Source organism: Cricetulus griseus, chromosome 2, assembly GCF_003668045.3.
Source record: "Cricetulus griseus strain 17A/GY chromosome 2, alternate assembly CriGri-PICRH-1.0, whole genome shotgun sequence".
In the NCBI taxonomy this organism is placed as follows: Eukaryota; Metazoa; Chordata; class Mammalia; order Rodentia; family Cricetidae; genus Cricetulus; species Cricetulus griseus.
Genome location: NC_048595.1, coordinates 406172387 through 406244475, shown reverse-complemented (window position 1 = coordinate 406244475; position 72089 = coordinate 406172387). Strand labels below are relative to the sequence as shown.

Here is a 72089-nt window from a genome sequence, read left to right as displayed (position 1 = left end):
TTCATTTGCCCTTATCAGTATCCCATGCACATCTTACCTATTAGAACAGAAATTTCCAGTCTCCCTAATCCTGCGACCTTTTAATAAATTTTCTCATGCTATGGCAACCCACTATCATAAAATTATTTTCCTCACTAATTCATAAAATTAGTAATTCATAAAATGTAACTTTTCTACTGTTATGAACCTTAATATAAATAGTTTTAGAGGTAGAGATTTGCCAAAAGTGTTTGGTTATAAATAAATGGGTTTAGAACCACTGTATTAGAATAAAATTAGTATTCTCAACAAAACTCCAAACAAGGAATTAAGAATATAAGTTGAGAAGAATGGATAGAGAAAATGTGGTACATTTATACAATGGAGAAAAAAAACAATGGAATCTTGAAATTTGCAGGAAAATGATTAGAACTAGAAGAAAACATTCTGAACAAGGTAACCCAATCACAAAAAGACAAACATGGTATGTACTCACTCATATATGGATTTTAGACATAGAGAAAAGTAATACCAGCCTACAGTCCACACTGCCAGAGAAGCTAGTAAACAAGGAGGACCCTAAGAGAGACATACATGGTTCCCTAGAGATGGGGAAAGGGATAAGATCTGAGCAAATTGGGAGCAAGGGAGGTGTGGGGAGGGAGCTAGAAGAATGATAAGGGGCAAAGAGGAGAGATGAGGAGGATATGAGGGAGCAGAAAGTTTGAGTGGGGGAAGAATAGAAGATAAGAAAGGAGATACCATAATAGAGGGAGACATTTTAGGTTTACAGAGAAATCAGGCACTAGGGAAAGGTCTGCAGATCCACAAAGATGACACCAACTAACAATCTAAGCCACAGAGAATAGGCTACCTTAAATGCCCTCCCCTGATAATGAGATTGATGACAGTCTTATATGCCATCCTTTAGCCTTCATCCAGCAGCTGGTGGAAGTAGAAGCAGACACCCACAACTAATCACTGAACTGAACTGGAATCCAGTTACCAGCATGGTACTGATCCAGACCCCAGGAATGTGGGTTTCAATGAGGAGACCTCAAAAATCCATGGGACTGTAGAAGTTCAGTACTTATCCCTAGCATAGGTGTGGATTTGGAGTATCTACATACAGGGATACTCCCTGAGCCAAAACACATGGGGGTGGGCCTAGGCCCTATCCCCAAGGATATGATAGACACTGATGACACCCTATGGAAGCCCTTTACCCTCCCTGGGGAGCAGAAATGACATGTGATAGGTAGGGTATTAGTTGGGGGAATGGTAGGGGAGGAGGGGAGGGAGTGGGAACTGGAATTAAAATGTAAAACAATCTTTTTTGTAATTCAAATAAAAAATGAAAAAAATATAAGTTGAAGGTTTACATGTTCTACATTGTTGCTAAAGCTATGCTTGCAAACAGCACTATAAAGCCACCTAAGAAATCAATAGAGATGTGCTATTACCACTTTATACTCTCTATGATTAGCTCACAGACACAGTGTTGGTGCCACACTGGAATCTGTTAGACTACTCCTAATATGCAAGCTCCCTCTCTGCAACATTTAATTCATGCATTCCAATTGTTAGCATAACTGTTGAAGAACAAAATGGACTGAGTCTGAGTGTAACTATGTGTGTGAGCATAGTTTCCACAAGAAAATAAGCAGTTATAGGAATAATTAAGTAGCTGATTATTTGGCATCTCTGTCTTGTTTTTAAAATGGTGATAAATACCATTTTACTTAAATTTTACATTAACCTCCTGAAAAAATACTGGCTATTTGGAAAGCTAGGTATACAGGGGTAGCTATGGGGGGTCATTGTAAAAATAGGAAATGAATGCACAAATTAGATCTAAATATTAATTTGTTTCTCACTATTGATATAAACCTTAGAAAATAAAATGTCTTTAAGAGTGTCAATGCTGCAGGAAGTTGTTGGTGCATGCCTTTAAACCCAGCACTGGAGGCAGAAGCAGGCAGATCTCTGTGAGTTTGAGGCCAGTCTGGTCTCCAGAGCAAGTGCCAGGATAAGCTCCAAAGCTACACAGAGAAACCCTGTCTCGAAAAAAAATAAAGTGTCAATGCTATAAAATGGAGTTATTCTATGCATAGGCAAAAGTTATGAATGTCAAAGAGGAGGCAGTGTAAAGTGTAATAAGGCAAAATTGGTAGTCATTTTTTGTCCCAACACTCAATGGACTAAGGTAAGATAGGAAGATCAACAAGAGTTTCAGGTTGGCTTGGATTACATTCCTAACTCAAGTCTTAATAAATGAATTTGGTAATCAAATAATTAATTAAAGCAATTCAATAAAATAGTTATACTCTACTAGTTACTCTGTGTTTAGCTAAAGAAATGCCTCATCATAAGTATATGCATATGCAGATTTGAATACAAGAGGATGGGTCAATTCTCCACTAAATTTCTCTAAATGAATATAAGAATTTGCTCTTATCTATTTTCTCACAAAACTAGTTTACCAAAGTAAAACAATGTGAGAACACAGTGCACCCTTTTCTTGGTAGAATGATGCCTCCTAAGTGGTGCTAGAACCCTGGTTACTGTTTACAAGAGAATAAACCACAGACATATAGTAACAAAGATGATGAACTTTGGATCAAATGTAGTTTACTAACCACCACTAATTCTGATACCTGTAACCTCAGCATGTTTATTATGGGCAGCACAGGGGCACTAGGCTTAGTAGGAGGACTCTGTAAGTACAGCATTCTCCAGGTGTAAACATCTACATCCAAAAGAAGTATCTCCAGGTTCTAGTCATTGCAAGCACTTATGATTTGTAAGCACTCATCCTAGAAACCCTGAAGAAAGCTCTGCCATCCTTCTTAAATTCATCAATATGGGTAATGGTGTTTACAATTTACCATAGGCCAACTGCTTGGGAGTCCTTGATAAACCTTGTCTATACAGAAAAGCTCAGGATTTCACTCACCCAGTTTCCTCTACTCCCTACAGAACAGAGATATTATATTAGTTAATAATGATAATCTATCTCTAGTTAGAATGCTAAACAGGTTGATTAAAAGACTTTCAAAATACTGAAGATGCTAAGTTCTGGCACTTCATTTCTGACTCCAATATGCACTGCCCCCTTATCACTTATGGAGTCTTGGGAAGGCATTGATGCCCTTACACCTATGTAGGCATTTTGTGTGTTCTAAAAGTAATGATATAGCAATAATCTCATTAATTTGGAAGTAGAGTAAAGGTCTCCATAGCTTCACACTTATATATCATGAGAATTTTGATTATTTATGTTGTTTTGAAATTATAATAATGTAATTTCTTCCCTCCTTATCCTCATATGACTTATCCCCATGCCCTACCATATAACAGTCATTGATCTTCTTTTTTTTTAAATCTATGGCCTCCTTTTAAGTGTTGTTACAAATGTGATTTGTATTTATAAGTAGAACCTACTCAGACTGTATAATGATATATATATATATATATATATTATATATATATATATATATGTTTTCAAGGTTGACTATTTGGTATTGTATAACCAACCAGTATACTGTTTCCTGGGGAAATATATTTCTCTCACTCTCAAAATCCTCAGTTTGCCATAGCTCTTTGTGTATAGTTGAGGCCTCGAGTGCCTTTCCATATCACATGATCATATATAATACAACTCTGGACAATATGGCTCAAGGATCAATATATTTTATCATTAGCAACTGAAAATACCAAGATAATAAGAGAACTCTGGAATTTCATTTCTACATATTATATCATACAATTTTATTATGCAAGAGTAATTGCAAATATATCAAATGAAACTAAAAATTAATACGATAAAGACTAATACAAAATTTGAAATATTGTCTACCTCTGGAGAGGCAAGGAAACCCACTTAAAGAGTTGAAAGTACCTCAGTGGAAGACCTCTTAAACGGAATGAATTATGTGGAGCTACAATTTCTCATTAATTGTAGTTCTGTACATGTATATAGAGTGTGCCATAAAGTACATATTGTTATTTAAATAAACAAAAAAGAAAAACAAGTGGCTTTGAATTTTTGAACATCTTGAAATACAAGAAAGGACTAAAGATAATGAGCTTATAATGACATCAGTTTTTTGAAGTGTACAGTTTTTCTTTCTCATGAAGAACAGTGTTCACTGAAGATGAGTGGGCTTGAAGGCATTTTCTTAGGTACGCAACGTAGGTAGAAGTAGGAACATATTTGCGAGGATTTTGTAAAGGAAGAGGTGAATAAAATGGGAGTCTTTGATATTAGGAACTAAGAACTCCAAAGATATTAAGGTCATAAAATAATTATAAGACAAATTTACCATGTAAATACATGTCTGAAAAAATGTTTAACAGAAGTGCCTAAGGAAAAAAAAAAACTCATAGTATACAGGCAGGAGGGAGGGTGGCTGGAGGGATGGCTTGGCAGATAAGAGCACTTGCTGCTCTTTCACCTGGGTTCAGTTCCCAGAACCCACATGGTACCTGTAACAATAGTTTCAGAGGACCTGACATGTTCAAAACTCATGCACACATATGGTGCACATAACCTTACTTAGAAATATACACATACACATAAAAATAAGATTAATTATAAAAATTAAAGTACATACTTTTTCTATATTTTAAAGATTTGTATATGAATATGGACCACTTAAGATGAGTAAAAAAAAAAAAAAAACGTCATTGTTCATAAGGAAATAGCATTGCTCTTATGAAAGATTTGTCTCAAGGATAATGTATTTAAGAAGAATCATGGAAACACTTGAATTGAAAACATCCATAAACAAATGTTGTGCCCAAATCACTAACATATGTAAAGGTGAGTTATCATTTGTGAATGAAAATGAGAAAATAGCAGCTTCTATGAAAATGAGAAGCTGTTTTCTCTATTGAAACATGTGGGTGGTTTCAAAATAATGTGTAATGTGATAGTAGTATGTTTAAAAATAAATAATTTCAACATGGTTCAGATGGAGACAATGTCGGGTAAAAAATGAGAGTCAAGTGATTGTTGTCCAAATTATTCCTTAACAATGATTATAATCAAAATACTTCTGAGGTGAAAGGGGAGAGGGGGAGAAGAGCAGGGGGGAGGAGAACAAGAGAGAACAGGAGGACTGAGACAGGGGAGGAATAGAAGAGGGCAAAAAAGGAGATGCCTTGAGAGAGGGATCCAGTATAGGTTTGGAGAGAGGTCTGGCACAGGGGAAAAGTTGGGGATCCACAGGGATGATCCCAACTAAGAATCAAGGCAGTCGCGGAGAGGCTGCCTTTGATGCCCTTCCCCTATAATGAGATTGATGACTACCTTGGTTGCCATTCCTAGAGCTTTCATCCTGTAACTGAACAAAGCAGAAACAGGCACCCACAGCTAAACACTGAGCCAAACATTAAACCAGTTGCAGAGAGGGAGGAGGAATGAGCAAAGGAGCCAAGATTGTGCTGGAAAACCCGAAGAAACAGTTGACCTGACCTAGTGAGAGCTCAGAACCCCTTGTAAAGCTGGGAACCAAGTTCTCTGAATATGGGTGCCAGCTAGGAGGCCAGGGAAGTCTATGGGACTTCTAACAGTGGAGCCAGTGTTTATCCCTAGAGCATAAATGGACTTTGGGAGCCCATTCCCTATGGAGGGGTACTATTGCAGCCCAGATAGAAGAAAGAGGACCTAGGCCCTTCCCCAAATGATGTGAGGGACTTTGAGGGTCCCTCATGTAGGGTCTTACTATTCTTGGGAAGTGGGTAGTGGTGGGTTGGGGGTTGGTGGGGAGCATAGGAGGATGGGAGGGCAAGGGAATTGGGGTATTGTTGTGGAAGTAAGAGTGCTTCTAAAATTAAGAGATGTTTCTGATTTTATAGAGATTTTACAAAAGTCCATTGGTACAATCTTACTTGTTGATAAAATTTGGAACTCTTTTATTCTCTATATCTGTGGTGTTGGCTGTTAAGAGATTTAAATACCCCAATATCCTTAGATTATTAATCGTCCTGTCCGTTAACTTCAAGACTTGGCTTCAGTCCAGAATTTAAGTCCAGATGTCTGCACAGCATGCAGCCTACATGACCCAGTTTGGGTCTGGTGTGGCACCAGCTGTTAAAATATTTTGACAATCACCCCTGTGTATACCTGCATTTCCATACAAAATGTCATGTGCATATATCTTAATATAAAAAATAATCCTACTGTACTCTGCCCTTAACATTTTTACCATGACCACTGTTCAATCTAATGAAGAATTTGAATTGCCTTGCCCCTCCCATTTGGGCATGTGTGACCTTCTTTTCACTTTACTTGGTGTGGCATCAAACTTAAAGTTTTACATCGCTGCTATTATGTTTTGAGCTTTGCTTTTGCTTCATTTGTTATTTTTCTTAAACATAAAATATTGATATTTCCATGGCCTGTGAACTCTCCTGTTGTCAGCCTCAGATTCCTTCTTGTTCACCTATCCTGTGTTGTGGGAATGCAAGTGGCAGAGCAGAAGCTGTGATGCTAGATAGTGTAGCAGGCAGGACTCACAGCTCCACTGAGGGAATGCTGTCTACCCTGAAAATATCTGAATAATGATGTTTATCTGAAATGATCCTATCATCCACTGTGTCCAAGCTCCCAGATGTTCTTAAGGTTTTCAAATTAGGCAAGATGTTGGTCTTTTAGACTGCTGGGAGCTACACCAAAAACTTTTCAGCAGTTCTAGCGTCTTGTCACCTATTTATTCTTGACAATACCAAATTTCACATCAGTCATCTGCCCTTAATGTACTTTAATGTTTACGCAGGTGATCACCCAGATCCCACATTAGTTCATTTGTTGTGTTTTCTGTTGATCTGTGTCTGTCCACTCTTCAAACTGGTCCTTCTATAGCCAACTTTACTCAGAATCTATATCCAAGGGAGTCCTTGGGTGACCAATAATGGTTGACCTTCAAAAGTTCACAAAATTTAACATCTTTTTCACAATGTTGTTTACTTTTGGAATTTCTCTTTTTTTTCTTTATTCTTCTCTTTTCTTCTTTTTAATATTATTTTCTAAGTATAAGTTGACACTATGTATTGAGGCATGATTTAGAGACAAGAGTGACTGCATAGCCTGTTGACTGTGTTTATTTTTCCCTTCAGTATTCCTGGAATTTCCACCACCAACACCACACTTCCACCAAACTTCATGTCCTGCTCCTCTTCCTCTTCTTCTTCCTTTTAACTCACTGAATTTAATTAACCCTGCCTAAGTGGGCAAGAGTGTTTGGGCACCCACTCTAGCTTGGGGGAACCTACCCCAAACTATATGCCTTATAAAAATAGATTTTTCCCTCCTCTATTAGCCACCAGCTGCCAGTGGCTTCTCAGCTATGTGATGGACATGTGATCACTTTCTTCTTAGTTCTGACTGGGTTTTCATGATATACCTTATGTGACAATCACAGCTGTTGTGAGTTTATGGGTTAATGGCCTTGACATAATAAAAGGCACTGTTTTTCAACAGTCCTACCCAACTTGTAGCTCTTAAAATCTTTTTGTTCTCTTTTGGACAATGTTCACAGAACCTTGGGGAAACAAAACCACGACCTGAGATGAGATTAAAATTTTGTTGTACTTGTTTACTATTTCAAACTTAAAGAAATCTAATTAGCTGTTTGTTCCTATATATACAAGCACATTTTATGCTATTGGCTTGAAGATAACAATAACTGAATTTATAAGAAACATCACTTCCAAATGCCTACAAAATTAACAGACTTATGTAAAACTACACAGAACAAGGAGATTTCAGGACACAGTGAGAAGAAGTCACATGTGGGTAGTCAGCCATGATTGAGGGGACTAGTCACACATTGTTTCCATCATATTCTCTATTCAAAGTGACTCTTTGTTATTCTCTCCTCTTTCTCAATGTCTTTCCATTCTCATGCCTCTTTATATATTGTTTTTTTGGAATGTTTCTTTCAAGAATCTTAGTACTAAATTTATTATAACATGAACACAAACTTGAGGACCTTTAATTGACTGAAAGTTATGTTTCCAAGTCAAAATTATATACATATATGATATTTTACCACTGATAGTGTCTTCACAGACTAGGTATTAATTACTGGCCCAAGAGTGTCCTCAAGGAACAATGTCACCAGATACAAACCCACTCACAGGTCAGTTATAACAGGTACAAGTGAGTTAAGGAATTTGGATATAAGTAGAGAGAAAATGCAGGAGAAGTCTACTCCATATTTATTTATATATGCATTTCAGTTCTCACTCCATGGATCTGATATGCAGTGTTAATTCCTGTCAAATCCTGGCATACATCTTATGTGTATTTAAGTTTTCTTTGAACCATTTTTATTGATATAACTCATATATCACACATTTCATACATTTAATGTGTATGAGTCAATGTATTTCATTATACTTTTAGAATTATAAAACCATAAATACAATCTAAAGTTGAATATATATGTTCTCACTGACAAAATTCAAAACCACACACTCTGGCAGTTCATCAGGAAACTTAAACCTATACTTAGCATAAGTTTTCAAGTTTCATGCCTGCGCCAGCACATATCTCAACTTTATTAATATTTCATTTATGATTGTCACATAGTCAGGAAAATAATGAATCTATATAAATTATTATAACTTTAATTTATTATAAGCTACATAAAATATAATGAGTTAAAAGGCCATAATAATCTAGGAAGTACATTAGAATTTGAATTTTAATTAAGAAATAAGGAAAAGGTATATGAATATTTTTTTAAATTCTGTGATTAGCAATAATGTAAACTGAAAAATATGTTTTTCCTATTGTTGGTCTTCTATTAAACATTTTAAATATTAATGAACCTTATATATGTTTATTTCATACATGTATATAGTTCATTGCATTTACTCTTTCTCTGTGCAGTCTTATTTCTCTTCTGTATTTACTACTTCCTCCGTACAAGTCCATGTTTCAAATTCATGTCATTATAAAATTTATTTTCTAATCTGATGAATATAACTAAGGTTGTCTTATAAAAATTGGTATGGAATTTTTAATTGGGGTTTTATGGGTTCACCAATGGGTAGAAAACTGAAGGAATCTACTCTCTATCTACCAGAATCTATCTGTAGACAATACTTTAATACTGAGGGTTAAGAATCCCTGAACTTTTCTGAGTTCAGTTTTATTAATAAACCAATTCTGTGGTAGATCCAGTTTAATCAACTACAGCTTGTGTCTGTTTCTTGTTGCAATGGATGGACCTTGCCTTGAAGTTGGCATTTTCCTATATCTTCTGGTTTTTTCATTCTTTTTCTGCGACTTCTACATTGTTACCTGGATATTAGAAGCAATGCCATCCATGTCTTATTCAGGAACAGACATATTAATTATTATGATAATCTTGAATACCCATTGTCTCTGCATATACCACCAAAAATGAGAAGGAAGATCTTCTATGATTAAGGTTATTAGTCATAATGTGTCCACAACTGTAAACATAAACATTTAGAGGACTGTTTTACAATCAATACACATAGGTAGAAAGCAGAATTAATTCCCTTCTAATCTGAGGTCTCTTTAACCATGGGTTTTTGGCCAAATTTCTATTACCAGCTATGGACCTCCTCTAGGGAAGCAGGCCTCAAGTCAATTAACAGAGAAGCTGGTTGTCTCCATAACTATTTTGCCGCTATTGCTCAAGTGTTAAGGTTGTCTGGGAAGCCCTGAGCACCTTCATGTTCAATTCTATTGACAAACCAATTCTTTTGTATATCCAGTGCAAGCAACTGCAGCTTGTGTCTGTTCCTGACTTCAATGGATGGATCTTGCATTGAAGATAACATTTACCTCATTTTTCTCATATCCTCTGGCTCTTACATTCCTTTTCTCCCCCTTATATATTGTTCGCATCATCAAGGTCGCCTGCTGTAATTTGTAGTTTTTATAGCTGATTAAGATCATTAGTGTATTTCCTCAACAGTTAATGCCATATGGAATTTTGAAATCTAACCAGCACAGAAAGGACACTCTCAGTTCAGTTCCATTTTGACTCCCTTTTAACTGTCAATCAGTATTTCCAATATTTTCAGCATTGGATTTTCACTATTTAGTTTATGGTGGGAAACTAAGAAGGATGGTAGGAAACTATATTATTTAAGAGAATTCTGAGTATACCTTGGCCGACATCTCATAAATATGTATTCCCTATTTCGTATTTAGACTTTTATTGATTACACATGCCTTCTAGGAACAGAATAATAGAGCCTTACAGTGTACCTGACCTAAATTATTAGAAGTTTTTATTCATTCATTGAAAATTTCATACACAGATACCTTAGTCATATCCATCTTCCCTTCCACTGTAATTCTCTTTACCCAACCCCATGATATCTCTCTCCCAAATTCATGTCTTCCCTTTTTTTTAAAATTCTTTAATTACTATTCATATTTACATATCCATGCCCCATTTCCTTGCCCTCCCCTCCTTCCATGTTCCTGCTCAACTCCCCAAACCCATCCCCCAACTCCTCCCCAGGGATATTGAGTCCCTCCACCAGGGACCTTCAAAGTCTGTCATATCATTTAGGGGGGAGACTAGGTCCTCCTTGCTGTATCTGGGCGGCAACAGTATCCCTCCATTGGGAATGGGATCCCAATGTCCATTTGTGATCTAGGGTTAAAGACTGGCTCCACTGTTAGAGGACCCAGAGATGTCTTGGCCTCCTAGCTGGCACCTACATTCAGAGAACTTGGTTCGGTCCAATGCTGTTTCCCAGGCTTTATAATTAAGCTCTCCATGTTCTCACTAGGTCAGGTCAACTGTTTCTGAGAGTTTCTCCAGCCCCATCTTGGCTCCTTTGCTCATCCCTCCTCCCTCTCCACAACTGGATTCCAGTGGTATGTTTCAGTGCTTAGCTGTGGGTGCCTGTTTTTGCTTTGAACAGCTACTGGATGAAGGCTCTAGGAATGGTAACTGAGGTAGGCATCAATATCATTATAGGGGAAGGTCATCAATGGCATTTTCTCTCCCACTGCTTGGATTCTTATTTGGCATCAACCCTGTTGATCCTCTAACATTTCTCTTGTGCCAGACCTCTCTCCATACCTGTAGTGTCTCCCTCTATCATCATGTCTTCTTTTTTAATATAAGTCACATTTTTATGAAGTACTTGTTTATTTTTAGTGAAAATATCTTTTCATAAGTATATTCTGGTCATGATTTCCACTCCTATATCTCCTGCCAGTTTCTCCCCAGCTTCCCATTATTTCAACTCCATGCTCTCTGTCTCTGTCTTTAGAAAACAACGTGACAATAAAAGTAAATAAAACAATATGAACAGAAAAAGAAAATAAACAGAAAGTCAAAACTAAGAAAAAGTATGCAAAATACACACACACACACACACACACACACACACACACACACAACACACACAACACACAACACACACACACACACACACACACACACACACACACACACACACACCTATAAAGAGACAAACTGGAAATCATAATATATAGGCAAAAGACAAGTAATGTAAAAAATGCTCAATAAAACATAATGAGAGAAAACATATCAAAAATACTATTGATTTATTTTTTTGTTGGCTATCCACTGTTGAGCATGATGCTTCCAAAATGGTGGTTTGTATAACCAGTGAGACTCCATTGGAAAAAACACTATTTTTTTTTCTTTTGGGGAGGCTATCAACTGGAAGACTCATCTGGCTTGGACCTTGCATCATGCCAAGTCTCTGTAAGTTTATGTGTACATCAGTCCTGAGTGTTTGTTATGCATTGTGCCCTCTTCATCCTTTTACCTACTGGCTCTCACAATCTTTCTGTCTCCTCTTTTCCTAGTTCCATGAGCCCCGAGGAGAGGGGTTTATGGATACATCCTATTTATCAGTGTGTGTTTCAAGGTCTCTTATTCTCTGCACATTGCCCTCTTGTCAGTCTCTGTATTAGTTCCATATCCTGCAAAAAGAAGCTTCTCTGATGTTGGCTCAACAAGGTACCTATATATGATTCTAGAATAATGTCATTTTACTGCTATATTCCCTTAGGCAAACAGTAGTATTTAGATTTAACCCAGGTCCATGAGCAAGCTAGTCTCAGGTTTTTGGTCACCTAAGCAGTTTCAGGCATGGGTTCCATCTCATGGAATGGACCCCAAATCAAATCAGATAGTGGTTGGTATTATATACCTTTAAACAGCTTAGAAGATTTTCATTCTCCTTATGTTCTTTAAATATTGAAATACATGAGAATAAATAGGGCACACTTCTCATTCAAACAACAGCATTCTATAGCTGTTACAAGTAGTCTCAAGTTCATCTTATGATGTCAAATCCATTTATTCCAACATCAAAAAACAAAACAAAGAAACAAGCAAAAACCTCTATAAACTGACAATCTTAACACTGCTCGAAAGTTTAGTCCAAATCTCTTCCAAGAATTAAAGCAAAATCTTAACAACGAGCCTGAAACCCATATCATATTTTTGCTTCTACCATACATTGTCATGAAATATACATCTCCATTACAAAAAGCAAAACCGTGGGAGGCAAGACTGGACCACAGCAAGACTTAAGGCCATCAGGGAATATATCAAATACTATATATACATGTATGGGTTCAGGAACTTCAACTTCAAAAGTTTGAATAGCTCTGTCCTTTGAGCATTTCTACCTTCAATAAACATATCTCTCTTGTGCTATTTCTGTTCTCCGTGTGTTGTAGCTCTTCTTGGGAAATGTCTCATAACTGTGGTATCTCCAACACCTTAGGAGCCTCTGTGCAACCAAGGTTTCATTTCAAAGTTTCACACAATGACCTCTCTGGGCTGGCTAAGAGGGACTGCAGCTCTGTGACACATTGATAGGCCTTAGACATTATCTTTTCAGATGATGAACAGATAAGAAGAATCCACCATTTCCTCAGTCTTGCTTCTGTCTTGCCTCTGAAGTCAGTACCATGTACACTATCAAGTTCAAATGCAAGACTAGAATAGAACCTGCCCTCTTGAACTACAGTTGCAGCAGCTTCTGAAGTGAATGAAAACCTTTCCTAGGCAATTTATATCTAGGAGCATGCAACCAATTCAGCTCTATTACAGGATGTGGAGGCTTAGCTGGGTGGGATCTTGCCCTCAGGACACATTTTATATTGCTTCATTCCAAATGGGGAGACTTGTCATTAATAACACTAATCTTTTTAACAATTACTGTCTATAAATGTATAGCTTAACTGCAACATTAAGCTTACTTGACTTCTTTACTCTCTAAATTCAGCATTTTCCCCATTTCTTTCTTTTCAATTTTTTGACGCTTTTCATTGTAGACTTTCATGAAATTAATTATCAATAATCATTACCACCTACTCAGACTCAATGTTATGTGGTCTACCCCAAAGCAATTAGTCTATTAGTTTTTAATTCAGTCACACACAAATTCTCAGAACATAAGCAGAATATAGGCATATTCTTTGGGGGAATACTATCTTAATAGACTGTTTCATACTTGTTAATACTTCCTTTATTCTATCCTAAACCTCATGAAGTGAACCTCCATTGTCTGCATCATTCTCTTCACTATTGTCTACCAGGCTACTTCCTAACCTAAAGTTCCAAAATTGTCCACATTCCTCCAAAAAAGCAACAGACTGGGGCTCTACACAGGGACAATACCCTTTACCTAATACTGTACCCTACACTACTTAACTTTGTGTTATTCTCAAAACCTGCCCTGATGAAAAAAATTTGAATAAGAATTTGAGTTAAATTTTAGTTCTAGACTGGAGAAGACATGTAAACTGCAAAGAAACAAAGGCATCAGAATTTTCATCCAATGCTTCAACTAGAAAGAAATAACAAAAAATATCTCAAACAGTAAAACCTAAGTGACCTCACTCATATTGCATGATCGCAATAGATGATTCATAGTCTGTAAGGCCAAGATATCTTGATTGAGATAAATACCAGCCAAATGCAAGCCAGAGCATGCTCAGGACAGCTAGCTGTGCAGTGAGGCCAGAGAGAAGGGGCTTCCTATGTGCTCTACAGCCCCCTAAGAGCCCACCCCATGTCATCCTGACCTCACCTTGACCAAGCCTTGACATGTGTGGTCAGGCACACCTGGAGCTAGCCTCTAACAGGCATAGCTTAGTGTCACCTACAACCCCTCCAACGCCATGATATATTTCTCAGTAGAGGATCCTTCTCTTATAGGTTCCACATTCTCCCCTAAATAATCTCACCCTATGGGTACCAAATATTCACGTTTATGTGTCTATGGGAGGCATTTCTCAAGTGCACACAAAACTTTAATTTTCTTCTTGTTTGAGATGATGCATCCAGTGCATTGCTTAATATTGTTTAATAAACTAGGCATTTAATAAGTGCTATAAGACATTGTCAGTTTTTGATTAATAATGGTGTTACAGTTCTAACTTCTAATACATATCACTTTACCAAACTTGGACTGTCATATTTGATGTGTTATATACTGTTCTATTTAGTATCAAATGCAAATGATATAAAGAATTTACAGCATAAAATCAGTTCTTAGCTCCAAGGCAGATTTCTCTCACCTTTGAAAATGTTATCATATTTAAAGAAAGAAATGATATTTAGTACTTTGAAGTTGCATTTTTTCTCCTTGACTCTGAGAATACTGTCTTTACAAAAATGATTTACTTGTGACAGATCAAACAGCACAACTGAAATATGACTTTATTCCTTTATAGATAGCTAGGTGTAAAGAAAAAACTGAGAAAAAAACATTCAAAATTTAGAGGTATGAATTTATAAGAATACACCATTATTCTCTTTTTATTCATTGATTGGAAACTTTTGGTTTGAGTTCTGTTGCTTTTCATGCATGATAAATGGCATTCATGGAAGTACCACAGTATTCTGCTAACCTCCATCTGCCATTTAATTGTTCAAGGTAAAGAAAATTACATGGCATTATGGTATACAAAACTGCATCTCACCCCTTCCTAGGGAGGTTGCTATGGTAGGATAAAAGTGCCCACATCAACAGAAAATTCATCAGGACTGAGCAGACCAAAAATAAATTGCTCATCACCATCAGCACTAAAAGCATCCAATTTTCTTAACTCATGTAATGTGCATTGTGGTTCAGAACTCACAACACAGAGTGACCAGTTGGGAACCTTTTATTGGAGATTAGAGTACATCATAGCATGGATGAAAAAAGGTCAGATACATAACTTACAACTATCCTATACCTCTTCTAGGAAGTTGTTAAACATAAATCAACCTAGAAACTTCTGCTTTTCCTCTGTCCTTAAAAAGCCAAAGTTTAGTTTTCTGGATTTTATGATTTACAAAATTTCATTTCCATTACAGGCTATTGCCAATATCACTAGTTATACTTAGATATAGGACCCTATTGCTGAAGACCACACAAACTTGAGTCAGAAAACATTGAAAAATCTGTCTGATACTCAACTGGAAAGTCATCTTTAATTATCAGCAGTCATACTCCTAGAAGATGCTATGTACACTCCTAGAGGAGAAATGTCCTTATCAACTCACTCAGTTATGAACCCTGGTATCTACAAACACAATACACATTGAAAAAATATGCACACTGGTCCAAAGAGGATACAAATACTATAGAACTAACAACTCATTTTTAATGGGTTATGGTTCATTCCATGATACAGAATCCATACTTGTTACTGTCAAGATAAGGAAAAAAAACAAGCATGCAGCCAGATAGGAGAAATTGTTTTATTATTCTGCTAATCCAACAGCAATAGAATGACTCCTGATGACTATAGCTGTACTCATAGTTATGTGCACCAGTCAACCAGAATCAGAGAGTTTTTCTTGCAGTAGTTTTCAACACAGAGACTCATAATTGTCAACATGTAGAGAGTAAAAGACATCAGAATTTCAACCCTAAGCAAGATGTGTAGATCATGAAGCTTCTCTTAGGACTTAGGGATCTATATAAAAGAGGTGGAAAGACTGAACTCATGGAAATGTAGCAGCATATACAAGACATGCACAAACTCAAGGCAGACAGAATTTCAGCATGATTGAGGAAAAATAGGTGTGTGTGTGTGTGTGTGTGTGTGTGTGTGTGTGTGTGTGTGTGTGTAGACTGAGACCAAAACAGAGACAGGATTGTTTTAGGACAGGTAGGTAGAGTAGGATCTCAGATATTTAGCCAGAGGAACAAATTTAAGCATTTTCATTGTCTTAAATTCTCGACAAATGAATTAAAATATGCTTTGAAATGTTCTCTTCTTGTTCAACTGGAGTATGATGTGATATGGATAAGGTGTCTAGGAGACTTCTTGGATACATTATTGAGCTTTTATACATTTTAGTAAAACTTTACAAAACTATTTGTAAATATGTTAGAGGTTTTCAAAGCCAAAAGATTTGAAATCTATTAAGTTCATGTACTCTTTCTAGTTTCTCAATTTTTCTCTACAGCTTCATATATGTACTGATTCTTCCAGCAGGCTGTCTTCTCCCCAACTGTGAGCAGAGGGGCAGAGGGGCAGAGGGGCAGAGGGGCAGAGGGGCAGAGGGGCAAAGGGGCAGAGGGGCAGAGGGGCAGAGGGGCGAAGGGCAGCAGGGGCAGAGGGCCAGAGGGCCAGAGGAGCAGAGGGCCAGAGGGGCAGAGGGCCAGAGGGCCAGAGGGGCAGAGGGGCAGAGGGGCAGAGGGGAAATTCCATCTGAGAAACCCTTGTCTTGGTGTGTTTGCCAGATAATGTTGTTTTTAACTAAGCAATTTCTTATTTTGGGGACATGAGATATTGGTCTCAAGTTGTTTGAAGAAACATTTTCAGTTTACTTTTGTCACTTGAAGTATCTGTGTCTCCTATATTTTCCTAATAAAATTCTTCAACTTAAATAGTGCAAAAACCTCCAGCCCTTTCAGCAAATTACTTGAAATCAAATATAACATAAAGCCCGTATTTGCCAGTGATTGTAAAGTAATAATAGTAAGTTACTTGGTATGTACTTCTAAATAAATGGTAAGTGTAATTAACATTTTCAAAGTCATTGAGCATATTATTTATGTTCATACAAGACAAATTTAAATCTTTACATTGAAAAAACCAATTAGCTACTGTTGAAATTAAATGCATCTTTCATTATTATGATGTTTTAGGAGAAAAATAAATGAATTTTGAACACTTTAAATATTGGTCCATGTCAGCATATAAGGTAAGGATTTATAGATTACTATTACTTTTAACTTTGGATTTTAGTTTTACTGAAAAATTAAGAAGGAGGGAAAAAGATCCATCCCCATTTTACCTACCTAGCATTCATGATTTTCACTCTCACATCATAAGTAGAGGGGTGCCTGTGTTAAATAATCAAGAAACCTATATCAACATATCAAAATCACCATCAGCCCGTAATAAATGACTTCTCTCTTGAAATTGTATACATGATTTTTCTGGACAAATCCATAAAGGAAGTGATGTAGCATCATTTGAACTTTTCTCACCATACAGAAATTCTCTGTGCACCATACAGTCAAGTCTAAATTCTCTCAGACTGTACTTGCTTAAACATGTGTAAACATAATCAATCCCAATCCAAAAAGGGCACCAATGACAGACAAAAGGAATGATACTTCCAAAGTCCAACTTGGTGAGATAATGGGACTATTAGATTTGCATACAAAACCACATAATGAGGAGTTACTGACCAAGCAGGGGCCTTGCAAAGTCCGTTTCATTACCAAAAAGCCTACCACAGCTTGGGTCATGATTAAAGAACCTTTTTCTCTGGAGGACTCTACATGAGTTGTAAATAGCTCATTGAGTCAGAACATTGCCCATTTCCAAAGCAGTATCTTTTGTATGTATAACCTCAGGCAGGGAAGGACTGTATGAATCTTAGTAAAAGGTACTTCCTAAGATTCGTAAGTTGTTTACTTCATAAGAATTATAGTTCTCCCCTCAACAAGGGACTATTTCAAGTTGGAAATTCCTTGTCCTCAGTCTTAAAGAGCCTTACTTCAGGATGGTAATGTTTCCATTAGAGAATATTGTTATACAACTCAAATCCTGGAAAAATACTATATTTTTTAGTATCTTTAGAGTTACATATTTTCCTAATGCCATATAGTTGTTATAATACAACACTTGGTCTTTCAGACTGTTTATTTCAATTAGCAATTATGTTTAATTTTCTGTCTTGTACTGCTAACCTTATTACCTCCATACTCAATGATCTTTAGTAATTCAGTAATGGAAGTTTATCATGAAATCTTTCAAGTCTTACCAATCATTAATAAAAATGCTAAGAAAATTTACATTCAGTTTTTGAACATTTATTTTATTATTTTTGTTCTATAAATGTCTTTCTGGGTGTATATATATATTTACACTCAAGCCATGCAGGCACCCTCAGAGGCCACAATAAGGGATCAAGTTCCTGTCACTGGACTTACATGTGGTTTTGAGTGAAGAACTCAGTTCTGGGAACTGAACCATGACCTACTTCAAAACCATCAAGTGTTCTTGGCCCATGTCAGCTCTCCATGACTTCTGTTCCATTTTAGGGACACATAAGTTCTAACCTTGCTGAGAACCAATGGATATAGGTATAAGAGCAAATAGTAGGACTGCTTAGTTTTGTAAGAAACTGTAACTTACGTTTCATAGTAACATTTTTCGCACCACAAATGAAAAACTGTTTCTGCTGTTCCACATATTCTGCAAAATGTATCATCATCATTGTAGGTTTCAGCTATTCACCTAGAATTATACTGTTATCAACTCATGGTGAAGTTTCATTTTCCCTATGACATATGATACAGAAGGTATTTTTTGTCATTTTATGGATTATTTTCATAGTTTTACTTGACATGTGTATGTCTCTGTGATAGTTTTGTAATGGGTTCTGTTACCATTGGGGTTTAAGTATTCTATGATTATTTTGTAAGATGTAGTAACAGAATTCTTCATTCCCTAAATGGCATATTTTGTAGATTATGCATGTATATTCATTTTATTCAAGTCTGTCACCAATTGTTTCTCTCATGGAGTATGCATTTGATGTTATAGATTAAAGGTTATATTTGTTCTTTTAAAACTTTATATCTTTCATTCACACCACGCATCTTGATTCCCTTTATTTCCCTATGACTTTGTATCTGCCCTCTTCCCTTGCAACCCACTCCCAAGAAAATTTCAGACAAAAATGTTAGTCTCATCATGGAAGCTGCAGTGAATCATTCAGCAAACCATTTTATCTAAATGGAGATGGTTTGGCAAAATTTTATTTTGTTTTATTTTTCAAAATTCCTATGATTAGCATGTATAGAGTGATAAATGATTATGAGTAATTGATATACCATAATAATAAAAGCAACAAGATGAATAATAAAGATGCAATTTAATGCAGCATGTAAAATTTGTTTTAGGAGTAAAAGAAAACTGTCTAAAATATTTTATGGAAGATTTAAAATCAGGATTCATTTGCTTTCATATGTTACTGTGACAGAGAAAATAAATCATATCACATACACATATATCTTTTCCAAAAATTCAAAGCAGCAGGATAAGTCTGAAAGGTTGTGTAAATATTAAGCCCATCTCCATGGTCTGGTCATATAAGAAATGCAGATGGATTATTTCAAGACATCCTCGAGGCTCTGCTTTGTGACATTAAATATATCCAGTGATATTTTAATGAAGTTTCATGGAAATCAGTTGGGAACAGAGTTGGCAAACTAAACTCACCACCAAGGAAGTCTTTTATATATATCACAGGTTAACACTGCAATATTTTATTTTAGGTCAATGTTGTCTCCAGTGCCTATTGACATTATTTGTCTACTACATGATTAATTTTGAAGTTGCTTTGAGAAAGCACTTTAAATAGAAGTTACATGAAAAAAGAAAAGAAAAACTTAATTTTATACTATAACAACTTAAATTCAAACCAAGATATTTGAAGCAATATCTACAAGAATGGCCCAAAGTTTACAAATTAAAGTATATGATATAATATATCATAAATATATCAACACATATTTAGAAGGTTTACAGTGAGGGTTTTCAAAACTACAAGTCTTGAGATCACCGTGAATAAAATAAAACAATTTTACTATGAAACAGGTACGGAAATATATACAAACCAATCACCACAAACAAAGAAAATCCAAAAGTCCTGAATCTAAGGAAAGGAGTTTGTAGCATAAAAATAAATGACCCTGAGACTAATATTGAGGTTCAAGCTTCAAGCTGATGATCAGAAGAACTATCTCTTACTCTCCACAAGATTGAAAGGCAATGCTGGCTCCACCAAACCTCAGACTGCTGCCTCTTCCCAGCAAGGCTGGAGAATCTTGCGACTTCAATGTCTCCCTGTCCTCAATGTGACTGGAGAATGTATGCCAACTCTGAGACACTGTTGATGGAATATCAACTGATACAAACCTTATAGAATCATCAATAAGGTTTCTTGTAGAGAGAGAGAAAGAGAGAGAGAGAGCCTAGAAAGTTATACTACAGCTTCCTCTCTATTACTCTAGAGTGTATGCTAATTAAAATGTTTAAAATACCACCGAGAAACTTGCACACTTACTTGTTATTTCTGGCCATGCTCACCATGGCCAGAAAACAAAACCAGTAGTGAATTCCATCAACACATGAATGAAGAAAATATGACACGTTACTGGAGTTTTTATTTACTAAATGACTAAAATGTATCAGTTGCTTAGAATTGTCCCAATTATTTTTAAGTCAGTATGGAAAAATAACTATGTAAATGTTTATACAGATTCTTATAACAAGTAATTTCTAGTTTCCGAAAGAAAAATGCATGCCATTATATATTGTCTGCCAGCAGTGGTCTGTTAGGTAGCTGTATTAAAAGGAAAGCATGCAGTTTTCATTTTAATATTTAAGTAAATTTCTGACTGAGGAGAGCTAACAAATGGTCTCATTAGAAAAGCATATGTGATTATCCAGGTGTTATAGTAGGAGGAAAGTTTGGAAGAAAGAAATTGCTCCTTCGTAGACAAGCTATTGTTCTGTCCAAACCCTTCAAGGTTACATTAACCTACAACTGTCAAAAGTGTTGCTATTAAGGCTTAAATAGGCTTAACTGAGTTAGTTTCCTAGAAAAGCCATTTTATTGAAATCTAGAGAATTCAATAAATGCATCTCCTATTGTTCTTTGCAGTCAGTCTGGTCATAAAGTAAAATACACAAAAAATTTCAAAATAATTCTTTTCAGTACAATGTTAATACTAGATTAATTAATTTGGCTGCACAGTATCAAATAACAGTTACTTAATTCGCTAAAATATTCAATTAAATGTCATGCAATGAAGATCTATTTTGATATATTAAGTAAAATATATGTGATAGTGTAAAATAATTATCAATAAGTTTGAATTTCTTGTTATAATTTTCTGAAATATAGTATACTTTAAGAGGATAAATACTTGCATACCCAAGTTTTTAAACTCTTCAAATGAGGACAATTTCAGAGTTAAAAATGGCAGTTAATTTTAAATATGATCTTTAAATATAATTTTATTAATATTACATATAGAAAAACATGATTCTAGAGTAACTTTTCCTTTGTTTACCATGTAGTGTTACAGATTTTTATAATTTCATTTATCATAGGTTATAAACATATGAATATCATTTTACATAATATATATAAACTGTGGTCTCAATATTTTAAATGAGTTTAAATTTTGCATATTCTGAAAATATGCATCATGGCAAATCTAACATATTTATATTTTATTATTTGGAATATCTTTTATACCATTTTACATCTTCAGTGTCATTCTTCAGTCTCTTTTCCTTGAGATTTTTTGAAATATTTTTAAAATAAGAACATGCTAGGGGGCTGGAGAGATGGATCAGAGGTTAAGAGCACTGGCTACTCTTCAGAAGTCCAGAGTTCAATTCCTAGCAATCACATGGTGGCTCACAACCATTCGTTTTGAGATGTGGTGCCCTCTTCTGGTGTGCAGAGATACATGGAAGCAGAATATTGTATACATAATATATAAAGAAAATCTTAAAAAAGAACATGTTAACCTACATAAAGTTAACATTACCCTACAAAAAGAATTAAATGTTAAAATGCACTACTGTCACTATTTAATATTTTGCACATAATGTTCATTTACATTCAGTTTTCAGTTTATGATATTTTCAATATTATGTACAATTTCTGTTTAAACATTTCCATAATATATCATAACTTGACATATCAAAATCACAGGAAATAATTTTTTGCATTTTTTGAATTATTTTTGTAGATTATAATATAGTTCTACCATTTCTCCCTTTCATTTCCTTACAGCAAACTTTCATTTGTGTCATTTCTTCCTCATTTTCAAATTCATGGTTTCTTCTTTAATTATGACATTTTTATTTTCACTTCCCATTCTAATAATGTGGTGCTAAGTAGATAAAATATTCACGAATTACACAAATTATTATATCCTTATAATACAGTTTCACATTATTTAAGACTCCTGTGGTCTTGAGAAATTATGCACTGAAGATGAACTCTTAAAGATGCAATTTAATCCTTGTGCATGATTTTTCTGCATAAGCTACATGATATGAGAAAATTATTTAAGCATATGTATCATTTGGAGAAATATAAAAGAAAGGGTAGAGTGAACAGAAACTTCTTAAAGACATGATTAAGACATGTTACTTTGCACACATGAAGACCTGTTGTGACCATGTATGTCTACCATGTTGTCTATGACAGCCTCAAGAACAAATATGAGGTACAGCAGGAAGCTCAGATTGCACAAATGACACTCAAAATCACTGTCCATTAAATTCTGAAATAGAATAAGCACAGTGGAAAATGGCCACATGATTGTTATCCATTTTTGTTAGGTTTGCTACACTAGAAGTAAATCACTTAACAGTTACTGTTCATTCTGTAGGTCAAGTGATGGATACTGAGGATGTAGCTTCAAACTTATAGCAGCCAAATGACTATGAGACCAGGAGGGCCAGAAACTCTGTCGACACTGCACCTCAATAAGTCTCTCCTCTGATATACCAATACAAGTGAGACCAAATCAAACTGAATTAGAAAAAGCCCTGATTAATTAACAAAATGCTCCCAGATGATTTTCAACCCCAGCCCAGAGAGAAGATGGAAAAAGATACTAGAATACCAAGTGTCTGTTTTCTGGCAACAGTTTAGATACCCTGTGGGAGAGGTGTTGAACATCTCTACTGGAGGGGTCATCATTTGGCAGGTTTTCTGAGATGCAGTAGGATTTAGAGAGAGATAGGGGAGGGAGCTTGGGGTGGAACTTCCACCCCAACATTCCTGACTCTTTGTGTATATGAATGCCAGGGTCTGTGGTGAAGTTTCTACCAGATCTTTGGGTGGATGGATGCCAGTTCATGTCTGGCTGCTTCCTGTGGTCCTGGGATGAGGTAGGGAGGGGAAGCTGAGAATTGGTGGGATCACAGCTGGAGCTATGGGTGGAGAAGCTTCTGGTTAACTGCCATCCTGGATACCTCTGACATGTGTTTCTTGAGGAAGCAGAAAAGGCAAGTTGCTAGGAAGAAAATAGATTATTAATAACTGTCTTACTTGTACTGACAAAGATGAATGTTCCAGGAAGAAGAGCAGACAGGTGCTTCATTGGGACATCTTGGAAAACAAGAGGGTGGAGGATCCCAGATGCTGGACACACCAAGAATCCTGAATAGATGGTACCATCATAGATGTCCCTGGAGCTTAGCAGCCAAAGTGTTGATGAAGATCACTGTGTAAAGTCATGTCCATTGTGGTTTGAGAAACCTAGGAACTAGCTTCTTGAGGAGTAATCTGACCTCAGGGAGAGAAGGGTGGGCAGGTATGACTAAGAGTGTGAGAAGAATAGCCCTGCAAGAAGGCAGGAAATTGACAGAGTCTTAAGTGGGAAGGAAAGGGTCCAGACTACTCCCATGACAGAAATGTGTGAGGGTATTGTAGGACCATGTAGGTAACTCTTGGATCCAAAATAAAGTCAGTGGAAATACCCACTATCTGCAGTATTACCTTAGGCTCAGAGAGGGCAATTGGAGTCACCAAGACTGGGTTTCATCAGTCCTCCAATAGGCTGAGTAGTTTGAAGGCTGGAAAAGTCTCAGCTGCCAATGTTGGTGAGGGTGGACCTTCATGGTGTGGCATAGAGGACAAACCACATGGGGGCATTCTGAGTTCTAGTGTTCAGGCAGAAGGCAGACAGATCATGGCCTTATTGGCAGTTGAAGGTAAGGACAATAACATGACCAGTGACCCTCCTGGGTGCTTTTCAAACAGGTTCCTGGTGTAGTTGACTCAGACTGAGCTCTGGCAGGATGGAGCCTCATAGTTGATTTCCCTTGTTCCCTTTGTGGGGGCCCTGGTGGTCTCAGGGCAGCTGCTAAGGCTTGGGCTTGCAGCAGAGCCTTGTAGTTAGGCAGGACTCAGCTGCATTTTCTCAGGCATTAAAAACTGTAAAGGCGCTGGGCATTGGTGGCACACACCTTTAATCCCAGCACTCGGGAGGCAGAGGCAGGCGGATCTCTGTGAGTTCGAGGTCAGCCTGGTCTCCAGAGCCAGTGCCAGGATAGGTTCCAAAGCTACACAGAGAAACCCTGTCCCGAAAAAACAAACAAACAAACAAACAAACAAACAAAAACTTTAAAGGCCATTCTTATCAATTCCTGTATGGGAATTTGGTGACACTCCTTAGCCTTTTTAAATTCCTTTCTAGTATCTGGTGCTGACTGAGAAATGAACAGTTAACTGTTTTCCAAGCGCTAGAATTACGGGTTTGAGTCACTATACCTGACTAAGATCATATTAATATTCTCTTTTGACCTACTCCAGAGCTTTATGAATAGTAGACGAACTTTTATGCTTACACACCCTGGAAAGAGCCATAGGGTGCATGTTTGTTGAGGGAGAGGGCCACAGACTCAAAGAAGTAGAAGGAATGCTTTGTGAGAGGTTTCTCTACTGCGTAGTATCAGATAACTAAATTCATTAAGGTCATAATGCCCTTTTTATTCTTCTCTCATAAGTTACATCCTGACCACAGTTTCCCTTCCTTCAGATCCACGCCCACCTCCCCTCTCTGAAAGATATACTCTACCTGTTTCCTTTCAAGAAAGGACAGGCCTAATACGGACAAGAAGCAAACACAGTATAACAGGATCCATTTTTACCAGGCACAAACTCTCACATGAGGGCTCAGCAAGGGGACCCAGTAGAAGGAAAAGCAGCTTCAAAGCAACTCCCTGTTACCTTTGTGACATTTGATACCCAGACTGTCCTATAACAGAGCTACTTTTCATCTGCAGATAAATCTCTGTTGCACTTCACTGGTTTACTGCCAGATTAAGAAGAGCAGTGAGTGGGCAGTCATAATCATTAACTTTAATTTAATTCAACCAAAGAAATCTGGCAAGGCCGGGTGGTGGTGCCACGTGCCTTTAATCCCAGCATTCGGGAGGCAGAGGCAGACATATCTCTCTGAGTTTGAGACCAGCCTGGACTATAAGAGCTAGTTTCAGGACAGCCTCCAAAGGCACAGAGAAACCCTGTCTTGAAAAAAGAAATCTGGCAAGCCTGCTTGTCAATGGTGTGATTTGAATATAGAATTCCAAGAATTCAGATTAAATTACTTTACTTTTCAAATGAAAAGACTTCTTGTAGCATTCCAAAATATCTAAAAGATTACTTCATTTCATCTATCCTTACAGTTGTTATGTATGAGGTCTTTACTACAGGTTTTTTGATCTAGCAATTTATCCCACAGTATATAATGTCAAAGAATACACAGGTAATATTTGATAGGCTTTTGATATTACACTCCATAGTTTGTAATTTTTATGTACAAATGAAATTAGTATAAAATGTACTTAAAGTGTAAAACAAATGATTCAGATAGAGTAAGTAACTTGATTCAAGATATATTATAAGAACCAGTAAATTCTCTCCAAAAATCAGAGCCTCAAAGAAATTTATATTGACATGCTCAATTTGGAAAATGACAAGTTTTATTAGTCACATTTATACTAGGTTATTTATTTGTACTCACTTACTTAATTCATATTTAATTTGAAATGTACATATGTCTATTACCTGAGAAATACAAATGAAGCATATGAGGAAATAACAGTGACATAAAATGAAAGACATATTTATTCCTAACAAAACTATTTAACGTCAACAAGAATCTTTATGGTCCCAGTTTGTGTCAGATATAAATTGATCTTCTAAAAGGCATACAACAATGCTAATTAACAAGGTAAGAGCTCCACTATTTATTTTCAAACACAGTGTTCACAACCTGACATTTAGTGTCTGATCACCTTGCAGAAAGGGTTTAGTTTCTTCTGATCTTGTTTGCTCTCCATTGATTAGCAGGTTAGAGAAGCAGAACTTCTTTGTCACGTCTCTGGAAAATGTCTGGATGGCAATGGAGCGTATCATAAATCAATTCTACCAGGAGAGATGCTCACAGGTAAAGTCAATTTCAGGATTGAATGTGCCCAAAGCAGGAACCCAAATGAACTAAACCTTTGTTTGCTTTGTACCAGAATTTAAGGCCTTCCAAACTGTGTTTAATAATATATAAGTAAGAATGAGTTTGTTATCTTGAATATACCTATATAATTATATAGTTATATTTGGTATATAAAAGGTATATGAATAAAAAGATGCTTTCTTAGCAAAAATAAATAGCCATAGAATTTTAATTACAGTTCAAGATCAATAGTATCCCAGGACAGAATTCCAACTGAATCAAATCTCATTATTAAATATCCTGTGGCTTATGAACACACATACTACAGACTTTTTTTATTCTGGCCAGTATTCTTAATGCTCTCTAATTTGATATCTAGAAGTTGCCATTTATAAATATTATTATCATTTATTAAATGATCTGTGAATTTCGGGTGTATCGTAGAGAAAAATAATGACAGGTCAGTCTCTCCGAGTAAATTTTCATCATAATCACTGTAATGATTAAATGAAACATGATCTAAGTTAAAATATACAGAATATTTAGTAGCAACATAAAGAAATTTTGTGTCCATTTTAATGTAATTTTCATATAAAATGGTTTATTCTTTGACATAATTAAATGAATGATCAGCAATCCATGCTTATTCTCAATAATTGACAGTGCAAGGACATGGCATTTTATGAGATTAAAAACAATCCCATTAAAACATAGAATGATTGACATGAGCCTAAAAGAGCTAATGATGACATTTGCAATAGGAAGATTTATTATATTCCTAGTGAGGTTCTGTCCATCCTGTTCCTAATGTTTTTATTTCTATGCTCTAGTTAGCTCTCTATTTTTATTTCATTGTTTTAATAATTATTGTAGTTATTTTCACTATATATGTATCATTGACTACTTACTTGAGACAAGGTAATTTTTCCAATATTTTATGACATAAAACTAAAAGTAGTCTTCAAATGTCACTCTCTTTTACGAATTTTAAGGACAGACTATATAAAACGAAGCTGACCCATTACTGGCAGGCTATAAGTCACTTTGGAAATATATTTTATGTATTTGTGTGTATTACAAACTTGAAATTACATGTGTAATTCCCAACCATTTTTCTTCTCATATATATTGCATAGAATATAAGTTAATATGGAAGTGAATTATATATATATAAAGCTGCTCACTGCATCATTAGTTCAAAGTACTTAAATTGACAGGTACTTATGTTAAGAAAAATCAATATGTATCCTAGATCATTTCAATATGATATAGCTATTGAAATTATACATATATTTGTGGATAATAAAATGTTCCTAAAATTAATACATTTTAATAACAACAAATAATTAATAAAGAGTAAATATGATGGTTTATTAACAATACCCAGAAAATGGAAATATTCATCAGTTGATGAATCAGTAATGAAAATGTGGTATATGTATACAATACAATATAGCTCAGCTGTAATGGAAAAAATCAACTGAGTGAGGTAAGTCAAACCCAGAAAGACAAATATAAACCTCTCATTCAGTAACTGATGGAACCAACACTTCATTTTAATTGAAGTTGAGACCTACCTTTTGGGATGGAAATTATACATGACATTATTAAATTGGCCAAAACCATAATACCAGATGGGTCATGGTCCTAGGAAAAACCTACCATCATTGCTCTGCTATGGATTATTGAAACAAAATGACACTTAATGGCATATTACTATACTTATATTAAGTGGATTTGTTCAAACCTCATAAAAGAAGATCTACTTGCAGTATATGGGAATTCATAAACAACTAGACCATTTGCAGCCTGTGAGAGGGTTTGGAACACTAGGTCAAAATGGGAGGCTTCATCAACCCTGATACTATATCTCAAGGGGAAGGTGGGGTCAATCTGAAAGAAGTACAGGAAGGGAAACATCATGATCAAATATATCACATGAAATTAATTACAGGTGATTTTAGATGAAGAAAGAATAATGGAACAATAAGTATTAAATATGATGGGAGATTGTAGGCAGATTTAGAGAGGGAGTATGAGATGGAATAACTAACACTGAAGACCTCTGAAAAGCTATATTGAAACCAATTACTGTAGAAACTTCTTGAAATGCATACAAGCACACACACACACACACACACACACACACACACACAGACACACACATACACATGGAAATTAAATGATGTTTTAATGCCAAATGCTGGAGTTCAGGCAGAGTAACAAATATTGCTATACACAGCTAGAACGTATTTCTAGATTCCACACAAACAGAAGATATATAATGCTAAATGAGGACCTGAAAGCACCCTTTACATATATTTGGTAACTTTTCATGTATCTATGAAGGACACAGTATAGAATAAACTATGTTCTATAATCTTCAAAATTACTAAAGGGAATCCACTTGCACTTGTAGTAGGGCTAGACTTAATCTTGCTGTTTCATTCAAACTAAACCACAAATCAAACTGATGGTATACATAATATTAATGTTACTGCAATGCAAGGAAGAGTGTGCAGGAATCAACACATGTGCACTTTGGCAAAAGCTATGATGTGATAAGAAAAAGAAAAAAGAGAGGTAATGCACATGTTTAATTCCAGCATTTTGGATGCAGAAGCAGTTGAGTCAAAGCCAATCTGGTCTTGACAATAAATTCTATTTATGAGGCTACACAGTGGGACATTATATCAAAGATGTAAAAGGGAATTGCCTCACTATCATTAGATCTTAGGATTACCGTGTGAGCTCAGAGATGACCTATAGTCCTTGATGGTAAGATTTCTTTATTCAGGAAAAACACCAGAGCAAAACGCAGGCCAGAGCGAACTCACAGGAACCAAGCTAGCGTGGCTAGAGAGAAGGGGCCAGGGTCTCCCCATGCAGCCCTTAAGAACCTTCCCTTATGTCACCCCGGCTTCCCCCCCGCCCTTATGGGCGAGTCCCGGGTCCACCTGGCACCTGTCCGGGTTGCCATTGGGCGGGGCTAGGGTGTCTCCCTACAATTCCCCTTTTAGTCTAAAAGAGGATTAAAACTTAATAGTGTAAAACGTCTAAACTTAGCAATCATAAAGATGAAATATAAGAAGATACAATAATCTGCTATTGCACATCCTATGTCTATTCCAGCTAAGTCTTAAAGTCATGTGGAAAGGGTGTCTAACTTGAACACCTCCTTCCAATCCTAACTCTAAACAATAAGAAGGTCATTCTTAACTAGGCTTACACTACCCTAATAAACAATAATGGGGAGCGGGGGTGTAGCATCTTCTAGGTTACTTCCTGCTGAAATGGGATGAAGGTAGCCATGTGGAGTCCTGTGGGGGGAAAAAAATGCTAGTACAGGGAAAGTCTCTAATGAGTTATTTCTAGTTCATGTTAGATGAGATTTGCTTGATTGAAGATCTACATTGAAATCCTCAACTTGATTGAAGTCATTACTCGAGGTTCTGGTTGGAGTGTCAGTCAAAACGGAGTGAGTTGAATCCAGTGCAGTCAGGGAGGTGTAGTCCAATTCTTTTTCCGGAGCATGCAGGGATTGTTGTCAGGCTGGTTCTCATTGGCTGTATGGGACTCAAACATAAGTGTCATCAGAGAAATGCTCGCTTCTTCATGTATGTGTACTGGGAAAGGCAATCCTTGAAAAACAACAATTATGAGAGGGTGTAGGCCTTGAAAGAAAGAGCCAAGAAAAGACAAAGATAGTCCTCTTATTCTTCTTGATATAACACAGAAACTTTAAAATGTTGTTAAATAACATGCTTGGATTTTAGGGTAGGAAAGCCAAATCCAACTCTAAATCAAGCATGGATTTAATTGAATAGGGACTAGGAAATGAGAAGAAATAGAGTTATTTGAGAGACAGCTGTAAATTTTACTGTATGGCACATTCCTTTTGTTCGATGGTTATAGCTACGTTCTTTCCTTAAGTATCTACACATGTAGTGTCCTTTGACTTCCAGAGGTGGGTTTTCCTGTGAGGATGAAAACAAAGCCCTTCCCATCCTTTGGGAGGCTTTTATTTAGTTCATGAGATATACCTCAGTAAATACCTGTCAGTCATCCTTGTTGAGAGGGATGTCTTCCTCAACTCGAATCTTGATCATTTTTGATGGTAGCCAAAGATTTTCTTCTCCTGTGAAGACAAATGCAAAACACCTACCCCAAGGTAACAAATGTCTGGGTTTCCATACCAAGGTCAGTACATCTTTGAAATACACTGATTGGTTCAGTTCAGCAGTTTTTTCCATAGTCCAGTGTCTTCGGCAGCTGTTTGTCCACTGTCATTGGCATTAAGAAAGTTTAGTGTTAATGCAATCTATGTTTGGGGGGTTTCGACTTACCAGCTTGCCTATGGAGCATCTCCTTAAGTGTCCTGTTAGACGTTTCAACAACTGCTTGTCCTGTAGGGTTGTGTGGTATACCTGTGACATGCTTAATGTTATAATATTTGAAGAACTGTTCCATTTTTGTGGAGACATATGCTGGAGCATTGTCAGTTTTTATCTGCGCCGGTATACCCATAACTGCCATCACCTCCAGTTGGTGTGTAATAACGGAATCAGCTTTTTCAGAGTTGAGAGCAGTAGCCCATTGGAAACCTGAGAATGTGTCAATGGTATGATGCACATATTTCAAATTTCCAGATTTGTAAAGTGAAAGAGATCCATTTGCCAGATCTCATTCCTCCGAAGGTCTTTAGGATTACATCCTGCTGGCAGTGGAGTTTGGTTATAAAAGGAACAAGTAGGACAGTTTCTGACCATCTCCTTGGCTTGTTGCCAACTGATAGAGAAGTCCTTCTTTAAACCCTTGCTATTTACATGATGCTTTTTATGAAATTCTGAGGCTTCTAGCACAGTGCCAATCAATAAATGATCGATCTCATCATTGCCTTGTGCCAGTGGGTCTGGCAGACCCATTTGGGATCTGATATGTATAATGTACAGTGGGTTACTTCTGTTTCTGATTGTTTCCTGTAACTGCAAGAACAACGAGGTTAGTTCAGTATTATCAGGGACGAATTAAGAGGTTCTGTAAAATCCATAAGCACCATGAGAATTGCATATAATTCTGCTTTCTGTACAGATGTATATGGAATTTGAACTATTTTTACTTACCTCACCTGCTTTATAACCAGGCTTACCTGTTTTGTTAGCATCAGTGTAGAAGTAAGAACTCCAGAAATGGGAGTTTGTCTTACAATGCGTGGAAGAATCCAAACTGTCTTTTTTATTAATTTAAATCTGTTGGTTTTGGGATAGTTGTTACTAATTGTTCCCAAAAAGTCGGTAAGAGCTATCTGCCAATGTTCATTATCCTTCCATAAGGAGGAAATTTCATCATTAGTTAAAGGTACTATAATCTCTGCTGGATCTTTCCCAGTCAGCTGACGAAGTCTTAATTTGCCCTTTAAAATCAAATCAGAAATCTTTTCTATATACGTCTTTAACTTTTTGTTCTGCTTATGTGGCAGGAATATCCATTCCAATATAGTGTCTTCCTTCTGCATCAGAATCCCAGAAGGGTATTCTCTGGATGGCAAGATAACCAGAATGCAGTCTAGATCAAGGTTTATCCGATCTACATGCGCATCCAATATTCTGTTTTCTACCCATTGTAGCTCTTTTTCTGCCTCAGCAGATAATATTCATGGACTGTTTAAGTCCTTATCACCTTTTAGTGCCATTTTTAAATGCTTTAAGTCATATCCTTCCACACCAATAATCGTCTGTAATTGAGAAATGTCTCCTAGTAGCTTCAGAAGACTGTTAAGAGTTTTATAACGGTCCCTTCTAATTTGTACCTTTTGAGGTTTGATTCTTTGTAAGTCTATCTTATATCCTAAATAGTTAATGGAATCTCCTCTTTGTATCTTTTCTGGGGCAATTTGTAAATCCCATCTAGGCAGAATCTCCTTCACCATTTCAAACATACGTTCTAAAGTTTCCTCATTAGAATCCGATAAAAGAATATCATCCATATAATGATAAACAAGAGATTGTGGAAATTTTTTACGAATTATTTCCAAAGGTTGTTGTACAAATTGTTGACACAAGGTGGGACTATTTAGGATCCCCTGAGGTAAAAACCTTCCATTGGTATCTCCGAACTGGCTGTGAGTTATTAAGAGTTGGCACTGTAAATGCAAATTTCTCTTTATCGCTTTCTTGTAATGGTATAGTGAAAAAGCAGTCTTTCAGGTCAATTATTATGATTGGCCATCCTTTAGGTATTAAGGAAGGCAATGGCATTCCAGGCTGTAGAGCGCCCATAGGCTGAATTACCTTATTTATGGCTCTCAGGTCTATCAGCATTCTCCAGTTACCTGACTTCTTCTTGATGACAAATACAGGAGAATTCCAAGGGCTGGTAGATTGCTCTATGTGACCAGCCTCTAGCTGTTCCTGTACTAACTTTTCTAGAGCCTCAAGCTTTTCAAGGTGAAAGGCCATTGCCCTATCCAGACCGGTTCATCTGTAAGCCATTTCAATGATAGGGCCTTTGGTTCCTCTGAAGGCCTGTCATTTGTATTTAGTGTCTATACAGCCTGGATAGTTGGTAACCATTTTCCATGGCATCTTACCTGATTCTTTCTACTATCCAGCGATTTTCTAGAATTCGTATCTGACACTGGAGGAATGTTAATTTGAGTATTCCATTGCTGTAATAAATCATGACCCCATAAATTTATAGCAATATCTGCTACGTAAGGTTTCAGTCTTCCTTTTTGTCCTTCCGGTCCAATACAGACCACTGAGTTAACACTCCGTTGAACTCTAGATAGAGTTCCAATTCCTAAAAATTGTACATTTGCCTCTTTAAGTGGCGATTTCTTAGGCCAAGTTTTCTGAGTGATAATAGTTACATCAGCTCCAGTGTCTAAAAGACCTTTAATATCATTGCCATTAATTTTTACCAGTAACTGAGGCCTTTTATCATTAATAGAAGCTTGCCAAAATATCAGTAGGTAGAGCATGAGACTCTTAATCTCAGGGTCGTTGGTTTGGTCCCCATGTTGGGTGCCAGTTCTTAGGATTACCGTGTGCACTCAGAGATGACCTATAGTCCTTGATGGTAAGATTTCTTTATTCAGGAAAAACACCAGAGCAAAATGCAGGCCAGAGCGAGCTCACAGGACCCAAGCTAGCATGGCCAGAGAGAAGGGTCCAGGGTCACCACGTGCAGCCCTTAAGAACCTTCCCTTATGTCACCCTGGCTTCCCTTCCCCCTGCCCTTATGGGTGAGTCCCGTGTCCACCTGACACCTGTCTGGGTTGCCATTGGGCAGGTCTAGGGTATCTGCCTACAATTAGACAAAAAAATAACCCAACAGAGTCAATTATATCCAGGATGAAAGAGAAGAACTTTGTATTGTTTTTGATGTATTCAAAAATATTTGGAACTTCAAAGTGATAATAAACTCATTAGCAACCTGTAGCTTATTATGCTCTTTCATATACTAAACAAAACAGTATTTATCATTCAAGTATTTGCTGGATGCATGCCATAAATGATTTAAAATTTTCATATTAAACTGTTGGAGGATGCCCTTTGTAAGCTGTTAATATATGTTTAGGCAGGCCAGAAATACTGTCTTCAAATGGCACCCAATGTGAGGCAAGAATTTCCATATGATGCTGAGCCTCAGTGGACTTTCTAGACTCATAATATCATGCAAGCTATGGTTTAGAGATGCTGTGGCAATCAGGCTTGAGCACAGTATGGCAGCTTCCTGCTGTGGCACATAGAGGTTTTGTCTCCAAGCCAAAAGGCATGCTGCATTCCAGATTTAGCTTTTACTCATACAGACAAAGAAGTATTACGGGCAAATGTGCTACAAGCTTCTTGATGACATCATAGACAAGAGTTGAGGGGGTGAGCATAGCTCCCAGAGCTGGCAAAAAAAGTACCCCCACCAAGTTGGAAAGCTGAACTGGGTGTAGCCAACATATAACTGCTGCTTTAATTTTAGTCATCCTGCTTAGCAGATTATAGAATCATGTGGTCAGAAAAAGATGGAGATATAAAGTAAACACAGATTCAGAAAAAGAAAACCCTCTAAATGGCTTATAGTGTGTTTAAAAATACATGTAATGTTTGGAGAGAAAAGAAAAAGGATAGAGAAAGTCCTTAAAATAGAGTAGCTGGAAATGGTGGCACACATCTTTAATCTCAGCACTTGGAAGGCAGAGGCAGATGGATCTCTTTGGTTTCAATGTCAGCCTGATCTACAAAGTGAGATCAAGGACAGTCAAATTTACATAGAGAAACACTGTCTCAAAAAACAAAACATAAAAGTAAAAGATAGAGTAATCAAAAAAAGCCACATAGAGATAGAAAATACACAGAGAGTCTGGAAACTATGTCATTGTGTTGATTTTTGTTTATTGACACAAATTTAAGGTCAATTTGGTAACATGCATATTTCTATACCTATTTAGGTATTGTGTTTATACAGTTCATTTAAAAAGTAATATATAGTTAAACTCAGATTATAGATACTCACTTAAATACTCAAAATTCTGTTAATTAGGTTTTCTAGATATACAGAGGTATATTTCAAATGCATAGGCATTCTTCTAAATCTTTCAAAGACCTACAGAATATGGCATTCAAATTGGTTTATTAGGGCTTTTAATGACAATGAGACACAACTGCTCCTGGCAAAACCAATTACTTCAAGAGGATAATGGGTATCAAAGAAGCTCTTTGTGGAGTATGCTTTTAATATTGTTAAACTAGCCATTTGGGCAAAAAACTGATCTTACATGGACTGTTTGACTGTATGCTGTATAAACTAGACTTGTAGAACCCACAGGAAAGTGGCTGCTGAGCTTTCCCAAATTAGATGGGACAGTCTTGCAGGGTTCCTGTTTCATGGAAGACTCTGCCAGACATTCTTCAGAACACAAAGAAAAATGACTGAAAAACTGCCAATATTGGTGGACAGTTTCAATTTCCTGCTTTGCTGTGAAGTCTGCCTGATCCTATATGCCTATAGGCTGAATATGGATGTGTCAACATTACAGAAGAACTTTGGGTGACTGTCCAGGCAGGGTGAGATATCTCTGTCAATTCTAGAATTTATATATTATCCTTCTGAGGTCTCTGATGGAGTTGAAGACAGTTATGGTTATGGTTTTCCTTAGTTAAAATAAAAGATAAGTTACATATAAAAATTTAGACTCACAAAGATAGGGTCAATAATAGAATATTTTCTTTACCATTTTACCAAATGGTAGTGTACTAAATATTATAACTATAATTATTGCTTGATACTGTTTTGTTTTATATAATTTTACTATATTAAAGTTAAAACCCTTATTTTTATTTAGAAGAGGAGATGATGGGGGATATTGTTCTCTATTCTGTGAATATATGTTTATCTTATTGGTTAATGAATAAATGCCGATTGTTCGGTGGCAAAGAAGGAAGTATAGGTGGGACTACCAGACTAGGAAGGCTGGGAAGAGAGAAAGAGGAGCCACCAGGGAGACTCCATGTAGCTCCTGGGAAGGTGGGATGCCTGGGCATTTTCCAGTAAGATAAAACACAGATTGATAGTTATGGGTTAATAATTAAAAGAGAGATAGCCAGTAAGAAGCCTGAGTCATTGGCCAAACAATTTATAATTATTATAAGCCTGTGTATATTTATTTGGGACCAAATGGCTACAGGACCAGGCAGGACAGAAAATTCACCTTTATTAAACTTACTTTGTATTAAAAGAATTTCAGGAAAGAAATTAATTTTTGCATAATACATAAAATAAATACTTGAATAAGTTTACCAAAGTGTTAAATTATGCATCATAATTTGAACATTGATTCTATTCACAATACCCACTGCTGTAATTGTTAAAAAGAAGCTAATAAAAATGATTAAAAATCTCTTCATTCTGATATATTTCTTTCATTAATTTTATACTAATGTATAAAAATGATTAAATTAGCCAGGCAGTGGTGGTGCACACCCTTAAACCCAGCACTACAGAGGCAGAGGCTGGCAGATCTCTGTGAGTTTGAGACCAGCCTGGTCTGCAAGAGTGAGTTCCAGGACAGCCTCCAAAGCCACAGAGAAACCCTGTCTCTAAAACCAAAAAAAAAGAATAAATTGATAACTTTCACATGGTTGAAAATTGTGAAACTAACTGAAGTGCAGTATTATAGAGATAAATAAAATGCTTGCTCAAATAATATTAACTAAAAAATTTTAACTGATTTTGACAAAACATTTTTTGTTTGTTTGCTTATGTATCCCTTGCTGTACTAGAACTATCTCTGTAGATAAGGCTGGACTAGACCTTAGAGAGATTAGCCTACCTCTTCCTACTGAGCTCTGGGATTAAAGGCATGTGTCACTACTGCCCAGAGACAATACTTGTAAGTATTAAATGAATCATTAATTTAACTAATATTTAAGCAACATTTGTGAAATGCATTTGTTGTTCAGATTCCCTGCATCACAAATATATAAGAAAACTATGAATAGCCTTTAACTCAAAAGGTATAGGTAATGAGTACTGTGTCAAAAATGTGAAATAATTCCAGATGCATCAGAATGCCATGTTTATTAATAGGTCCACTTTAAAACTGATCCAATCACCAGAGAACACCTGTGCAGCCAAAGCTTCTTGTAAAGAAACAAAAAGAAACTTTAGGGACTTGAGTTTGTCACCCAGATCTTCCCTAGCACAGACATCTAACAATTATAATCACCACCTTAAGCAGTCTGCACTGGATTCCACTACACCACACCAGATATGGCTTCAGTTACTGTCACCGAGTATGTGTAGTTGCATTTAAATGCACTCACAAAATGCATCCATCTCTTCTAGATTTTTTTAAAAAAAACTAAAAATGTGTCAAAAATCAGAATGAGCAAATGCACATTGTTTTGTTTCTTTATTTTTCTTTTTCTTTTTAACACTAGCAACAAAGCAACCAACCTATTTGACAGATAATAAGCAAAGGAAATATAAATAGAAATATATTTTGGAAGCATGATTTTGACTTTCATAAAGACATAAGCTAATAATCAATCTTTATTTATACTTTTAGAAATAATTATTGTATGAGTATAGTTCTTCTGAGCAATAAATCATTTTACTTCTTTATATAAGTGTACTAAAAACTTCAGAAATGTGCTCATCTTATGCCTCAAAGATAGACTGACTGTTAGGAAGGTGTAGTGTGGAGTTATTTTAAAGATATTTCAGTTGATTCTGCTTGAAGATTGGCCCATTACTTTCACCATGCATTTTAACATTCTACCACTGTCCTAACATTTTCTGGCATTCATTTATCACACTGACAGAAACCAGTTTAAAATTTAAATCCATATCCCTCCTGGATCCTGTAAAAGAGTTTGTAGGCCAGAGCATGTGTGATGACTGATGATGCTCCCATCAGGTGCCAGTAGAAGCAGCAGAATTGCTCAACAAGTGTTTTAACAAGATAAACAGTAGGGCAGATTAAGGAAAAACAAATGGCTTATCACTCAGAGGCTTCTGTGGCATTCTTCATATTTGTCCTCAAATGTCATTTCCACAAATAGAGCATTTCACAAGTAGAAAATGGGCCTAAGAAGAGATCCATATTTAATTCACTCCTGACCTATCCAGTTTAATATTTTAAAAATAGAATACACAATAGGAACATAGGAAAAATGAAAGATTTGTAAATGAACTGTTTAAATTAGACAAACTGATTGACAATGTTAAATATGTAGATTCATTGAATTTAGTTTTATGCCATTTTTTCTTAGGAGATATATTCATCATTATGACTTTATTCTTTATATTTATTTGAAGTTTTACAATTCAGGCTATTTCCTATTATAATTTCAGAAAACAACAATGTCTTGCTCTCTGAGCTATGAAAAAATTACTGCATATATTTGTCCCAACATGAGGAAAAATTAAGAGCATGGACTTTTAAGTAACTTCTATTTTCTCTGATTTTTCATTAATTTGCATCACCAATTTCAAAAGTAAGAGACTAAAAGCCAACTGTACTATGATGACCCGAAAACTCCAGAGGCAATAAATTGCTATGCTCACCTTCTTTTCACAATGGAACAATGGAGAGACAGTTTTAATTATGTTCCTTATTCATTTTACATAGTTGAAGCAAGCTATTATTTAAGAGGCCAAAGTGTATTGATTTTGCCAGGTCAAATATGCAATAACGTCCATGAAATTTAGTCTTACAATGTAGTATTTAGGTGTCTAACTTGAATATGTTTATCTTTTCAATCACACATGGCCACAGTGCAAGAAATCAAAGACCTGTTTTCCTGAGATTTATATAAACTTCAGACATATTATTCAGAAATACAGTATGGCATATGAGTACTAAAGTTTGAATGGCATTTTAGTAAAATTAGTATAGTTGTTTTAACACTAGTATAATACACAAGAATTCCATAAATTTGCTGGGCATTGGTGGCACATGCCTTTAATCCCAGCACATGGGAGGCAGAGGCAGGTGAATCTCTGTGAGTTAGAGGCCAGCCTGGTCTACAGAGCGAGTGCCAGTATAGCCTCCAAAGCTACACAGAGAAACCCTGTCTCGAAAAACCAAAAAAAAAAAAAGGAAATTCATAAATTTGAGAGTGTGCTTGCTCTTTAGTTTTAATAAATATTCATAATATCTAGGACAACTTAAAAGCTTTGAGCATAGAAGATCTTGTTTACCAGGGAATTTTGTTAGAAGGGGGTGAATCTGTAAAAGTCAATGCTCATATCAGAGTATAACCCATGTCTTACAGTTAAAAAAAAGTACAGAAAATTATTAGTCTAGGCATTTTGGGGGAAATGAAGTTTAAATTTCTATTCATCATTAATATTTGAAGCAATTTTCTATTTACCCTGAACATACATTAAAATTCACACCATAAAATGCTTTAAAGTTACACAGGAAAAATCCTGATTCAATGAACAAGAATACATGGATAATTTGCTGGGTGAACTGAGAGGGAGTGGAATTCAGCTATGTGAAATTTGATGGCTAAGACAGAAAAAGACCAGTTCTGGAACATGTACTTAGACACTCTCAGAACACCTTACAGAGATTTCAACAGCCAAATGACTGTGAAGCTTTGCTGTCACCTTTGACATTTGCATTATTAAAACAATTGCATAGCTAAAATATGTGAAAACATCACCAGGTATTGTGCCACACTTGTCTATAATATTCAGTGTTGTGAGAAAAAATAGTTTCATTAAGTGAATAAGACCAGTGCAAACTAATAGTTCTAACAAGAAGAGCATGATCATTGAATTTGCTGTGGATATGATCATTTCAGACCTGTGTACCCACTGAGACACTTCAGAGAATTTTAGATATCTACTTAGCTATCCTAATAAACCCAACCAGTAAATGTTCTTAAATGACCACACCACCCTTCATATTCTAAACTTCTCTTTTGAATTTATAATATTCATTCTTTCTGTATCCATAGCACTTAAGTATTGATGATTCTGGCTTTTCATTATTTCTATAGTTTTAATTTCAGAAATCATTCATTCCTTCACATGTTTCCCAGTTCTGAAGCTTTGAGAATTTTCTCTTGATTTCTACAGTAGTCTGTCAATAAAGGAAGCTATACTTACACCATTAAAATATACTCAGGATACAATTTTCTCTTAACCTGATGTCTATACTTATTATTACTTTGACCAACACACAGATACACAGACATTTATATAAAGAAAATATTTTTCATGAATCAATATAATCTTTATAATATTTGTCTTAATTACTTCTTGTTGGTGTGAATATACATCACAACAAGATATTTTATGAAAGGAAGCATTTAATTGGGTGCTTGCTTAGAGTTAGTTTTGGAGAGTTAGCAAACAATAATCATGACAGAGAACATCACCTCAAATAAACAGGCACTACTATTGGAGCAGTAGCTAAAAGGTTACAACTTTTCTGCGTGTTGGAGAAAGAGACAGAAATACTAGACTGTTCTTCAAGTTTGAAATCTCATTCTGACCCCATTGACATCTCCTGCATCAATGCCACACTTCCTAATGCTTCCCAGAAAAGTTTCAGCAGCTGGGGAGCACACATTCAAACACATGAGGCTATAGAGGCAATTCTCATACAAACCACCACATATCATTGCTCAACAATTTTGATGATTTCCTTTGATGAGGGAAAATCACTATGACACTTACACAAACACATATAGACTGGAATATCATGACTGGTGGAGGCCTGGTGATTAGGGTGACCGAGAACATGGCCTGGAACCCCAGATACCTGAGTTTTCTGGGGGGTCTAACAATATGGTTGGTTCAGACTTCATATACCCCATTCCTAGAAGTCTTAGATAGGGTCGTCTTCATGGATTCCTAGGAGCTTCCATTGAACTAGGTTTCTACTAACCCCAGAAATGCCCCACATACCAGTTATCTTTCCCAATTCTTTTCCCCTCCATCCTCCCTGCATCTGATATCCCCTGTTCCCATACTCTCCCCCATCTGCCTGTGATGTCTAGTCAATTTCCCCTTCACAGAGAGCTTCATGTGTCCCACTTTAGCCCTCCTTGTTACTTAGTTTCTTTGGATCTGTGGATTGTGTTATTCTTTTGTTTAAAAAGAAGAAAAGAGAAATGCTGAGACATGAGACATAAGACTATAAGTTTATTATAAGGCCCGGCAGAATGGGGAGACTAAGAAGAGGAACAGGGGTAAATGGCTGACCGCCATGGCCAGTCACCATAGAGAGAGCACATAGGTGAGAGAGAGAGAGTAGAAAGGAAGCTGAGAAGAAACAGAACGTGTAAACAGAGAGAGGGAACAGAGAGAGGGAACAGAGAGCATAAATGGGCAGGGACTTGTCTTTTAAAGGGGTCCTCTGCACCTGCGTGCAGACTTAGTTCCCATGGAACCCTGGGCTGACCAGGGTACTGCCTGTTCCACCAGGTAACAGGAGCAGGCCAGCATAATGCCTGAACCTTTCAGACTGTAACATAGTTATTTTTTACTTTATAGCTAGCATCCACCTATAAATGAGTACATGTTTGTCCTTCTAGGTCTGCATTACCTCAGTAGATTTTTCTCTAGTGCAGGCAAATTTCATGATGTCATTTTTTTTAACAACTGAGTAATACTTCATTATGATCTAAGGCCCCTCGGGCAACATCTCTAGGAGATTTTTATAATCCTCTGGTAGTGCCCAGATGAGGATCAGCATTGACTCTAGCCTCTGGGGGATGGTAATGGATACACATGGATCAAGATTACAAAATTGTGAACATTTTAGCTTCAAAAGATCTTGCCCATAATGACATTTTATTTTCCAAAGCCAGTAACATTGATAGGATAGAAAACCTATAACTAGAAACCAGACTTAGAATGACTTATCTAGCTTTGATATGAGGGTGTTTGCCTTTGTTTAATGTATCTTGTTGTGTTGTGTTTGGTTGTTGTGTCATGGCCCTTTTGTCATGGCCTGGCTTGTCACAGCTTTAACCGACGACAGCCATGAGGTTCTACCTGAGTGGGGGTGTGTGGACCTGGAAGCTTCCAGTAACCCAATGGCGATAAAGACCAAACACAGGCATCTTGTCATCTTCAGAGAGCTCTCAGTTCCATGTTGTGGAACTGGAGCTATTTGTTAATTAGCCATCTTTTCTGGTGTCTCTTAATCATCCTGCTCATACTACTAGGCAACCATTTCTCTCTTTGTCCCCTTGCTGCTCTCTCCTGCTCTTGCTCACCCCTGTGCTCCTAACCTTCTGGCCTCATAGTTACTCACATACCTCTAGCTCCTCTGCCCAGGTGAGGGCCTATTCAGATGCTTAGGCACATACAGATGCAAATAAGAGCATATTACCTTGAGGCCATGGTAAACAAAAGTAGCCCTGCTGACATTAACAATACAATAGTGGGCAGGAGTTTCCTGGTGCCACCACCAGAGCCTGGGACCTGATTTTTGGTCCCCCACATTGTTGTCTCTTGGAAGCTGCTCTATTTTGAAGGTAAACAGAGGAGTACAGCATCTGTGGGACAGGGGAGTTAGGGACGTGCTGAGAGGAGTAGAGGGAGGAGAAAATGTAGTCTGGATGTATTGTTTGAGAGAAGAATCTATTTTCAATTAAAAACTTTAAAAGAAACATTCAAGATGCATTGTTAATGATTTGATAGCAAGGTTTCCAAAAACCACACTTTTTTTGATAATATGAGGAACCATTCACCAGAAGACGGGGATATTTCTCTTCTCATTCCTGGCTCAATGACAACATGCAGGTTCTCTTAAATAGCATATATGTATACAACACTTGGAATGGTGGAAAATCTTATTTGCTCAGCCCTTAGGAGGAAGGATGAGGTGTCAATCTGGGCTTCAAGAGTCTGCCTGTTCAGTTCATGGCATAGCTCCTAATTTGGCTTTCACCAGCATCTGAGAGATCTGTCATCATCTTCACTTTACTTGTGGCATGGTTTTCTGATTGACTTGCAAACATGCAATTTTTACTGATTTTCAAATGTGTTATGTAAATGAAAAAGTGGTTGATTTTTCATAGCTTACATCAGGAAAAAGCCCTCCAGTAAAGGAAAAGGCCCTCCAGTAAATTGACATTTTAAAGAGAGGATAACTCTCAGGGGCCTTGAAGTTTGGGCTATGCCTCATAGCTTCTTGTTGCCAGCTTGGTGCATCATTCTTCCTATAGCAAATAGATTTTGAGAATGTTTCTTGAATTTTCCAAGCTTCTTGGCATACCTTTTTAGTTCACAAGTCCAAATAGCTCTAGTGTGTGTCAAAAGTCTTGTGTTGAACACTTAGCAAAATGCCTGAAGCCTTCATGCCTCCAATCAATTTCACTCAAGCTGAAGCAACCATGAGAAATTCTAATGATTTATTTTCCCCAAGTAGAAATTTTCTGGCAGAGGTCAAGCATTGTTACTTATAGTCTCATTCACCCTGGTCAAATTGTCTTCAGAGAAAACAAAAGTTTGGAGTATTCCATTGGTTACTATTTATTTGTTCCCAGTGCACACAATGAAGTGATAATAAACAATATAACAGTCACTCTTTTAACATGAAGTCCATAAGTAAAATGGGTCTAGAGTCTGTCAGGCTATTACTAGAATATATAACATCATTAATATTCTGACCTATTTCATTATTCTATTTATCCATGTTCAAAGGTATCTCATAACTTACTAGAATAACTAAGGGGATTGCATTTTGATGTATAGAGACAAAAGCAAGTAAACAATTTTGGAGCCTACCACAGGTTTTTTATTAATCTCATTTCACAATAGGTAGAGTACAAGTCTTTTATGAAAAGTCATATATATATATATATATATATATATATATATAATATTTTTTTTTCCACACATTTTCAGGATAGCAACATTATGTTACCTGTGTAACTTATATGCCAAAAGAAATGACCACCAGAATGCATTGGTACTCTGTTACAACTTGATGGACATAAACTACTCACAGTAATTGACTGTATGTAACACAGAAGAAGAAATCACAAAGTACTAAGGAGAGCTTTAATTGGGTATACATTAAGGTTAAGGCCGGAGACAATGAAGGAAGAAGAGAAAAATAACACTAAAAATGCTTAGAAACCCATTCATGAATCATATTACTATATTTTTAACTAACTAAAATTAAACACAATAAATTTAAATGTATGGGGAAATATATATATATTATTAATATATATATATATATATTAAACCACTTGGGTTGACAGTGCTTCCAACAAGAGTTAACTATCCAACAAAACCCCAGTTCCAGGCATAAGAAACCTCCTTTCATCAGGTTAGCTACAGAGATACCCTCCAAAAAAAAAAAATAATAAAGGCTATTCTGTTTTTTTCTGGTTGTCTCCCAGAGGTTGAAGGTTAAGTACTTATTGCTGAAGATAGCACATACTTTAAGCACAGGACTCAGAGGATTAAAACTACATCTATCCTGAAGGCCTCCTTCCTCAGTAATGTACTAGACAAGTTGCCAATGGAAGGGAGCAATCACTACCCCTACCTAGCTGTGATACCTGTGAAACCCAACAAAGATTATTATGGTAAGATCTCTCTGAAAGGCCAACAATAACATTCATATTCTGGCAGTAGCCAACAGTTGTCTAACTGGATTCAAGGGCCATACAACAGGCACAATAACATGCCTGGTACTAGAAACCCACCCAAATATCTGGAGTTGGTGAGTTCATGAATCTTGGAAGAAAACTTAACTCCTAGAACTTTACTAGACCACCATAATTCCTAACTGTATTTTAAAAACATCCTTATACCTACAGATAAGTGTAGATCTGACTCCAAATCAAAGAAGCTCCTCTTTGCCAAATTACAAAATGATGAAAATTACATCAGATCAAGATGAAGAGATCAGTTGGTTTTGAGATGCCCACCCCCAGTGGATATATCTACAACAAAACACCTTTAGCTAGACTTAGGGAATTCATGGAAGTATTGGCAAAAAAAGTAAGAATCAGAGGACCTTGGATGGTGGTGGCCCATGCCTTTAATCCTAGCACTCGAGAGACAGAGGCAGGCACCTCTCTGTGAGCTTGAGGCCAGCCTGGTATAAAAGAGCTAGTTCCAGGACAGCTAGGTCTACACAGAGAAACCCTATCAAAAAAAAAAAAAAAAAAAAAAAAAAAAATCAGAGGACCAGGAAGCCTCCTCTGAGATTTTGTCTCCTAGAAATGTCTGGGAAGGTAGGCATGGTACCTCAGCAATATCTCTGTCTAGATAAAATCTGGAAAATAACAACACCAATAGGCAAAGAACTGCAAGCAACTATTGACAACTGAAGAAAGAAGGATTGGTCTTCCCCATGAAGTATATCCCTCTTGATTATAAAAATACCAACTTGTTAGCCGTGAAATTATATACATATGGAATCAAATAATATATAATATATATATATATATATATATATATATATTTTTTTTTAATGGACTCAGCAATAGATAGGTACATTTGAATAAGATGAGACTATGAATGTGAAAGGAAGTAAAAGGGAATGGAAGAAGCAGGAAGGAGGGAATGATATAAGTATAAATGGAAATTTTAAAAATGCCAAATAAATGAATAAATAAAAAACTATGAATGCTTACTAAGATTATATCCAGTTTTGTAGCCACCAGCATTTCCATGCATGCACCTAAATCAATTATGTCAGATGTAATTAAGTTACCACTGTTATCTAAGCCAACTGAGATGAATTTTATAATATCTGAATAGTGCTGCTAAGAATTTGACCTGGCAAAAGTACCTACAGTCATTATTCTACATTAATCATGAAATCTAAATCTCCCTAACAAATTGTTTAGAATCTTTCATTCAGAAATGTGAGCCTTAGAAATAGGAAATAGACTGATGCATATCAAAAAATCTATTATATATTTTTAGAATAGTTTTCTTTGCTTTGTATTCCCTTGATGTTTATTTTTCCTTTCAAACTCCAAGCCCTGTAACATATTAGTAAATGGCAGTACTCCAAGGACCATTGTTCTCCATTGAAGGTCCCTAAACATTCATTGAATAGAAGAAATGCTTGACCCTTGTAATTTCTCAGTGGCTGGCTGACACAGTTCTAGATCACATCCACTTATAATCCAATGCTAAAAAACATGTGAACTCATTATATTTCTTCCTGTGAAAATCAAATAGACTCATGTGCTTCTTATTTATAGTTATAATATATGACAAACAGGAGTTTTGGATGTGTTAAAGCATAAGTGGGTATCTGCTATTGACATGAGCCCAGCTATGTCAAGGGCCTTAGCCTTAGACTTAGAGAAAATGGCAAAACCTTCATCTGGTCTACATGCAGATATTGACAGTCTATGCAGAAAACGGCCAGCATACCACCTGAAACCACCTGAAGATTGTATACTTTCAGAGACATTTCTTACTTCAATTAGCTAATCCTGTCTCCTTGATCAAACTCTATAACATAATCTTTGCCTCCTTGTTTATCAATATCTAATAATCTTCCTTCCCAATTCTAGTTACTGTAGGTAGTAAACATGCTAAGCTTCCAGAAGAAGAAATCACAAAGTACTAAGGAGAGCTTTAATTGGGTATACATTAAGGTTAAGGCAGAAGTTTCTCTATTAGAGAGCCCAGTCTACAAGATTTCAGCTTTTCTAGCTGTCTGTATGTTTGTCTTTTCTTCATTTCTCTGTTGTCCTAGTCAAGTAAGTCCTTAGAGCACTTCCGAATACAACATAATTATATACCTACCAAGGTTCCATTAGCATTAAGAATAGACATAACTAATTGTTATGTTCTTCCCTCCAGAAGACCATTTCTCCTTATCAGAACCTTGAAATATAAAGAACATTATAGATACCTAGAAGACTATATTTATGTACTTAGTAAAATGCACACACACTCACATATAATACACACACACACACACACACACACACACACACACATACACACACACACACACTGAAGAAAAGAGGCCATGGACTTGAAATAGAACAATGAGGAATATAAACAATGGTCTGTACAGATGAAAGGGAAAGAGAAAATGATGTGCTTTTAGTATTATCTCAAGAAATAAAAGAAATGATAAAAAACATAAATGTACAAAAGACCTATCATGTGAATCTATTAAAAATGCAATTAAGTTCAATTTAATTTTATCAAGTAAGAATCAAAACACATGAATAAAGACATAATTCATGTGGTCTCCTATTTCACATGTTTCTCAATAGCTGGAACACCAGGTAAAATCATGAGCATTGAAGCTGCATGACCTTTAATTAAACTATTATTTTTATCTTGTTCCTGGTATCAAAGTTATATTTTAATCTTGTTGTACAGTGATTGGTATGGTGACTAGATAATGAAAATTTAGATAAAATTAAAATGTCCAGATTCTCTGATATATTTTAGTGAAGCTTTAAGGATAGCTATAATTAAGATCTACTGAGATTAACTAAACATACAGAGAAAACTTCGTATTCATGACCAAGCAGTTCTCTTAAAACTATATGAGGGTATATGAGATAAATTCAAGCAGGGTTGAGTGTAATACCATATATGATCTGAAAAATCATATATTCCTTTCAGTGGCATGCAAATGTCATTCATACATTGTTTAGTATAAATTATTTCATTAGAAATCCATCTAGGTATAGGAATATTCTATATGGTGTCATGGTTTTCTTCAACTTGGCTCAAGCACATACTGCCACAAGCTACTTGGACAACCTAAGGGAGATGAAGAATATTATCTACTGTCTCAACATCAGCAACTCTTTGTTAACTTCAAGGTTAACAAAAGAGACTTCACACAACTATGCCCTAGGAACAGAGCATCATGTCATCATGTTTAAAACATCAGGATATTTGCACATCTGTCTCCAAGTTCTCCTCTGCATGTCCTTTGCTGCATTCATTCATAGAGTGCTTTCCATTTGTTTCTCTGCAATGTCCTTCTTTCACTTTTCCTTTGCTGTCATCAAAGGGAGAGCATACTACCATGGAAAGAATGGATGTATATAATTTGTGAATGCATCCTTATGTCTAAAGTTTATTCTTATATTCCTTCCATATTCCTCTTTCCTAACTAATTTTCATAATTTACTTGTTTAGCTCAATTAGTCTTTATGAAGAGATTATAAACCACTGTATTAAATAAAGCAGAAAGGCCAAAAACTCTTAATGCAAGTAAGTGCTTGTATCTTTTTCAAAATTAGATTTAATTTTAATTCCCTATTGTTTAGGAAATAAAACCTCCCATTCATTCCCTTAATTATCCCAGTTAGATATGCCATGTGGTTTGTACTTTCAAGGCCAAGAACTTTCTATCTTTATACAAGTCTTCTACAACCATTAAATCGAAACTAACCACTGTGTCATAGGAAACACTGTGTGTATATGTATACATATATCTGCATGCACATACATGTATACATAATAAAGAAGAGCTTATATGTGGATGAATGCATATATTCATTCACATAGGCAATAATCATATGCATATGAAATACAAATTTATATATAATGTATATATATATGTGATGAATACATTCAAAGATATATGATCATAATTTTTCACATGTTTATTATATATACCTGAATCCATCACTATCTGTATATATTAACCAAGATATTATAAAGACAGCTTTTGATTACTTAGAGGAATCAAAATGTACATATGTTGCAAGGAATACACTGGGAACATAGGCCTATGGGTGAAGTCAACTTATCTGAGTAAAGAGATTCTGGAATTATGAGATCTGGGGCATTGCTTCATCAGATTGTCATATCTTTGAAGACTATATGAGATTGCTTTTCTTGTTTTTGTTTTGTTTTCTGAAATAAAATATATTCTTCTTGGGTTTTGTTTAGATGAAGGTTCCTAGAATATCTCAAACTCTCTTTCACTATAGATGACATAGTGTTCAATCCACACTGCCAAAGAAGCTAATAAACAAGTTGGACCCTAAGAGAAACATACATGGTCCCTTGGAGAAGGGGAGAGGGTCAAGATCTGCTGAGCAAATTGGGAGCACGGGAAGAGGGGGGAGGGAGCTAGGAGAATGAGAAGGGAAGAAGAAGAGGGATGCAGAGGACATAAGGGAGCAGAAAGTTTGAGTCAGGGGAAGAATAGATGATAACAAGAATGGAGATATCATAATAGAGGGAGACATTTTTGGTTTACAGAAAAATCAGGCACTAGGGAAATGTCTGGAGATCTACAAAGATGACACCAGCTAACTATCTCAGCAACGGAGGAGAGGCTACATTAAATGCCCTCCCCTGATTATGAGATTGATGACTGACTTATATGCCATCCTATAGCCTTCATCCAGCAACTGGTGGAAGTAGAAACAGACACCGACAACTAATCAAGAACTGAACTGGAACCCAGATGCAGAGAAGGACCAGTGAAGAGCACAGGGGTCCAGACCTGGCTGGTGAAACCCACAGAAACAGCTGACGTGAACATCTGGGAACTCTTGCTCCCCAAACTGATAGCTGGAAAACCAGCATGGGACTGATCCAGACCCCAGGAACATGGGTTTCTGTGAGGAAACCTCAGAAATCTCTAGGACCTCCTGTAGAAGTTTAGTACTTATCCCTAGCATAGGTGTGGACTTTCGGAGCCCATTCCACATAGAGGGATACCCCCTGAACCAAGACACAGGGGGTGGGCCTATGCCCTATCCCAACAGATACAGCAGACTCTGATGACACCCTATGGATGTCTGAACCAACCATATTGTTAGACCCCCCGGAAAACTCAGGTATCTGGGGTCCCAGGCCACGTTCTCGGTCACCCCAATCACCAGGCAGATTCGAGAGCTTGATGCAAACTGCACGAGGCTTTATTGTAATTTAATGAGCTAACCCCATGTTAGCTAGGGTCTTTCATCCACCCGCCATGGCAGATGGCTAGCAAAAGACAGCTCGAACCTGCTGTGTACCGATCTTGTAGGGCAGGGTAAGGGGAGTGTCTAGGGGTATGCACAGGCTCACGATTGGTGTGCCTCCAGGCTTGGAGGGCTTGCCCTATGTTGATTGGTCAACTGGTTGTTATGGTCCATAGGCCCTCCCAGGGTGGTTGCTATGCTTTGTGCGTCATTGCTGTGTGCTTGTCCGTAAAGCACACCCAGGGTCATAAAGCATAGCGCCACCAGCTAACTTCTGATTATTTCCTTGTCACGAGGCAGGCATCTGACTTTCTAGTGTCTAGGACAAGTTCATAGAAGCATGTGTTCGGCCGTTATGGCTGCCAAAAGGGAAGCTGGTCCCTTCAATATCTTGTAAGCAGGCAAGACTTTCAGAGGAGGGAATTGGAACCCCAACCCAGCCACATAAGATTTGACCTACAATTAGCTCTGCCAGTTGGTGTAAAAGTGACACAACCATTATTGGAGTGGAAAACTAATGACTGGTTCAGGTTGAGAGTCATACCATGAGAGAGAGCCTACTCTAGCACTGCCTGGAGGACTAGGACCTAGAGACTGAATAGTCCAGAGACCTATGATATAACCAAACAGAACTGGGAAAAAGTCAATGAAATGATAACTAATGATATTCTGCTATACTCATAGCCTAGAGCCTAGCCCAATTGTCATCTGGAAGGCTTCATCCAGAAACTGATGAAAGAAGATGCAGGGACTCACAGCAAAACATTACATAGAGCTGAGGAACCAAGCAGAAGAAGGAGAGAAGAATTTTAATAACCAGAGGAGTCGAGCTTATCACAAGAATACAGTCCACAGCAGCTCATTGGGGATCACAGATACCGAGTCAACAATAATGGAACATCCATGGATTTTACTTAGGCTTTGTGTTATTTTATTGTTGTGTATCAGTGTTTTTCTGGAACTAGTATAAGTTATAGTGAGGGATATCTCTGACACTTTTGCCTGCTCTTGTGACACCATTTTCTCTGTCTGGGTTTCCTCATCCAGCCTTGATATGAGGGTTTGTGCCTAGTCATATTGTAACTTGTTATGTCATGTTCAATTGATACAACTGGAAAGCTTGATCTTTTCTGAAGGGTAAGGGGGGAGGCATGAATCATGGGAAGAGGGGAGGAGGTGGAACAGACTGGGAGGAGCAGTGGGAGGGGAAACTGGGGTCAGTAAACAATATGAGAAAAAATTTAAAAGAACAATTAAAATAATAAACAAATAGTAGAATTTACTACTTCTCTGAAAAAGACATATAAGGCAAGATATAATTTTTAGTTTTTTATGCAACCAATGGAATATTATGTTTGATTATAACACAATAAATATGAAATATGAACTTCTCACATAGACTCATGAATTAAACATTAGAATTTACCTTTCAAGAAGTCATTGCAAATCTTTTTCATAAAGAAATTAATTGTTGTTAATAGAGATAATATTTTTCTTGTGCAGCAACACTCTTTTGAAGATCAGGAATTAAAATGAATACTCAGGTCTGTGATGCCCTAATTGCAAAATGTCTTCAAAATCATCCCTGAAAATTAATTATTATATTCATATCATTTAACTTTGATCTTAATGTCAAAGAAGTTTTAAAAAATTCGTTGCCTTACAAATTTAGACAGAATGGAAGGCATTAGTTATAGATGGCTTTAGAATGAAAAAAAAAATTGTCCAACCAATCCTTGTGAGTACCTGGCTAAAGAAAAAGAACATTTTCTTTGTACATTTTTTTAAAAATTCTGTCTATCTGGAATTTACAATGAACATTACTTTATTTAAGACACTAATAGATGCTTGGGATAACTGTAATTATAGTAATAAATAGAGGATATGTTGAGGTAGATTGGCACATTAGATTATAGCCTGTCATAAATTATAATAAAATCCTGAGACAAGTACTAGAATATCTACATTCAGATTTTTCTAATAATGCTTCATGTAATGTGAAAACCAGCTTTTCTTGAAAATGTCATTTACTAATCATGATGTTAAGTCATGATTAGCAATAAACAAGACTCAAGCAAAAAGGTTGTACATGTTGATTCTCATGTGCATGATCTCATTTTTTTAATGTTTTAAGGAAATATTATGGTAGAGCAGACATGTCAAAAGCAACAGGTTGGAGAACTAAGAGTTTTAAGGAGTAAATATAATCAAATATGTAGTTTTTGTGGACTGAAACAGCACAGTGAACCCCTTCCTGTGTATAGTGATTAACTGCTAATATTAATATAGTCCTAATTGAAAAATTTGTAAGTTAGTGACAAGAGTTCTTATGTTATAAAAATAACAATCAATTAATATGTCAATTTACTATTTCATTAGGTATGGATTAGTATCTTTTTAACTATTATGGATAATCCTTGAAATGGAGAATAAAATATTAAGCACCTATTTCATAAACAATATGAATCTTTATAAAAATAACCAATTTCCACCCTCAACATCATTTTACAAGTTTTAGTCAAATAGGGAGTAGATTCCTGTCAGGCTAGTCTGTGATGCAGCCATTTAGATAAGGAGAGAGGTGCTGGAGAGGTGGCTCATTAGTTAAAAGAAACTGTTGCTAATGAGAGGTCCTAATTCATTTTCAATGGTTTACAACTGTTTCTAACGCCAGTTCCAAGGGATCTTACACTATCTTCACACTTGCATGGACTTATACATATGCTGTACTGATCCTTAAATGTAGGCTAAACATACAATACATGAAAAATAAAAATGAAAACTATTTTCCTAAGGAACCTGTTATTTTATGGTTTTCAGAAACTATAAATGAATACTTTGGGACTAAGTTTAATTTTGCAATTTTAATTACTGTGTTGATACAAGGATAAACAAAGAGTAATTTTATGCCTTACACCTTTAAATTGCAAAGGTGATTATTTGAAGGAATGAACATGTTAAGAAAATTAAAAATCTTTCATCTACTGTTCTACAGAATATACTTGTGGTCATTGTAGGGTTAAGATGTAGACCAAGAAAAAAAAAGACTTTACTTTAATCCATAAGAAGTATGTTTAAGTGAAGACTTTCAAATACAGAACTATTGAGAATTGCTGCAACCTTCCATTAAGATCACATTCTTCTTGGACAGCCCATGGAATTTAATGAAGCAATTAGTCAGTGCTAAGTAAAACCTTTTTCTACCATTTCAATATGCCATGACATCAGCCTACAAGACTAAATAATAATAAACAAAAACTTTGATGACAGCAGTTACTATTTGACTACTTTATCACAGTCAATATAACAGCATCGAGGGTTTAGGTCCACTGGTTAGAATATTTATCAATTTCTACATAAATTATCACATTTACTTAAGTACATACTTATCCATTGAATTTGTAATCATCCTGTAATTGGTTTAGAAGATATAAAATTAATGGGCTATAAAGTGTGGCATCAGAGAAAGTTAGTTTTTTTAAGTACAGCAATAAATTTTATTGTTATTTTCCCTACATCCAGGTTTAAAACCTAAGTCAAAAGCTAATACTTAAAGCAGATTTTCCAGAAAAGCCACCGTCTGTATACTCAAGATTTGTTCCATATAGTAACAGAGTTAATATTAATGTAAATATTGCTCCCATTTCCATGGGATATGGACAGTGGAATAGGGAGACGAAAATGTTGAGTTAGGTTAATGAAAGCCAGAAATTTATGAAAAACACTTGTGGAGATCCATCATTTTATGGAACGTAAATATATTGCTTAGGTGGACAATGCCTTGCCCAGAAGACATTGGTTATTAAATGAATATCTCCCAGACATTGGTTATTAAATGAACATCTCTGTTCTAGACAAAGGATATCTCCCCATAGTGTTAATGATTTTATAAAGTTTGTCTGGAGATCAGAATGGAAAGCTAGCTAAACTAGGTACCCATAGAAGCTGGGCAGTGGTAACACACACCTTTAATTCCAGGACTCAGGAGAAAGAGGCAGAGGGGTCTCCATGATTTTAAGGCCACCCAAAGTTTTGTGAGAGTGAACCAATTTAAAAGAGTAATAGAGCTTACAGAGCTATAGTGAAACGCAATAAATTCAGATCACAATGGAGTCAGAGCAAGTTTGATTAGCAGATGCCAGTCTTGTACAACCAGGCAGGACAGGGAACAGAGAGAGATGCATGCCTGCAACCCTCATATTTAAAATCTTTGGATGTCACTCTGACCACACCCAAGGGTGCCAGCCTCCAAGTGGACATGGCCACCATTTCCGCTACACACACCTTTAATCCCAGCACTAAAGTATACAAGGGAAAGCGAAGGGTATCATGTCAGATTCACTTTCTAGACACAGGGAAGGCAGGATCTCCATTTCAGCATTGGTAGAGGAAAGAGCCACTGGCTGGCTGCTTTGCTTTTCTGATCTACAGCTTGAACCCCAATGTTTAATGTCTGTCTCTGGATTTTTATTTGTCATACTACATCTCCCTACTAGTTGTATTTCAGTGTTAACCCAGAGTACCTCCAAATTAAAATGCTACAGCCATTGATCTTTATTATGTACTCATAAAATCAAACATTATAAGATATTGCTATTGCCATTGGTTGTCCCAAAAGGTGGAAGGTAAGTTCTTGTGTAGAAAGGCCATGAGGCCCATGATCTGGAACTGAACAGAGTGATTCATTCCAGAGGACTAATTTGTGATACTAGAAGTCATCATACCAGCTTCCCCTGAGGTAATCAACCAGCTGTTCTACCTAGCTATGACACCTATGGATCACAATAACAACCACTATGACATGATAACACTAAAGATATAGTCATGCCATACATATCTTGGATGTAACCAAAACTACTCAGCTGAACTTAAGTACTGTTTGACTAGGGGAAATTGTGTATAATTTTGGAGATATAGCCTAATTATTCAGAGCTAATGAAGTCATAGATCTTGGAGGAGAACCTCCAGCACTCATTTGCTAAACCACACAATTCTTAAATACATTCTAAATATTTGTTCTTGTATCTACACATAAGTGTAGTCCTCACCCTTCATCAGGGAGATATTCTTCAAAACAAATGGACATTACAGAAAACTATCGCCAATCAAAATGCAAAGTTGTGCAATTCAGTCTCAATGGATAATTTTATAATATGACACCAGCACCTAAACTTTGAGCATGGGTAATTACAGAAGGGTTGGACAGAAGGAATGTAAGAGTCAGAGGAACAGGAATTTGATGTACGACACTAGATTGTTTCCTAGAATTAACAAAAGATACAACTGTAAATTCTAACCAATATTACTACCTAAACATTAGCTGAACAAGGGCAACAACAACAGATATGTTAAATTGGTGAAGGGAAAGTCTGTGCTGCCTCAACCATACACAAAAAAATTAAAGTTAACTAACAAATTCTGACACAGGAAGAAATTTTACCCAGGGAAGAGATCACCAATTGGTTCTTTAATACCAAATTGTCAGTCCTGAAATTGTATACACAGATGCATCATTATATGTAGACTGAGAAGGTTGTATTCATATATTTATGAATAAAATAAATATGCATATATTTAATTGACAACAATTAATGAATGAAGGCCATCAGAGAGACCAAGGAGCATTATTTGGGGAAATTCAGAGGGCAAATGAAATGGGGCAATTATGTAATTATGTTTTAGTCTCAAAAACTAGAAGAAACAGTTTTAAAGCTCCTGTTGCTGATAGCACAGCTCACTTTGGTTGCAGGACATATTAAAATCAAAATCAAAATGCAACTGACCTGAAAACTTCCTTGTTGGGCAGCTTTCACAGTTCCTGAAGTTGCTACATAAGCCACTAGGCGAGAAAAAATTCAATGGCTTTAAAGGGGGCTGCTCTATGAATGTAACAATATAGATCAAAAAAGGCAGGATGTGACCACTTGCACAGTAATTTCAGGAAGGTCAGGCAGGTAAGCCACTGCTTTATAATTAGATCTGAGGCTTGCACCACAAGAAGAAAAGAATTTTTTGTGCAATAAACCTAGTCAATGGCCCCAAGCTCGGGAAATTGTAGCCCAAATGAGGTATTAGTCTGGTTGTTTTGTTAAATGTGATTATTGTCAAAACATACATCAGTGTTGCTTTCAACCTTTAACAGAAATGCCCCTTTCTGCTGTGTGCAGCATTGTAAAATCTCATAGCTTATCAGACAACAGAGAAAAACTTTATTGTGCACTGCTCAGCCACAAGTAGGTATCTGTATAAGCCCTCCACTCTGACCCTATCCCAAAGCTCAGAGAAAAGCTAGAAGAGGGACTGGAGATAGTGTTAATGCCAGGGGATGGAGAGGAATGCTTTGAAATTGGACATGATTTGACCATCACACTTGAGAACTCACTGAGGTTATAGTTATCTGTACAAGATCAAGGCAATAATATCACTCATCATTGCAAAAGACAGCACTAATTTAAGTCAATGTGATACTAAACAAAGAGAGAAATAACAAATGATGTCTTTGAAGGTAAGAGGGAGATATGCTGGGAAGTTCTGAGAGGAAAAAGATTGTGGAGTTGGGAGTAGTTATGGTCCAGATACATTGTATATATTATATAAACTATAAAAGATTAAATAAACAATAATCTAAAATACAAACAAGATTGTTAAGAACAATACTGGAAGAGGATATTTTCTAAGGTCTAATTTCCTTGTCCTTTAGAGATTTTAAAATATGTCCTTTAAAGTTATTACTATATCCCCCACAATAAGCTTTTTAATTTTTATTTACACATTTTGATATGTTAAGAAGGTTCATGGGTTGATTAAAAAATGACTACAAATTCATTTACTTCTTTAATAGCAAACTCAGGAATCCTACTCAATTCTACATGATTATTTTTGTCTATTTCCCACAGGTTGTCAATGCATTAATTCAATAAAATATTCATTGAAAACATTTTATTTTATTCATGATTACTCAATTTCAGCTTTAATATTATACTTAGATTCTCATTGTAAAATTATTTACGCCTGCTCCTTAATCACATTTAATAATAAATTGTTGTTGCTCTTCTTGGTTTAGTTGCTCAGCATGCTGGCTGCTACTGATAGGTCCTTCGAAGTCATTTTTCTTTTCTGCATCTTACCACTTATTCATCTAGTGCTTGTCATCTGTTAATATTTAATTCATCTAAGAGTCAAACCATCACTAGGCACTTTTATTTTCTAGTTTGAACAAATAAATCTGTGCCCTTTGAGTGTTAGAAAAAAAATCAGTAAATAAAATTATAAAAACCTGCCACCTTCCCAGAGGGGGAAAAAAAGACGCGTACTGATTGAGTTTACCCAAACTGAATGAAAATTAGCATTGTTTTTGTTCTCTCTTTTCCTAAATATTTAAACATTTTTAAGTAACAACTAAAATATTTCTCACAAAAAGTGCTCACTCAATATGTCTTTTTAAACAAAAATGTAAGTGAAAGAACTCCCAATGGAAAATGCTGTGTCAGAAAGTTAAATAAAAGAAACATATTCTAAACCCAACAAAAACATGATGAAATAAAAAACATTACTCCCCTCTGCCCCATGAAATATAGAGTCTGATATCCTGGAGTATTTGTGACATTCCATTGGAAAACAACTGATTTTCCTTTGTCTAACATCTTTGAATCGCAAATAGTTTCTGCCTTAGGGGTGGGAATTCATATTTATGACTTCTTTCTTGTGTTGGTGTTTTATCTTGTTTGAACTTTTTTTTTGCCTATTATTGGTTTCACTGGTTTGTTTGGATTCTTATTTCTTAGTTTTATTATATTTTGGAATTTTGTGATCAATAGAGAGAAAGAACCGGAAGTTTGCTGGATAGGTAGATGGAAGGACTTGGGTGTACTTAGAAAGTGAGAAGAACATGATCAAAATATATTGTGTGAAAATATTAAACAAAAATTAAAAAGTAAACTTAAATATCTAAAGATACAAATTGAGGAAGACACTAGAAAATGGAAATAACCCCATGGTCATGGAGTGACATAATTACCATAAATATAACAACACTATCAAAATCATTTTACAGATTCAATTAAATGTCATTAAATAACACCATGATATTATTCAAATTAATAGCACAAAACATCCATATGGAAGTATAAAAGAAGTCGGGCATCAAAAATAATCCTCAGCAAAAAGAACAATGCAGGAGAGATTTCCTTAAGTAATTTCAAGTCATATTTTAGAAGTACAGCAACACAAACAGCATGATACCTGCTCAAAATATGAAACAAGAAATCTAAACAGACCTATACCCTCTACTGAAATAGATGTAGTCAAGTAAATCTTTGAATCAACAAACAAAACAAAGCAAAATAAAACCTCAAAAACAAAACAAAATAAGGGCTATATGGATTTAGTGCAGAATTCTATAAGACTTTCAAAGAAGAGTTAATACTAATGTTCTTTAAGTTATTCACAAAATAGAAATACAAGGAACATTGTCTAATTTTGTTTACCAGGTCAAGTAACCCTGATTTCCTAACTACATGAAGGCCCAGCAAAGAAATAAAATTACTGACCAACTTTTCTTATGAAAACAGATGCAAAATTTTCAATAAAATATTGCAAACTGACTCCAAGAAAACATCAGACAGATTATCCACCATGATCAAATAGACTACAGCCCAGAAAGCAGGGATGGTTCAAGATAAATAAATCAGTAAATGTAATCCACTGTATAAAAAGGCTGAAAAACAAACAAAACAACATCATTTCATTAGATGTAGAAAATGCATTTGAGAAAATTAATTTCATTAGATAAAGAAAATGCCTTTGACAAAATTAATCATCAATTCATGATAAAAGGTCTTGGAGATATTAGGGATAAAAGGCACATAGCTCCACATAATAAAGGCAGTTCACAAGAAACCAATAGACAACATCAGATTAAATGGAGAGAAACTCAAATGCTCAATGAAATTCCACTACAATTAAAAATGAGGAAAGGTTGTTCATATTCTCTATTCCTATTTGATATAGTACTTGAAGTCTTAACTGAAGCAATAGGACAATGGGAGACTAATGAGATGGTAAGGAAGAATTACTAATGGTAAGGAAGAAGTAAAAGTATTTTTATTAACAGATGATATATTATTGTATACACAAGTGACTCCAAAATTCCTCTGAGAAACTTCTACAACTGATAAATACTTTCACCAAAGTGTTTTTCAAATTAGCTGAATACAAAATTAACTCACTCAAAATCTCAAACCTCCTAAATACAAATGAAAAATTGAATGAACAAATAATTAAGGAACCAATCTCTTTTACAGTAGTCTCAAATGATATAAAATATATTGGGAAAACTTCTAAAAAAGCAAGTGAAATACTTGTAAGATAAAAGCTTCAGTCATTGGAAAAAGATATTGAAGAAGACAGAAGAACAAGGAAAGATCTCTGTTGTTCATGTACTGGTAGAATTAATAGAGTAAAAGTGGTTACCCTAACATGGGCAAACTGGATTCAATGCAATTTTCAATATTCCAAAACAATTTTTGCACAGGTCATGAAAGGACAATTCTCAGCTTAATCTGGAAACACAAAAATCCAGAATAGATGAAACAATTCCAAAAATTAAAAGAAAATCTGAGGGTATCACTAGTCTAGATCCCAATTAATATTTAAAATCTATAGCAATAAAATGTAAAGTATGGGGAAAAGCAGATATGTTGATCAATAGAATCAAAGGGAAAATGTAGATACAATGTGCACATCTATGAACACCTGATTTTCTATAAGAAGGGCAGAAACTCACATTGGAAAACTGTAATATCTTCAATGAATTGTGCCCATCCAAACAAAGATGCAGCCTACAAAATAAAAAAAGAATATTTAGAAACAATATATCTGGTATTCTAGATATATTCTAGATATATCTATATATCTGCTAGAATACCTAAAATCAACAAAACAAATGACAGCTTCTGTTGTCCAGGGTAGTCAGGGGAAACCTCATCTAAATTTGGTGGTACTGCAAATTTGTACCACCATTGCAAATCAGTGTAGTAGTTCCTTAGGAAGATGAGAATGTATTGATCTCAAGACTCAGCTTTACTACTCTTGGACACAAAACTGATCTTTACTTCATTCTATTACAGAAGCACTTGCTCAAATTTGTGCATTGCTGCTCTCTGCATAATAGTTGTCTCTCAACAGAAGAAAGGATAAAGAAAATGTGGTACTTTTACACAATGGATTATTACTCAGTCATTATAAAAATACCATCATAAATTTTTCAGGTATATGGACTATAGAAAAATCATCCTGAGTGAGGTTTTCCAGACCCAGAAAACAAATATTATATGTATTTATTTACATGTGGTGATTAGATGTTAAGTCAAGTATAACAGATCTACTTTTCATAGATTCACAGAATTTAGGTGTACAGTATGGTATTTATTAGTGGGTACAGACAGATCTTGTCATGATAGGGAGATAGAATAGATATGATGGTTGGGGGAGGCTAGAACAGGAGGATGATGAGAGGGGAATGAGGGAGGGGTTATTGGGAAAGACTGCTTTAATTAAATGTCACTTGAGGGCTAGTATGGAAAGCTAATATAGTAGAAGCTTCACACAATACATAGATATATAAAGATGATCTAAATGACATTGCAAAATAATGAAGGAAACAAAGATGCCATTGTCCATCTCTTGGTCCCAAAAAGTTTCTAATGCTGGAGCTGGGTTGCATTTAATTAAGTTGTTGTCCAAAGTGTATCATCCTCAAATAATCCAGGCTGTTACAAAAACTGTAGGCATAAACTTACAGAAATGTGTCATTGCTAGACAGAGTATCTACACAAATTATTGTGCATGCATAAGTCTATCTGGTGACTCCATAGAGCCTTCACTTCCACATTCTAAGTGTCTTTGATACAGAAAAATACTCTGCAGGCTACCAAAAGACAAATATAAATACCAAGCCAACCACAAACCCTTTGATCTATAGTGGTTTTCTGCCTGAGAGATATTCTAGGGCAATGAAAGTACAGTTTGTGGGAGTAATCAACCAGTAACTGATTGGATTTCAGGCCCATTCCACAATGGAACACATACTTCACACTTCTTAGGTGACCAAGAACCAGAGAATAGATAGCACAGATTGTCGTGGTAAAATCAAATACTACTGCTCTTAAAAAAAGAAAAGTAACACTAGAAAGACTTCTTATGTTATTCTGCTGTACTCATAGATCAGGCCCTTGCTCAAACATCAGGGAATATTGCTCTTCTTGAACCTGGGAACAAATAAGGAGACACATAGATGGACAATGGGCAGAGAGACTCTGGAACACTCAGTCTAAAATGTGAAGGCTCCATCAAAACCCTTCAAGCCTCAAGATTAAGTGTAAGAACTGGAGGAGATAGAGGACACTAAGAAAACAAGATGCTCTAAACCTACATAAACAGGCCAGGTGTTGGTGGTGCATGCCTTTAATCCCAGAACTTGGGAGGCAGAAGCAGGTGGATCTCTGTGAGTTTGAGACCAGCTTGGTCTACAAGAGCTAGTTCCAGGACAGCCACCAAAGCCACAGAGAAACCCTGTCTCGAAAAAAATCCAAAAAAAAAAAAAAAACCAACCAACCAAACAAACAAAAAACAAAAAAACCACCCAAAACCAAAAAACATAATCAAAATTCATGTTAATTTAAGGAGACTGAGGCGGCATGCACAGGTTTCATGGGATTATTGAGTGTGCAAACCAGTGGGTCTCTAGTTCAAGTAACTTCTTGAGGCATGTTTTCCTTTTGTTTGTTTGTCCTCTTCAACTATGATGTGATAGTTTTTGTTTTTTATTTTTTCTTATTACTTATTGTTATACATTAGAATTCTGTTTGTTTTCTAATGAGAAACAGAGTGAAACAGGGTGGGAAGACAGATGGGAGAAAACTGATTGAAGTAAATTTTGGGAAAATCATAACCAACATACATTATATGAGAAAAAATATATTTTAGATACAAGGAAAAATTAAGTAAAAAAACAATAAAAAGACCATTCACAGTTCTGTTTCATCTTTTGCTTGAGATAGTTATCCTTAGAATCTTTATTATAAATATATATCCTAACTAGTGTAACATTTAAAAATATCAATATATTTTCACAGAACAAATGTTAGAATGATTTTTAATAATTTATTTATCCATTTTACTTGAAGAAGTGGGCATGAATTGATAATTCCACATGCTATGGAATTATTCTGTCATTGTTTTATAGCTGCAGTCCATGAATAATCCCTTAAATTATGAAAACAGTAAAGATGCTAGGTAACATTTAGTTGTTTTTACCTGGAAATTTTTGTCTGAATCCTGAGTTTGAACATGTATCTGAATGTTTAAAGTTTATTTTATTTGTAAATCTCTGTGATAGTGAATTATTATATTTTGAAGACTTATCCTTTGGAAGACATGTTCTCAAATCACAAGGAAAGATCTCTCTCCTGACAGTATTTTTTGTTTGTTTTCTTCTTACATATTTTCTCATGTTTTAAGCTGCAGTGAATTTTATTGATTCAACAATATCATTGTGTTCTTTTCTTTGCTGGAAGTAATTATGTATCATACTTGTTCTAATATGCTCCACTACACACCAAAAATGAGGAGTCAGTTCAATATGTGCAAATTATGATGAGACATTTCCTTCACTTTTAATTCTTTTATTTTATATCATTCTCTTTAGTCAGTGATATTAAGATAATTTATCAGTGTATGGAGGTTTCATAGATCTTATTTTTTAATCATTAGTTCTATTTATTTCTATACATGTTATATTCAAATTATAAAAATACACAGTTAATTTCTCTACAAATGTTTCTACAATTTTATACATAGTTTTATTGAAAATTTGAGAGTAGAGTGTTACTTCATTTCCGTTCCATATTTACTAAATATTTTAATGCTTACATTTTATTTCAGTTAGAGTGCCACTTTTTGCTTATATACTATCTTTTAAGGATTGATTTGAGTTTTTATTTTTTCAAATATTGTTCTTTTTTAATAGACAATGGTTTTTGATTCCCTCATGTTTTGCCATTTGTTTTATAATATTTTAAAAACATTTAATATTTCAACCCCTAAATAAAATTCTTTTTTGCACTGAGTTTTTTTGTTTTGTATGTTTGATATACAAAAGAATGTGTCATTAGCTATTCTAACCTAGGCAATTTACTACCTATATGATTTTAGTTTTTCAGTGTAGATTATATTCCAAGGATGAATATTTTCAGTGCCTTATGTATACTTTGTAAGAAGTGACATTTTTGACAATCTTATCTTCAGTTTAATCTTGTAAATATACCAAATTTATAATCAGTTGTAGCTGAGTCAGTCTTATGATTGTCATGCCTTCAAGTGATGTGTATTTGACTAACACAGTATACTAAATCTCAAACTTCCCTTCTTATTTAAATAATCAATATTTTCTCTTTACTTTTTCCATGTTTGCATTTAAAAGTTTATTTTCAATTAATTTTTATTTTTTGTTGTTATAGGAAAATAAGGATCTTACAGAGTTATGGGCGACACATAATGTTGTCATTCATGCTCATGTTAAAGACATGTTTGTCTCAGATGGCATTAAATTCTTTATGAAATTCCATGTCTCCACACTGAGTTGGTTTGTTTATTTACTTGTGAAATAATATATAACACAGTGGACAGTCTTTATTCTAAATTATTATTAAATGTACATTTTAGTTGAATTAAGTACATCCACAAAATCATATCATACCAATGCATCAGTTGGTTCTGTGATAATTTCAAGATCCACATGTAATGTAACATGTGTTACAATTTTCTTCTTTACCAGGCTAAATTATTTTTATGTATCATTTTATTTTATCGATAGGTATAACAAAGGTCCTTTATGATTCTTTCACTTTTATTGTTTTGTTTATTTCATTTTTACTTTTTTATTCATTTTAATTGGAATGGAATTATATCACTTTCTGCTATTCCTTTTCCTACCTCCAACAACCTTTTCCTATTACTCTTAGTATTAAATTGATAGGCTCTTTTTCTTTAAATTTTACTGTTACTTACATAACATTATGTGTTGTTATTATATTATGAATATATACATATTTATTACACATTAATGGATGAAAAATACATAAATATAACATGCTGAGACAGCTTTTGTTGTTTGTGTAGATGCAGTCTCAGGGCAGACCTCCCTGAATTGTATTAACCATTAATGGAGCTCATTCCTGAGAGAGGCTACTTCATCTCCTAATACTCAATAGCTGTCTATAGTTCTTTGTTTAGGGATAGGACCCTTTGAAATTCTGTCTTCCAAGGTAGCATGTCTATTGATTTAGCTATTTTTCCAGGCTTGTTTATGCAACCAATTTTAGGAGAGACTTTAGCATAGCAGAATTCTCAGTATTCTGCCTCTTAAAAAATTTCTGTTTCCCCCTTTCTTAATGCATAAAGAAAAAAAATAAAATTATGAGAATTTTTATATGTAAATGCATTGTACCTTTAAAAAAAAGTAATGCAGGACCAGAATAAGAACAACATTCTCCCTTATTTGTGGAAAACAGCTTTTAATATTTAGATATTGTGTTTATGATTACCTTGAAGCACCTGTAAAACTCAAGAAATTTGAAGTAATTTTGAAAGAGAGAAACATGTAGAACACAAGTAAAATGAGTATAGATCAGAAACCAATACCTGAAAGTTGTAAATAGGAGCTTGGGTATAGGATTAAGGTCTCTTTATTTCAGAAGACAGCAAGGTGAAACACAGGCCAGAGCTAGGTTATAGAACCCAGCCAGCGCGGCCAGAACAAAAGAGACCCAGGGTCCCCACATGCAGCCCCTTAAGAAGCTCCCTTACGTCACCCCGGCTTTCCTTCACCACGCCCTTCTGGGCGAGTCCCCGGATCCACCTGGTACCTGCCCCAGGACTATTGGGCGGGGCTAGGGTGACTCCCTACACTTGGGTTCTGAGACACAGATGATATCAAACAAGGAAGAAGATTAATTAAATGAGAGTGAGTAAAAATGACACATGGAAATTCAGTTTCTGGTGTCCAAATTACACATGTAATAATGATAAAGAGATTGGAGTAATAAAATGCCATGTTTTTCAGTAGCAAAATGGTACTAAACAAACTGCAGTTCTAGGTTTGAAGGTCCTTCATAGTAGATGTTGGGGTCCTTCATAGTAGATGTTGGTCTGGAAAGCTACAAAGACCTCATGAACAGTACAGGTGCATCACATGCATTTCTTCTATGTGGTCCACTAGATGTAGTTCAAAGGACTATGTTGTTGAAGACACCACACCCTTGGAGGCAAGGCACATAGAAAGGAAGGTAGAACTGATCTGAGAACTTCAATTTCTATATGCTAAATATATCCATTGTTATGGTATGAGGTGCAGATATACAATATAATTATGAAGGTTTCCATGAAAAACAGAGAGTATGTTTAATTTATAGTATTAATCATGTCACCTCATCCTACTAAAGTTTATGATAGGAAACATAGGAAGAGTCCATTTGGTTTGATGTTGGATAGGATGGTTCATACAGTGTATTAGAAAAAACGTGGTAATATTTTTTTGTTTGTAACTGAAAAAAAATAAAGTTTTGTAATTCAAAGACTTTTCCCATTGGATTATTTTATGTTCTAAAAGACAAGAACCTCAAGCCATACATGGCACTTTGTTGACATGGATTTGCCTTTAGAGTTTCAGGCATATTTAAGAAAATAGAATAACCCTTTAGTGGTGCAAATAATTAGAGCAGAGAGACCATGCACCTCTTTTTCTACAGCATTTAAAGCCTGTAAGGAGGTCATTTAGACTAAACCCTCCTGCTTAAAACTGATCTTCATTTGCATTTTATTTCACATCAACTCTTCTTTCTCAGCATTTACCACCACAATTAACTTGTAATGATTTTTGACATGTAGAGGAAGGAGAGCTGAGAAGTGTCAGGTGCTAACCCAGGCATGAATTCTACTTTAGTGTCATTTTTAAGTTGATTAATGCAACTTGACATTTTTATAATATGTTATTCCAGATTCTTTAAAAATGTATGAAAGGACTCCTATTGAAAATATAGGGATTTTTTTTTAAGTGTAAAAGAAGAAGAGAAAGACAAAGATGGGTCAGAAGGAAAAGAGGAGGAAGAAGAGGAAGGAGAAGAAGGGAAACCAGTAGGCGGGAGAGGAGGGGGAAAAGGGGAAAGAGGAAGAAGAAGAAGAAGAAGAAGAAGAAGAAGAAGAAGAAGAAGAAGAAGAAGAAGAAGAAGAAGAAGAAGTGCAAGCCATTGGCCTTTTGAAATCCGATACATTTTATTCTATGACTGGCTATATAATAAGAGAAGTAGCATATGGCCATAGGTCGTTAATTTGTAATGATGATTATCTCACAAAATTACCTGATTAAAGACACATGATACATTGAGTGCCTAGGATTGGTGATCCCCCTGTTAGTGAGATAGAGCACTCCTTCTTTCTCAAGCTCTGTTTTGTTTCTCAACATAATAAAAAAATAGTATCTCTGTCCACGACTTTTATTTATTGTTTCTACTTCATAGAAAATGTGCAAAACCAAAAAAAAGTCAATGTTATAAAACACTGTCACTTTTTTTAATGAAAATGGTCAAAGCCCCCCAGTTTTATTTCTTTTGTAAACTAAGCCTCCCCATTTCATTCAGTTACTACCTGTTCCACGTAGCTAGACTTTCCATGCTATGTCCATTTGTGGTCTACAGATGTCCAAACTTACAGCATTTTCCTGCAACCCTACTTTCCAGGTCATACTATAATTTAGAATTGTATACAACTCTTCACTCCTTTGCAAGATACTAAAATGCAGTATTGGCTTCTGGGATGCTTATGAACATGCTTACACTTTATTATATGCTTATTCTTTGTGGAACACAGTCTTCAGAATAGTCTATTTTATATTCCTATTTTAGTCTCCTTTTAGCAGCAAATACACCATCAGATCAAAATGTGTACATATGAGCTGAGCTATGAAGAACAGACAAATATGACCTTATGCAGATAATATCTGTTTTGGGTTTTTTGTTAACAAGGAACAAAGGGAAACACATAACCAAGGGATGAAATTTTATATTTTTGTAACAGCTGTAAGGTTCTCTAATCAATGGCTGTTAGTTTCATTAACTGAACTGGATAGTGGGAAATTATCAATATGAAGTCAGGTAGAAATATAAGGGTATTTAATAGGGAAAAGCCTTACTTACAGAGCGACCTAGCCAGCCGGCGTACAGCAAGTACCAAAGTGAAAGCGAAAACACAGTCACACTACGTCACCCTGACCACGCCCTCACAAGCATGGTCAGGCACGCCTGTAGTCAGCCCCTAAGTAGGCATGGCTACAGCTTCCCCTACAGAACTGTTTGTTTTCTTAAGATTTTAATGAAAATTAAAATTTCCAAAACATTTCAAGATTCAGTGGAAAGCATTTTGTATAAAATGAAGTTCTAGATTTAATCCCCATTATTGTCATTAGTCTCCAAAAGCAAACAACACCAGCATTTGAATTAATTTCTGTGAACCTCACTTTCTTCAAAGGAAACTCTGATATCCAGTGTAGAGACTCTTTCCTGACCTGGTCTTAGAAATCAGTTTTCTCTGCACAAATAACCCGCAAGTAATTGTAATAAATACAATTCTATAATTTAAAACAATTAGTAAAGCATTTACACAAAGCAGAATGATTTGCAAATGTCACACGCAGCAATTGTGAAGTTTATAATAACAGCCTGTGTTGGAGGTCAAATTCCCAAAGCAGAGAAATGCAGTGCTCTACTGCCTAAGGAATGGGAGAACTTGAGACATCAGTGAAGTGGAATAGAACATTACACGTCGGCATGTTCCCATTTGTTCTCATAAGTTTGGTTGTGTGATTGTATGCTAAATGACCTGGAAAAAAAATGAGAAAGTTGATTGCCAAATACACAATGTTTGTTTGTGGGCATCGAGAATCATTTAGCTGTTGCTAATTTAATTAAACTCACCTAAAGCATACACACCATCATGGTACTTAATGTACTGTAAATATTCATGGAGGATTTTGACACTATTTGTGTAATACTGATACAAAACATTGCACTCTGACATTGTATTAATAAGTCACCAAGACAGCATCCAACATGGATACTACATCACATTGTTTGGCTTTATTTTTAATGTGGAAACAATTCTCCGGGTTGAAAATTTCTTTATGATTTCAATTTTGTATTTAATTTTCTACTTTGATATCCTATGATATCAATAATGGGTGAAAATTTGTATTTTAAAGAATCAATGTGACAATGAGAGGAATAAAAGTATATCATTAGAAATAAAATATTGAATTTACAGTGAGTACCATGCTATCAATTTCACTTGTGTTTTGCAATATTTTTTTTGTCTTCAGTTACATTTTAAAAACTTGATAGAATTCTGATACTCACCTTAGCTAAGAGGACAGAATAATTAATTGCTTTGCATTCAGTATCTGGACTGAAGGTAAAAAACTGAAGTTACCAAGTAATTGCTTCATTTGTGAAAAGCAGCATCAAAGACTTGTGTTTTACTGCAGTCTCCCGGGAAGGCTCATGTCTAATTTTTTATGCTGATATAGCTCATAATACAGTCCTCTGACTCTTCTATTTTCTCGTGCAATTACAAGGTTTCTTATTCCATTGTGAATTTTTCTCTGAACTAAGATTAGCTTAACTGAGCTTCCTTTGAAACCTGCCTACCCATCAAATATGTCAGACCTAATGCATTCAGTAGCCACAGAAAATCAATGAGCTGCACACTTTCCCGCTTCCTGCCATGATCAATAGGGTTCGCATAATGGGTGGAAAATTCTTAATCATGACAACTCAGAGACTTCTTAGCATAAATCCCTTCTGCATTACAAACTTTTCATTTCCCACTTCCTGAATCTTGTAGACATTGTGTAGCACATATTCAGAAGTTACCTTCAGAGAAGTAGTGCAATTAGTCTTTCACACTTCAATGTTAATGATTTCAGATCCCTAGGGGCTATGTTCTGACCAAAGTGCCATCTTCTATATTTTCTCATTTAAAATCTGCATGTTGAAAATACTCCATTACAATGTGAAAAATTTGTTATGTCTAATATCACTTACATATGCATATAGAACTAAGCAGAGATTGCTTAGATATTTAATAAACTAAATTGCCAAGCATTCTTTGAAGTCTTTAAAACTGCTTTAAAGGGTTGTTTTGTCTTTTTTCAGAATACACACACACACACACACACACACACACACACACACACACACACACACACACACACACACACATCAGACCTTTAAAATTGAGGTTTGGGAAAACAAAGAAAAACATCAAGTTCCCATTTGTTTGGAATCCAACTCTCTCTCTCTCTCTCTCTCTCTCTCTCTCTCTCTCTCTCTCTCTCTCTCTCTCTCTCTCTCTCCCTGTCTCTCTCTCTGTCTCTCTCCCTCTCTCCCTCTCTCTTTGACACTCTTTCTCTCCAGCAGTAAATTATGTGTGGGCCTCATATATAGTAAGCATGTGCTTTTTACTAGGAAGCTACTCCACTGCCCATGTCGCAGAATGTTATATTGTAACTTATTCATTAAAGGAGATACCTGACCATCTGCAAACAGTCGTCCATTTATCTCTGTTTGGCTTGGGATAAGTTACCTTCCTGAGATTGTGAGCACACACATAGGGGAGAATCACTGCCTTGACCTGTTTCATATTAATGAACAATTTTAAACAGTGAAGCAAACATGAATGCATTCATGTATGAAACATAACACGAACTCTCTAAAATATGGTCTTAAACATATATTTCTCAAAATATTTCAAATGGAGCTAAAATTCCAATACTTAGTAGTTTAAAGTAAGCAAGCAATCCAATATTCTAATATAACTAAACTCATATTTTCTTTTCTGGAAATGGATGTATAAAAATGTGCTAAACTCCTTATATTTTATGAATAACTATATTTCTCTACTGGTTCATAACATATATTTGGCTATAAGTTATTTTTCTAGCCAGCTTTTAGTATAGCTAAAATATCTAATGAAACTACATATATCAGAAAAGTAGACAACATATATAATTCACTGTTAGTAGCATTTTAAATTTTCTATTTAGTGTATTTATGAAAATAAGATGAATTTTACCTTATATTTTCTCTTAATGATTTCTGTTACAGTAAACAAAACTGTATCTATGTCTTCTGTTATCTTGTATCTTTGTACTATTTTTATTAACATCTGAAAATTTCCAGTGCTATTACATTCATACTAACATAATAACTCAATATTTTTAAAAGAAGAGCTTTTTTAAAAAGAAGAGTTTTAATTGATTGTTAGCATTGTGATTTATTTATATACATTTACTGTTTGCATGAATTTATTATTTACAGTCACTATAACATTTTTCTGTTATAGAAATTCTTAAAATATATTCATGTATAGTTGTTAATTATCTCTATTCTGTTAGAACACACATTCTAATGTAAAATGTTTAATAGTAATTATATACTTGGTTTATAATTTCATGCTATTCTCACTGCACAATATGCATCAAATCTGTATTAAAATTCTATCAATTTATCAGATTATAATTTATTTATTTTTTTGCTAATTTTGTACTACTCTGAATATTTTTGTGACATATCTGACAGTGTATCTATTTTAAAATAAAGTCACTGACTATAATGTCATCTAAAATATTTGGGACTAGAGAGATGACTCTGTGGTCAAAAGAGTGTATTGCTCTTGCAGAGGTCCTTAGTTCATATCTCAACATCCATATCAAGCTGTTTACAACCACTTTTAACTCAAGATCAAGGGAAGAGAAACCATCTTCTATACTCTGTGACACCTGTACATACATATGTATACACCCATGCACACACACACACACAAACACACATATGCACACACACACACTTTAAAATAAAAATGAATTTTTAAGCAAAATGTATCTAAGTCCATTCATTACAGCAAAACTTTAAATACCTTCTGGTATTTTTCATTCTGATGTAGTGAAAGTCAGAGGATGATTAGTGTAGATAATCCATGTTATTGGATTTTCTATTTTATATATGGAAAAGTAGCAGTAAAATAACTTTTTAATTAAAATGAATGAAAGTTAGTTAAATATACACTAACACAGCCCATCTGACATTATGATTTCTCAGATTGTATTATATCACTGCCTGAAAGGGAGTTTTCCAGTGACACCTTCATCATAGCTGTCATGTCAGCCTACTGGAGAATAAAGCCAGGGTCAGCTTCCTCTTTCATCAAACACTTCAGTTCTAGTTCCTAGATTATTTTAATAAAACAGATTTTCTGTTGAACTTGCTTGCAACCCAAAGAATTTAGTTAAATCATTCTTATTAGCAGAGATTAAAATTAACCCTCTTAATATCCCACAAAACACATATGTGGTCATTCGGGCATTTCATTATCTTCTACCTTTTTGTGAATTATGGAGCCATAGAATTTGCTTTGGCCTTTTCTTGTACAGCATCCAATTCACTGGCTATTCAATTCTCTTCTCATTTTATGGCCTCCTTAACCTGTAGGGATAGAAAAAATTTCCAACACATCCAAATGTGAAATATTAAAAGGTCAAAACTATAAAAAACTCTACATAGCTTTTAAGGTATTTTAGAAATTAAATTCTGTAACTGATATGAATTATTGAAAATAATAAAAGTTATTACTTTCTGTGTTAACAATTCCAGTTGTAAGCAATAAATGGCTGCCTTTTCCCTTTTCTGCCTTGTTCTGATAATCACTCTATCCCTTCTTTCTTCCCTTTACCCCTCTGTCTCCACATTCTTTCTCTGTTCCTTCCTATCCACCTGCCCCCATCATTTTCTTTTTCCATTCAATATTTTTGACAGCCTCCTCTAGCCAAAGCTGACCTCAAACTCTAACGCAGAATATTACCCTGAACTAATTACTGATTGTACTGCCTTCATTTCCAAGTGATAAAATACAAGCATATGCCACTATGCCATTTTTTTAAATTTATGTCCTATATATTTTTATAAATTCATAAATTTTAACTCTGGAACAAAATGTTTTACAGGCATACTCTTTTGAGTTCTAACACACTTCCATTATAATGAATGTATAAAAGTCTGGATTTTGTTCTTAGCTGTAATTCTCCTTTGAAGAGAT

General features: G+C 35.5%; 1 long non-coding RNA gene across 1 annotated transcript; it reads right to left on the bottom strand.

Annotated features, from left to right (window-relative positions):
- Positions 1 to 31295: 31295 nt before the first annotated feature.
- Positions 31296 to 67177, bottom strand: LOC107977245. The gene is made up of 3 exons (XR_003481487.2): positions 67139 to 67177; positions 59674 to 59728; positions 31296 to 31469 (listed from the first exon to the last, which is right to left on the bottom strand). It is a non-coding gene; the product is annotated as an uncharacterized LOC107977245 (long non-coding RNA).
- Positions 67178 to 72089: the final 4912 nt, after the last annotated feature.